This window comes from Protomyctophum parallelum, assembly GCF_964188405.1.
Source record: "Protomyctophum parallelum genome assembly, chromosome: 13".
In the NCBI taxonomy this organism is placed as follows: Eukaryota; Metazoa; Chordata; class Actinopteri; order Myctophiformes; family Myctophidae; genus Protomyctophum; species Protomyctophum parallelum.
In genome coordinates, this window is record NC_139708.1 from 41029373 (window position 1) to 41101461 (window position 72089).

The window sequence follows — 72089 nt, forward strand, 5'->3', positions numbered from 1 at the left end:
TCTCAGGTCATCTTACAAAGACACATCAAGCTAAACCACAAAGTCACACCAGCTGACAGTCAGCAAATCGTTGACTCTGTGACCAGTCACCAATGGTTTTCCGAGACGTTAACTCAGCCAGGAGAAGGAAAGACTTGCGTAGACTCATCGAATGACACAGGAAAGACAACCCACAACTGTACACATTGTCGAAAGGGTTTTCTTACTGCATATAACCTGAAAAAACACCCGTGTTTGCACACTGGTAAAGACTGTGACAAACATTGTGCCAAGAGTCAGTCAGTTGACCTAGAAAGACACCAGCCTCCCCAAGTGGGACATAAACCTTTCCGCTGTGAACAATGCGACAAGAGTTTTAGTATGTCATGTTTTCTGGAGGCACACCAGCGCATGCACGCCGGAGAAATGCCTTTCCAATGTGAATACTGTGACAAGAGTTTCAGTCTCCCCGGCGCTATGAAGACACACCAGTATGTCCACACACGAGAAAAACCTGTTCATCGCTGTAATTATTGTGAGAAGTGTTTCAAATCCTCAAGTGACCTAAAAAGACACCAGGTTAAACACACCAGAGAAACACCCTTCGATTGTAAATATTGTGACCAGAGTTTCAGTCTCCCGTTTTCTCTAAAGAAACACTGTCAATATCACCACATTGGAGAAAAACCCTTTCACTGTAAACATTGTGAGCAGTGTTTCAATCTGATTGATGAACTAAATAGACACCAGCATAGCCACACTGGAGAAAACCCTTACCAATGTAAACATTGTGACAAGCGTTTACTTAACGCTGGTGCTCTAAAGATACACCAGTATTACCACAATCGAGAAACGAAGAATCGCTGTAAGCAGTGTGAAAAGAGTTTCAAAAGCCCAAGTGACCTAGGAAGACACATGCTTGTCCACACTGGAGAAAAACCTTTCCAATGTAAACTCTGTGACAAGAGTTTTGGTTCCACAAGTGGTCTGAAGATACACCAGTATCACCACACTGGAGCGAAACCTTACCAATGTAAACAGTGTGACAAGAGTTTCCGCACATCAGGTACTCTAAAGGAACACCAGCATGTCCACACTAGGGAAAAACCCTTCCAATGTAAACAGTGTAACAAGCGTTTCGCCCGGAAAGAGTTTCTGAAGACACACCAGCGTGTCCACACTGGAGAAAAACCATTCCAGTGTGAGCACTGTGGCAAGAGCTTCCACGCGGCCACGCTACTGAAGTCACACCAGATCACCCACAGAGGAGAAAAACCTTTCCACTGTACACAATGTGACAAGTACTTTAGGTCAAAGGGTTATCTGAACTATCACCAGCGGTACCACAGCGGCGAGAAGACTTTCCGCTGTACACATTGTGACAAGAGTTTCTACCAGAAGTCTGAGATGAAGACACACGAGCGTATCCACACGGGAGTGAAACCTTTCCATTGTAAACTCTGTGACAAGAGTTTCTGTCAGTTAGCTTCTCTAAAGTACCACGCTCGTCACCACACAGGATGAAAACAGGAGTTTCTGTCAGGTAGCTTCGCTTCACTAAAGTACCACACAGGATAAAAACGCACAAGTTTAGTCAATTAGCTTCTCTAAAGTACCATGCGCGGCACCACACAGGATGAAAACACAGGAGTTTCTGCTTAGCATCCCGGACATCTGACTGTGTAACACAGTGAAGAAAGCTAGCGGATGTTGTGATCCGTTGGACAGGAAATTACATCGCCAGATTCCTTCTATTCGGTCAAAATCGGCATAATCGTGAAGTTAGCGCCACCATCAGGATTGGGTATATAATACTATAGGATTACCGTGTTAGAATGAGATATAGTTTGTATGTCACGGATTTTTCTATTGGCATTAAAATGATGAATAAAACATGAATAGTGCAGGTAGAAGGCACAGTTAATTGTGGCTCATACATAGTCTGGATTTTCGGTGGTTAGGTGACCACCAAACTACAACATGACGTCACGAGCCGCGGTGAAGAGCAAACCACCGCTCCAGCCCTTCTCTCTGTTTTTACTCACCACCGCTCAACGTTAATTCAGCTCCGGTGGTCAGCTCACCACCGGAGTGGTGGTCACCTCACCACCGAAAATCCAGACTATGAGTATGAATAGGCCTTTAGGGTGGCCATAAGAGGGTTAGCATTTTGAAGATGCGCGCGCATCCACTTGCACTCTATGTGCTGCTTTCAATGGACATTTGTTCATATTATTTCTTTGAGAGAAACTCAACTAGTCATCAGTAGTACGTGAAGATTTCTTTGGTTTCTTCTTGGCTTTGAATGTTGGGGATCTCAGGAACTGCGTGTCCGTCCATTTGTCTCCACGCCTCAGTTTGCTAAAAATCAAAGAGACAATCACAATTTAGGACTTTTATTTTGAAATTTCATTAGAGGATACTCCCTTGAGTTGCAGCAACTCGTTTTCAAGGGGGTCCTCAGGGCACAACATACAACAACACAACAAACAAAAGCTCTTCCCCATCACAAACCCACTACATCAGTATAATACAATAATGCTAGAAATGAGTCATTCAATACAAATAAGTATGATGCCAATAGGATAGTCTCAGATAACACGAAAGAGCAGTCAAAAACAAAAACAGCTAGATATAAATGAACTAATAATGCATTTTTGAAAGCAATAAAGGAAGTGATTGATCTGAGAGACAAGGGCAGGGCACTCCAGTCTGCTGGTGCTTTCTGGGCACAAGAAAATAAAGCTGTTGAGTATGCAGATGAGAATTGGTTCAAGAACTGTTTTAGATTATGTGGGATAATTTAAATAAACATTTAAACACAAGTAGCCAATGGAATTGTCTCCATCAGGCCAGGATTACTGTTTTTTGTGGGAGTACCTACCCTAGGGGACACGGGGAGAACATGAAAACCCCACCTCGGGTATGGCCTGGGCACTGATGACGCGAAGGAGGGAACACGCCCACAGCATCCCCAGCGGGAATCGAACCCAGGACCCAGCTGTGAGGCGACAGCACTACCAACTGTGACACTGTGACCCCCCTAAACTTTTTTAAGTACTTTGAGAGACTGCTCACGTGGCGTGGAAATGAGAGATTCTGCCCTGGCATCTAAACCAGTCCTACTTAACCCACTTTGTCATTAACCCATTCTGACCGGGCACCCATTCAGCATCATGTTATGCTTTAGCTATTTAAAAATAGCAGATCTACAAGCTCATATCGCGCCACCGAGTGGCGCGATACGAGCTTGTAGGTCTGCTATTTTTGAAAAATCGAAGAGCGACTGACATTTCTAGAATCTGATCTCAGGTCAGAATGGGTTAATCAGACCAGCGTGTGTCCAGTGGAAACCTTGTATGAATCTGATCTCAGGTCAGAATGGGTTAACCCACTTTGTCATTAATCACAATGTTCATTGAGGTCTGGCCTTGGAATTGTGTGTTTTTTTTAGTGGTGCAACCACTCCTACAACCAGCAATGTCTGTGTTGTTCACCCATGTGTTCATTAAGTGTATATGACTTATTAGTACCAGTAGGGGGCGCCAGAAACAGAGAGAGAGAGAGATAGTGCTCCAGCCTGCTCTGTTGCCTGCTAATGAGAGAGAGAGAGAGAGAGAGGTTGGGGGGTGGGGATTGCACCACTCAGTTCACACAGGTGTGATTTTTCTTTTTACAATTTAAGATATTTGTTAAGATTGATGATGATCAAATGTCATGATGTAACAGTATCCTCAGCATTCCCCCCCCTTTTTTTTTTAAATAAAACTCAGTTGAGAGAGAGGCATATTTCTGCTGCCATGTGTCTTTCTTTGTAGGATAGATGTTTTGTTTCATAATACGCCACAGTTCAATTTAACGCTGGGAAAAAAAAGTATAGCTCAAAGTAGCCGAGCTACTTTTTTCAATGTAGCTACATGGCTTTTCAAGCTACATTTCTCCAGGGACAGAAATGTATCTTGATAAAGCTACTGCCATGGTGAGGTAGTTGTCACTGTACAAGCTACTGCCATGGTGAGGTAGTTGTCGCTGTACAAGCTACGCTTTCGAAGTAGCTGACCCGGGTACAGGCTTTAGTTTAGACATACTATTGGTCCGACTGTCATTAGACCGACAACCTACCTCAAGCACGGAGCTGCATGTCCGATAGGGGTTTCTTGTGAACCTACCATTAACATCCTATGGCAGGCAAAAATGTAAAACTTTCCTTTTGCTTTAAGTAGCATGCAGGGCTGGACTGGCCACAGGTCATACCGGGCATATTCCCGGTGGGCCGCGACCGTAGGGGGCCGCCATTATTTTGGACAGGCAGGCAGGCCACCAGGAAAGGTCCGGGCGTGCTGCCATTCTGCCAGTGCCATCATGATAATGTCACTGTATCAGTGAGTGACAAATAAACCCTCTACAAAGGGTTGTGTAGTTAGTTGTCTGTTGGTTTGTATCATTTATGTTGTTCTGTAAAAGTGGTGGTATTAGGGCTTGTTTGTTTGTGTGTGCCGCGACGGAGCGGGCGGTAGAGTTTCTGCTATCTGCGCGCTGGTTGTGGTGGGCCGGTCTGGGCCAAATTCACGCGAAAATGACCGGGCCGAATTTTTATCCCAGTCCAGCCCTGGTAGCATGTGATGTGACGTGTCAAACTAGTGGTTTTTCATCATTCTGAATCTATTCCAAGCATTAGTTTTGCACAAAATGCACTCCTCGGGCTAAAAACAGCCATAGCCACTTGCCCAAAAGGTGCTGAACTCATCACATTTGTCATGACTGCTATGGCTGTTTTTAGTGCAAAACTAATGCCTTGGAATGGATTCAGAATCATGAAAACCCCCTAGTTTGACATGTCACAATCACATCATGCTACTTAAAGCATATGGAAAGTTTGACAATTTGGCCTTCCATAGGATGTGCCCAATACCCACAGCCGGTCAGCAAGTGGAGTGATGAACGTATGTATATAGACAATATTTTAGGCCAATAAAAAAGACTACACCAAATTTCCCACTTTAAAGTGTTGATACACACATCCAGAGGAGGTGCGACAGGTTGGTGGTTGTTGTGATAGCTCTTCAAAGAGAAATGCATTATCTCGTTTCTCTCGGCAGACACCTGCACTCCTGCAGGGGATTCCAAACCAATAGAGATTATACATAATTTATCTTCCTGGAATATTACTGTATACTGACATTGTTCACAGCCCTCCTCTGAGACATAAAATGAGCATTTAGTGAGGACCAATTATATGATGATAAGATTCCCACTGGGAGGAGACCAAGGCGCAGATGGAGGGATTACATCGACTCACTGGCCTTGGTACGTCTCGGGATCCCCCAGGAGGAAGTCACTGATGTTGCTCTGGAGAGGGAGGTCTGGCCCCCGCGATCCGACTACAGATAAGCGGTTGAAGATGGATGGATGGATGGATGGAAGATTAGAAGTATTTCAGTGCTTAAACTCAGGCCTACTATATTTGACAGAGCAACTTTCACTTATAGTTGAGTAATATTTAACCAGAAGTACCAATACTTTGAAGTACTGGCATTGAGTACACTTTGTCCAGCACAGGATAGGGAGTCGGCAGCTTTCATTAATGAGGATTGACTCGGATCGTCTCGAAGGCGATTAGCATCTTTCATCAATGCGATCTCCTAAAAGAAAATTAAAAAAAAAGATGAGAAAAGCCTTTAATTGGTGTCTAAATATATACCCATAGCAGAATAGATTGGATGACCTTCAGAGGGACCCTGGCTGTATTCATTTGCTAATGACAAGCAACATTATTCAAGCGGAATTAGATTTGCCCATTCTGGGCGAGAACCCTTTTTCGTGTTTTAAGCTTATGTTCTACTTTAGCTATTGAAAAAATGGCAGATCTTGTTTGTTTTATTTGTTCGTTGCCAGGGAGGTAACTGACCATTTGGTTGCCCTATACTCGTAGGATATGTGTGCTGCCCCCCCTCCCGACATCCTCATGCAGATCGGCTATTTTCACTGTTTGTGAGGACGTACAAGCGGCCGCTCGTTATTACGTGGCAGACCCGCGGTGAGAATTGTTATTTTGATGGTCCGTTTGGCACTTTTTGGCACATTTTGTTTCCCCCCCCTCGGCGTGTTGCCCTACTTGCACTCGTTTTTTCATTATTAACCCTAACCCTAACCTACGCCTGACTAACCCATATCTGCCTTTGGCTTTGAGATTACAGTGGAAAGTATACTGTAATAATAAAACGGGCTACAATACCAGAACATTGGACCCATTTAAGACTGATGCCAGATTCTATCAAATGTATTCTAAATCATGACCTATGTGTCAAGTCAGTGGTTTTCAAACTATTTCATGTCAGCGAGAAAATATATGTAGGCTAATTGGCTGCCAAACCCCATCTGAAAATATGTTGTTCCAGGGACCCCCCCAAAAACGACCTCTGAAAGAATATAATATTCAAAGTTTTTCGCCACATTTTCATGATTTTTCAAAAATAGCAGATCAACAAGCACCGAGAGCCGCGCTATGAGCTTGTAGATCTGCAATTTTGCAATAGCTAAATCCCTTCCTGAATGGGTTTAGTCCAGTACTCAAAGTAAATGTATATACAGTACTGTGCTCTCCACCACACTGCGTACCTCTGCTGCCTGACTGATTGGAGCCATTGTTGTTTGTGCGAGCCAGTTACTTGTTCACACAAAGACCTCAGATCCATGGTACTTGTTCACACAAAGACCTCAGATCCATGGTACTTGTTCACACAAAGACCTCAGATCCATGGTACTTGTTCACACAAAGACCTCAGATCCATGGTACTTGTTCACACAAAGACCTCAGATCAATGGTAATTGTTCACACAAAGACCTCAGATCCATGGTACTTGTTCACACAAAGACCTCAGATCCATGGTACTTGTTCACACAAAGACCTCAGATCCATGGTACTTGTTCACACAAAGACCTCAGATCCATGGTACTTGTTCACACAAAGACCTCAGATCCATGGTACTTGTTAACACAAAGACCTCAGATCCATGGTACTTGTTCACACAAAGACCTCAGATCCATGGTACTTGTTAACACAAAGACCTCAGATCCATGGTACTTGTTAACACAAAGACCTCAGATCCATGGTACTTGTTCACACAAAGACCTCAGATCCATGGTACTTGTTAACACAAAGACCTCAGATCCATGGTACTTGTTCACACAAAGACCTCAGATCCATGGTACTTGTTCACACAAAGACCTCAGATCCATGGTACTTGTTCACACAAAGACCTCAGATCCATGGTACTTGTTCACACAAAGACCTCAGATCCATGGTACTTGTTAACACAAAGACCTCAGATCCATGGTACTTGTTCACACAAAGACCTCAGATCCATGGTACTTGTTCACACAAAGACCTCAGATCCATGGTACTTGTTAACACAAAGACCTCAGATCCATGGTACTTGTTAACACAAAGACCTCAGATCCATGGTACTTGTTCACACAAAGACCTCAGATCCATGGTACTTGTTAACACAAAGACCTCAGATCCATGGTACTTGTTCACACAAAGACCTCAGATCCATGGTACTTGTTCACACAAAGACCTCAGATCCATGGTACTTGTTCACACAAAGACCTCAGATCCATGGTACTTGTTCACACAAAGACCTCAGATCCATGGTACTTGTTAACACAAAGACCTCAGATCCATGGTACTTGTTCACACAAAGACCTGAGATCCATGGTACTTGTTCACACAAAGACCTCAGATCCATGGTACTTGTTCACACAAAGACCTCAGATCCATGGTACTTGTTCACACAAAGACCTCAGATCCATGGTACTTGTTCACACGAAGACCTCAGATCCATGGTACTTGTTCACACAAAGACCTCAGATCCATGGTACTTGTTCACACAAAGACCTCAGATCCATGGTACTTGTTCACACAAAGACCTCAGATCCATGGTACTTGTTCACACAAAGACCTCAGATCCATGGTACTTGTTCACACAAAGACCTCAGATCCATGGTACTTGTTCACACAAAGACCTCAGATCCATGGTACTTGTTCACACAAAGACCTCAGATCCATGGTACTTGTTCACACAAAGACCTCAGATCCATGGTACTTGTTCACACAAAGACCTCAGATCCATGGTACTTGTTCACACAAAGACCTCAGATCCATGGTACTTGTTCACACAAAGCCCAATGACAGCCCGGCACAATGAGTTCTGCCTTCAGGGCTTGATTGGACCGAAGGAACCCCCCCTGGAGTGTTGAATGAAGAATCCCTGCTCGTACAATGTCTCCCTTTTCCAAAAAAAAAGTATACAGTATTGCTGACGAAAGCCGGAGTGGCCAAAATGTTTTGGGAGCATTAAGACGGTGTGTGTCTTTCTCTACATATAAATGTATAAAACCCACAAACCCATGTAACAATTTCACTTCAGTCAGACAACTCTTAGAGTGAATTTTATAGAATATATATTTATTGAGGATAATTGAGCATAGATATATGAAGCATAGATTGGCGTCAGGGCTCTGTTCCTATTCATTCCCTGTAACATTAACATTTCAGTTAAATTATAAGCCAAGTAGAATGCAAAAGACTGTGTGAAGAAATGAGAAACTGTCATCTAACATGCATGCTTCAAAGACACGGAAAGCAGAAGAACAATCGAAGCAGTTTGCCTATAAAGCCAAAATGTAGACTTATTATGTGAAGGTCATATAAATTATTCACAGATATCTCATTTGGCTGACCAGTTAACAATTATTTTAAATCCAATATTAGCAAAAAAAACTTACTGCACTTTGGCTTTGTAAGCAAGACCACGGTCACGTCACACCTGATTCAGTTTATTTCTTTATGTGAAGGTTTTCGGTGATAGGACAGAGAAACAACAGTTGGAGCAAATCGATATGAATTAGAGACCTTTATTTTGGGTGGAATGATCACGAGATATAGTAAAAATCCATCTTTAAATAAATTAAGGCACTCTACTGCACACACACAAATAATAATACTTAATAATTTAATCAATAATATTTACAGAACACACTGGCATTGGTTTTGGCTTCAAATCTCTGGCAAAAGGCTTTATAAGTTGAAAAGGTATAGAGAAGAAAAGGCATTTTAAGTGTTGATGATGAGCGTCTCACATTTTGCTATTTCATGTCGATTTCTCTTTGATTATAACGTATTACGCAACACATCCAATTAGCACCTTCTTCTTCCACTCTTGTTTGTGAAATAATTTGCACTCCACTCTTCAAAACATTTCCCTGGAGGGAAAAGAACAGAGTTTTGCAAGGAGCTTCTATCTAGACAATAACAAAGCCATTTCAAAACACAACACACCACGCGCGCACCACACGTGCGCACGCACACACACATATGGCAGTATAGTGGACAGTAACAGAGTATATTGAGTACTGTCCTATTTTGAGTATGTGATGCGAAGTGTATGTAGATCTGCTATTTTACATATTTTTTAAAGTTTCTGGAAAAAAAAAACTTTTATATTTGAGTGCTCACTGTTCACATTTCAATTCGATATTATGGGAATTTGAAGCCAATGCATTACAATGGCGTAGGTGCTGCGCATTGCACGGTGATCGGAAGAATCAGAGATGAATGCATTTTAGTAAAATCTATTTACATTGAGGCATAAGGAGACAGACTTTTCACTTCCGGTATACATTTGCGTTTTTAATCGGTTACCTAGCGACCCAGAGGCAATACTTGGGGCGAAGAGCGTGATCTAAGGTCATCAATGAAAACACTTAAACGACGAATATATACTCGCCAATGGCAGTGAACCGATGGATTTCAAATGACCAATGGCAGTCAATGCCATATCTGTATATACAACCTTTTAACATTAAACACATTTGGATATATATTTTTACACAGCATTATGACATAATTGTGTGAAATCTACTACACTCACGATGGTTTCATATAGTCCGGGTAGCTCAGTCGGTATAGAGCACTCGCCTTTCAACCAGAAGGTTCGATCCCAGTCAACGCCAACTCAGCGCATGATCAATTAAGGAATGGTTTGACCCGTCACAGCACAGTTATTTCCTGAGAGAAACTAAAGGAAAGTATAAGAGGCACACCCGAACGCACACATGCACACGCACGCACACACACACACACACACACACACACACACACACACACACATCACACCAGGCTTTAGAAGTCCCTCAAGGACAAAGGGGCAGATACAGTCAGACAGGTCCCTCTGCGTCTGTCTGTCTGTCTGCACACACAGACAGTGGTCACCTCCCTTTGGCACAGCAGGGGGACGGGCAGACGGACGGACTGGGGAGGGTGCGATGGACCACGGATGAAAAGGCAACCTTGCGTGTCCAGACAGACGCGTTTTTGAGGAGAAAGGGGGAACAGAACTGTAACGTGTCTTAACAGCTTTGTAGCACAAACGTTTTAGAAACGAAACAAGCACACTCGGTCTATCTATACTACAATGCAGTTTGTCACATGGTGTACAGTATACGGCTCACATGGTGTACAGTATACGGCTCACATGGTGTACAGTATACGGCTCACATGGTGTACAGTATAGTATACGGCTCACATGGTGTACAGTATAGTATACGGCTCACATGGTGTACAGTATAGTATACGGCTCACATGGTGTACAGTATAGTACACGGCTCACATGGTGTACAGTATAGTACACGGCTCACATGGTGTACAGTATAGTATACGGCTCACATGGTGTACAGTATAGTATACGGCTCACATGGTGTACAGTATAGTATACGGCTCACATGGTGTACAGTACACGGCTCACATGGTGTACAGTATACGGCTCACATGGTGTACAGTATACGGCTCACATGGTGTACAGTATAGTATACGGCTCACATGGTGTACAGTATAGTATACGGCTCACATGGTGTACAGTATACGGCTCACATGGTGTACAGTATAGTACACGGCTCACATGGTGTACAGTATACGGCTCACATGGTGTACAGTATAGTATACGGCTCACATGGTGTACAGTATAGTATACGGCTCACATGGTGTACAGTATACGGCTCACATGGTGTACAGTATACGGCTCACATGGTGTACAGTATACGGCTCACATGGTGTACAGTATAGTATACGGCTCACATGGTGTACAGTATAGTATACGGCTCACATGGTGTACAGTATAGTATACGGCTCACATGGTGTACAGTATAGTATACGGCTCACATGGTGTACAGTATAGTATACGGCTCACATGGTGTACAGTATAGTATACGGCTCACATGGTGTACAGTATAGTATACGGCTCACATGGTGTACAGTATAGTATACGGCTCACATGGTGTACAGTATACGGCTCACATGGTGTACAGTATACGGCTCACATGGTGTACAGTATACGGCTCACATGGTGTACAGTATACGGCTCACATGGTGTACAGTATACGGCTCACATGGTGTACAGTATAGTATACGGCTCACATGGTGTACAGTATAGTATACGGCTCACATGGTGTACAGTATAGTATACGGCTCACATGGTGTACAGTATACGGCTCACATGGTGTACAGTATACGGCTCACATGGTGTACAGTATACGGCTCACATGGTGTACAGTATACGGCTCACATGGTGTACAGTATAGTATACGGCTCACATGGTGTACAGTATAGTATACGGCTCACATGGTGTACAGTATAGTATACGGCTCACATGGTGTACAGTATAGTATACGGCTCACATGGTGTACAGTATAGTATACGGCTCACATGGTGTACAGTATACGGCTCACATGGTGTACAGTATACGGCTCACATGGTGTACAGTATACGGCTCACATGGTGTACAGTATACGGCTCACATGGTGTACAGTATACGGCTCACATGGTGTACAGTACACGGCTCACATGGTGTACAGTATACGGCTCACATGGTGTACAGTATACGGCTCACATGGTGTACAGTATAGTATACGGCTCACATGGTGTACAGTATAGTATACGGCTCACATGGTGTACAGTATAGTATACGGCTCACATGGTGTACAGTATACGGCTCACATGGTGTACAGTATACGGCTCACATGGTGTACAGTACACGGCTCACATGGTGTACAGTATACGGCTCACATGGTGTACAGTACACGGCTCACATGGTGTACAGTATACGGCTCACATGGTGTACAGTATACGGCTCACATGGTGTACAGTATAGTATACGGCTCACATGGTGTACAGTATAGTATACGGCTCACATGGTGTACAGTATAGTACACGGCTCACATGGTGTACAGTATAGTATACGGCTCACATGGTGTACAGTATAGTATACGGCTCACATGGTGTACAGTATACGGCTCACATGGTGTACAGTATACGGCTCACATGGTGTACAGTACACGGCTCACATGGTGTACAGTATACGGCTCACATGGTGTACAGTACACGGCTCACATGGTGTACAGTATACGGCTCACATGGTGTACAGTATACGGCTCACATGGTGTACAGTATAGTATACGGCTCACATGGTGTACAGTATAGTATACGGCTCACATGGTGTACAGTATAGTACACGGCTCACATGGTGTACAGTATACGGCTCACATGGTGTACAGTATACGGCTCACATGGTGTACAGTATACGGCTCACATGGTGTACAGTACACGGCTCACATGGTGTACAGTATACGGCTCACATGGTGTACAGTATAGTATACGGCTCACATGGTGTACAGTATAGTATACGGCTCACATGGTGTACAGTATAGTACACGGCTCACATGGTGTACAGTATAGTATACGGCTCACATGGTGTACAGTATAGTATACGGCTCACATGGTGTACAGTATAGTATACGGCTCACATGGTGTACAGTATAGTATACGGCTCACATGGTGTACAGTATAGTATACGGCTCACATGGTGTACAGTATAGTATACGGCTCACATGGTGTACAGTATAGTATACGGCTCACATGGTGTACAGTATAGTATACGGCTCACATGGTGTACAGTATAGTACACGGCTCACATGGTGTACAGTATACGGCTCACATGGTGTACAGTATAGTATACGGCTCACATGGTGAACAGTATAGTATACGGCTCACATGGTGTACAGTATAGTATACGGCTCACATGGTGTACAGTATAGTATACGGCTCACATGGTGTACAGTATAGTATACGGCTCACATGGTGTACAGTATACGGCTCACATGGTGTACAGTATACGGCTCACATGGTGTACAGTATACGGCTCACATGGTGTACAGTATACGGCTCACATGGTGTACAGTATAGTACACGGCTCACATGGTGTACAGTATAGTACACGGCTCACATGGTGTACAGTATAGTATACGGCTCACATGGTGTACAGTATAGTATACGGCTCACATGGTGTACAGTATAGTATACGGCTCACATGGTGTACAGTATAGTATACGGCTCACATGGTGTACAGTATACGGCTCACATGGTGTACAGTATAGTATACGGCTCACATGGTGTACAGTATAGTATACGGCTCACATGGTGTACAGTATAGTATACGGCTCACATGGTGTACAGTATACGGCTCACATGGTGTACAGTATAGTATACGGCTCACATGGTGTACAGTATAGTATACGGCTCACATGGTGTACAGTATAGTATACGGCTCACATGGTGTACAGTATACGGCTCACATGGTGTACAGTATACGGCTCACATGGTGTACAGTATACGGCTCACATGGTGTACAGTATAGTATACGGCTCACATGGTGTACAGTATAGTATACGGCTCACATGGTGTACAGTATAGTATACGGCTCACATGGTGTACAGTATAGTATACGGCTCACATGGTGTACAGTATAGTATACGGCTCACATGGTGTACAGTATACGGCTCACATGGTGTACAGTATACGGCTCACATGGTGTACAGTATACGGCTCACATGGTGTACAGTATACGGCTCACATGGTGTACAGTATACGGCTCACATGGTGTACAGTACACGGCTCACATGGTGTACAGTATACGGCTCACATGGTGTACAGTATACGGCTCACATGGTGTACAGTATAGTATACGGCTCACATGGTGTACAGTATAGTATACGGCTCACATGGTGTACAGTATAGTATACGGCTCACATGGTGTACAGTATACGGCTCACATGGTGTACAGTATACGGCTCACATGGTGTACAGTATACGGCTCACATGGTGTACAGTACACGGCTCACATGGTGTACAGTATACGGCTCACATGGTGTACAGTATAGTATACGGCTCACATGGTGTACAGTATAGTATACGGCTCACATGGTGTACAGTATAGTATACGGCTCACATGGTGTACAGTATAGTATACGGCTCACATGGTGTACAGTATAGTATACGGCTCACATGGTGTACAGTATACGGCTCACATGGTGTACAGTATAGTACACGGCTCACATGGTGTACAGTATAGTATACGGCTCACATGGTGTACAGTATAGTACACGGCTCACATGGTGTACAGTATAGTATACGGCTCACATGGTGTACAGTATAGTACACGGCTCACATGGTGTACAGTATAGTACACGGCTCACATGGTGTACAGTATAGTATACGGCTCACATGGTGTACAGTATACGGCTCACATGGTGTACAGTATAGTATACGGCTCACATGGTGTACAGTACACGGCTCACATGGTGTACAGTATAGTATACGGCTCACATGGTGTACAGTATAGTATACGGCTCACATAGTGTACAGTATAGTATACGGCTCGCATGGTGTACAGTATAGTATACGGCTCACATGGTGTACAGTATAGTATACGGCTCACATGGTGTACAGTATAGTATACGGCTCACATGGTGTACAGTATAGTATACGGCTCACATGGTGTACAGTATACGGCTCACATGGTGTACAGTATAGTATACGGCTCACATGGTGTACAGTATAGTATACGGCTCACATGGTGTACAGTATACGGCTCACATGGTGTACAGTATACGGCTCACATGGTGTACAGTACACGGCTCACATGGTGTACAGTATACGGCTCACATGGTGTACAGTACACGGCTCACATGGTGTACAGTATACGGCTCACATGGTGTACAGTATACGGCTCACATGGTGTACAGTATAGTATACGGCTCACATGGTGTACAGTATAGTATACGGCTCACATGGTGTACAGTATAGTACACGGCTCACATGGTGTACAGTATACGGCTCACATGGTGTACAGTATACGGCTCACATGGTGTACAGTATACGGCTCACATGGTGTACAGTACACGGCTCACATGGTGTACAGTATACGGCTCACATGGTGTACAGTATAGTATACGGCTCACATGGTGTACAGTATAGTATACGGCTCACATGGTGTACAGTATAGTACACGGCTCACATGGTGTACAGTATAGTATACGGCTCACATGGTGTACAGTATAGTATACGGCTCACATGGTGTACAGTATAGTATACGGCTCACATGGTGTACAGTATAGTATACGGCTCACATGGTGTACAGTATAGTATACGGCTCACATGGTGTACAGTATAGTATACGGCTCACATGGTGTACAGTATAGTATACGGCTCACATGGTGTACAGTATAGTATACGGCTCACATGGTGTACAGTATAGTACACGGCTCACATGGTGTACAGTATACGGCTCACATGGTGTACAGTATAGTATACGGCTCACATGGTGAACAGTATAGTATACGGCTCACATGGTGTACAGTATAGTATACGGCTCACATGGTGTACAGTATAGTATACGGCTCACATGGTGTACAGTATAGTATACGGCTCACATGGTGTACAGTATACGGCTCACATGGTGTACAGTATACGGCTCACATGGTGTACAGTATACGGCTCACATGGTGTACAGTATACGGCTCACATGGTGTACAGTATAGTACACGGCTCACATGGTGTACAGTATAGTACACGGCTCACATGGTGTACAGTATAGTATACGGCTCACATGGTGTACAGTATAGTATACGGCTCACATGGTGTACAGTATAGTATACGGCTCACATGGTGTACAGTATAGTATACGGCTCACATGGTGTACAGTATACGGCTCACATGGTGTACAGTATAGTATACGGCTCACATGGTGTACAGTATAGTATACGGCTCACATGGTGTACAGTATAGTATACGGCTCACATGGTGTACAGTATAGTATACGGCTCACATGGTGTACAGTATAGTATACGGCTCACATGGTGTACAGTATAGTATACGGCTCACATGGTGTACAGTATACGGCTCACATGGTGTACAGTATAGTATACGGCTCACATGGTGTACAGTATAGTATACGGCTCACATGGTGTACAGTATAGTATACGGCTCACATGGTGTACAGTATACGGCTCACATGGTGTACAGTATACGGCTCACATGGTGTACAGTATACGGCTCACATGGTGTACAGTATAGTATACGGCTCACATGGTGTACAGTATAGTATACGGCTCACATGGTGTACAGTATAGTATACGGCTCACATGGTGTACAGTATAGTATACGGCTCACATGGTGTACAGTATAGTATACGGCTCACATGGTGTACAGTATACGGCTCACATGGTGTACAGTATACGGCTCACATGGTGTACAGTATACGGCTCACATGGTGTACAGTATACGGCTCACATGGTGTACAGTATACGGCTCACATGGTGTACAGTACACGGCTCACATGGTGTACAGTATACGGCTCACATGGTGTACAGTATACGGCTCACATGGTGTACAGTATAGTATACGGCTCACATGGTGTACAGTATAGTATACGGCTCACATGGTGTACAGTATAGTATACGGCTCACATGGTGTACAGTATACGGCTCACATGGTGTACAGTATACGGCTCACATGGTGTACAGTATACGGCTCACATGGTGTACAGTACACGGCTCACATGGTGTACAGTATACGGCTCACATGGTGTACAGTATACGGCTCACATGGTGTACAGTATAGTATACGGCTCACATGGTGTACAGTATAGTATACGGCTCACATGGTGTACAGTATAGTATACGGCTCACATGGTGTACAGTATACGGCTCACATGGTGTACAGTATAGTACACGGCTCACATGGTGTACAGTATAGTATACGGCTCACATGGTGTACAGTATAGTACACGGCTCACATGGTGTACAGTATAGTATACGGCTCACATGGTGTACAGTATAGTACACGGCTCACATGGTGTACAGTATAGTACACGGCTCACATGGTGTACAGTATAGTATACGGCTCACATGGTGTACAGTATACGGCTCACATGGTGTACAGTATAGTATACGGCTCACATGGTGTACAGTACACGGCTCACATGGTGTACAGTATAGTATACGGCTCACATGGTGTACAGTATAGTATACGGCTCACATAGTGTACAGTATAGTATACGGCTCGCATGGTGTACAGTATAGTATACGGCTCACATGGTGTACAGTATAGTATACGGCTCACATGGTGTACAGTATAGTATACGGCTCACATGGTGTACAGTATAGTATACGGCTCACATGGTGTACAGTATACGGCTCACATGGTGTACAGTATACGGCTCACATGGTGTACAGTATACGGCTCACATGGTGTACAGTATAGTACACGGCTCACATGGTGTACAGTATAGTATACGGCTCACATGGTGTACAGTATAGTATACGGCTCACATGGTGTACAGTATACGGCTCACATGGTGTACAGTATAGTATACGGCTCACATGGTGTACAGTATACGGCTCACATGGTGTACAGTATACGGCTCACATGGTGTACAGTATACGGCTCACATGGTGTACAGTACACGGCTCACATGGTGTACAGTATAGTATACGGCTCACATGGTGTACAGTATAGTATACGGCTCACATGGTGTACAGTATAGTACACGGCTCACATGGTGTACAGTATAGTACACGGCTCACATGGTGTACAGTATAGTACACGGCTCACATGGTGTACAGTATAGTATACGGCTCACATGGTGTACAGTATAGTATACGGCTCACATGGTGTACAGTATAGTATACGGCTCACATGGTGTACAGTATAGTATACGGCTCACATGGTGTACAGTATAGTATACGGCTCACATGGTGTACAGTATAGTATACGGCTCACATGGTGTACAGTATAGTATACGGCTCACATGGTGTACAGTATAGTATACGGCTCACATGGTGTACTGTACAGTATACGGCTCACGAAGTTATACGAAAATAATAGCCAGCACTCCATCGTCCTTCTGGTATAGGGAGGTCCCATATTATCAGTCAAGTCTCTCTGTGTGTGTGTGTGTGTGTGTGTGTGTGTGTGTGTTTGTGTGTGCGCAATCCATGCACGTAACTCGAGAACCGTTCCCCCCACCAACTTCAAATTCGACTCACGCGTTCCACACCACCACAGGAGTGCGCGTGCCCGGTGTGGCGTGCCCGGTGTGGCGTGCCACGGTTGCCCATGCAGACCCGCCACAAAAGGCCTCTGGACAGGGCCTCTGGACAGGGGCTCTGGACAGGGGCTCTGGACAGGGGCCCTATGCCCACTGTGCCTGTATACTGCCCAGGGTCCATACATGGAGCTGGCCTGTTCTGCCATCACAGCACTCCATATTTGGGCATGCCTGACACAGAACTCCATAAGCTGGCCTGTTCTCAGGGGGACAGGGCCCCTGCCAGGGTGCATTTATGGAGAAATGGGACACAGACATAAAACATAATATTTCCAACTTGATAATATCAGTCTCTACGCCACTGTATTGGTATCGGACAAGTATTGGCATTGGCCCTTATTTGTCATATCGGGTCATCGGTCATCGATATCTGCAAAGAGGGGTAAGGGGTTGACAGGTAAATAAAATGTTGGGACATGTGGAGTTTGCTTTGGAGTTGCCCAAAGTGCAAGTGCACATCTGAGTGAGGAGTCTGCTATAAACACAACACGAGATATATAGCTAGATAGCTATAAACACAACACAAGATCACATGGTATCGGTATTTGATATCGGCTAACACCACAATTGTGGTATCGGGATCGGATGGGGAACGAGGACATCCCTACTTTTGAAGCACGGACAGCAGGGGAGGCATACTATCATCCGACAGAGCTCCGAGGTGCGCTGCGGGTCGGGAGTGGGTTGCGGTTACTGGTTAGGTTTAGGTGTCTGCCCCGGGGGAGGTTAGGGTTAGGGTGAGGGAGGAGGTAGGTTGTCGTTCGGACCAATGCTCCGTCGGATGAAAGTACTGCACTCGGACAGCAGACACGCTTAGGCGTCAGAGCGTGAAGGAAGGCTTGACGTCGAAACACGCCTACCAGAACCAGACTTCGGAGTGCTGGGCTATTATGTACAGATTTGTAAAACATATTTCACATTTCTTTACAGCATATTAAAGACCTTCAATAATTCTGAAAGACCTCGTTATGAGGATGAAGAGTCCCTGTTCCAACAAGTACGTAAATTCGGCAACCTAAGTTTAAATTGATACTTTTTTCAAGACACTTAAAAAAACATCTGATGATGACTCTGCGCTGGATAAACAACTGCACGCACAACACACACGGATGGGAGGCTGGTTGATACGGAAAGGAAACATGTCATTTAGCACCTTTGTTTCATCATTTACAGGTAGAATGCTGTTGATTGGCACATTTCTAATTAATTAGAGAACAGACCCTCAAGTTTCCCCCGTGCGTAATAAGGTGTTGTTGTGATCACTATGAAGGATCGTGAACCCCCGGCACTATACGATGTTTAGCAGTGGCGTGCACAGATAGACACTAGGGGGTGCTAGACCCCCTGCCCTTTTAGCAATTTTGCTAAAAAATAAATTTAAAAAAAAGTTTAATGTTTTTTCTTAATTTGTAGTGTGTGGACAATGGTGACATTGATCAAATCTTGATAAAAACGCTTCTATATTATTTAGGCTCCCACAATCTAAAGCTATGTTTCTATGTCAGTGGCTCATCGATTAAACAAAATAGCAGACCTACAAGCTCGTAGCGCGCCACTCGGTGGCGCGCTATGAGCTTGTAGATCTGCTATTTTTCAATAGCTAAAATGTGCTGCACAAGGTGCCCTTTTTTCACTTGAGCACCTGCCCCTCTAAATGTCTGTGCACGCCACTGATGTTTAGCATTTCAACACATCTGAAACACAATGTAGCATGATGTTTTTACACTGTCACAAACACTGTAGAGCCAGACCGATCGATGCAGCCGTAACTTATCTTGTTTCCAAATGTTTTCTAAAAGTTTTAGATCAGTTGTTTTCAACCCATTTCACAGCAAGATCCATTATTTATTCGGCATTTGAGCCACGGTAGCCACCAACCTGCACCATTTGACGACATTTAGCCTCTCAGAACAAAGACTAAGCATATTCTGTTCTTGTTGGATGAGATTTTGTCCACAACTCACTCACATCATGCTGTATTGATGTTGGTACCATTAGGAGAGATAACAGGTTGTATTGATGTTGGTACCATTAGGAGAGATAACAGGCACATCAACTCTCCATCATTTAGCTGGGGACCACCTGGAACCTCCTCAAGGAACCACTGGTTGAAAACCACAGTTTAACGTTAGATTTGTATCAATAGTTACGGAGCAAAATAGTAGCTTCTACAGTTTCTATTTTAGAAAAAAGATTAACTTTACTTGTCTAGGAAAAATCAGTGGGACTCTACAACACAGACAACAGCAACTCTAACTTTGCTTCGCCACTCTATAAAAGCAAGGCAGTTTCAAGACAGCACTCACACATATTTCTTTGTATTCATGTTTGGTTTTCCATCGGCTCACTCTCATGAGTTACAGACGGCAAGGGTCCATTTGGTTACCCAACTGTCAATCATGTTGCCGGGGAGGACCACACTTTGAGCACCACCCGCATAAAAAAAAAAACCCACACACACACAATGGTTTATCGGGTTCCTTAAACCTGGGACATTCTCCCTCATCGGAACTCCGCGGGGGTTGGTGGGGGGGTGGGGGGGTTGTAGCTTCCGCGTCAGAGCCACCAAGTCTGCGACGGTCCCAAAACATTCGGATCCGCCCCGCAAGAGAGAGATCCTCCGCCTCGTCCCTTTTCAGTCCAGCCAATAGCAGAGCTCCGGAGGGGCTCAGGGGTTTCGACGCTGCTCACACGGGCGTGGTCCTCCGATTGGCCCCGCCGCCGTCCTTCAGGTCGCTGGCGAAGCAGTTGCGCACCTGGAGGAAGTCGGCGGCCGCCGCCTCGTGCTCGTCGGGGCTGTACGCGTTCTCCGTCGTCACGCTGTCCCGGGCGATGGCGTACATGGACAGGTCGCCGACGCCGCCCTTCGCCGGCGAGCCCGGGCCAGACGCCGGCCCCCCCTCCTCGGTGGAGTGCGAGCTGGAGCGCGACGTGTCGTTGTTCCGGCGGCGGCGGCGGTAGCGGAAGCTGGGCATGCGCGCGTACGGCGAGGCGGCGGAGGAGGAGAGCGCGCGCAGGAAGTCGCGGCGCGCGCGCCAGCGGAACTCCTTGTTCTTCTCGATGTAGATGTTGACGGCGAGCACGGCCACCGCCTCGGCCACGATGAAGGACAGCGCGCCAAAGTAGAAGCTCCAGCCGTACGAGTACGTGGACTTCTTGTCGTCGTCGCGCTTGTCGTTGGGGTCGCCCGCGTTGCTGGAGATGTAGACGATGATGCCGATGATGTTGCTCAGACCTGCAGGGAGAGAGAATGAGACATTCATACAACAGAAATGTTGACGTCCTCACATAAGTGTATAGTAATGCAATTGTGTCGCCAGTACAGCTGCGAAGAAAATCATTTTGGTTAATTGGAAATCTGAAAAATCACCTTCACAGAGACACTGACTGAATGAGCTTTCATCATACTGTACCCCTGAAAAGATACTGTACAATGTAAGAAGAAGGCCTGCTACTTTTGAAAAGATATGGGGCAGGTTCTTTGAGGTTCTACCTTCAATGATTTGGTTTGAGTTTTCTTTTATTTATATTGTTATTTTCATGTATTTATCCGAGTTGTTGCTGTCAAGAGGTGTTGTGTACATACAGAATAATGAGAGCTGTGTAGTTTTCCTTTCTGGGGTTGGGGTGGGGGGTGGGTGGGGGGGGTTTGTTTTTACTGTTTTTTGTCTTTTCTTTTTTGAGTTTGTCTTGTCTTGTTTAAAAAAAAAGAAAAAGAAATCATGATTCTGTAACTCGTTGTTAATATCTGCATTTTCAATAAATAAATCTTAAAAAAAAAGTAATGCAATTGTGCGTGTCGCTTGTGCATGTGTGTGCCTGTGTGTGCGTGCGTGCATACCTGTGTGCCGCGTGTGTGCCTGTGTAAGTGTGTGTGTGCGTGCGTTTTAGACTCACCGGCAGCTACAAAGAAGATCCCTGCGGTCAGCAGGATGTTGTTGCGCGTGTCGTAGACGCGGCCCACCCCCATGCACACCCCCCCCAGCATCAACAGCACCGTACTGAGGATGGGAAACACACTGGAGGCTCGCACTATACCTGCACAGAGAGAGAGAGAGACACACACACACACACAGAGAGAGAGAGAGAGAGAGAGAGAGAGAGAGAGACACAGAGAGATAGAGAGAGACAGAGAGAGAGAGAGAGACACACACACACAGAGAGAGAGAGAGAGAGAGAGAGAGAGAGAGAGACAGAGAGAGAGAGACACAGAGAGAGAGAGACAGAGGGAGAGAGAGAGAGAGAAGTGTTAAGAATTGATTCTATATGCTGTCTAGTGGCAGCCTCTGATGGAGAGTTCACTCATTATTGTCTCCTGCATGCCATCACCAATTGACTCACTAACCATTGACAGTCCGTGTGTGTGTGTGTGTGTGTGTGTGTGTGTGTGTGTGTGTGTGTGTGTGTGTGTGTGTGTGTGTGTGTGTGTGTGTGTGTGTGTGCGTGCGTGCGTGTGCGTGTGCGTGTGTGTGTGTGTGTGTCTAGTCATTTCACGAAACCGGTACGATTTGGATTTTCTTTTCTTGAAAATGTGACCGAAAGGTATTACTTTTCTGAATACCCCACAATGTTAAGGACATCTTTAACTAGCAGAAAAACACATTTTCCCATCTCAGGCATTACATAAATATTTGTATACATAGATGATATAGAATAATATGATTACAGGGTTTAAAATAATAACGGGGTTGAGTCAACACCGTCATTAACAGGGTTGTGATTTTTCAAGATGGCCACTATACTCTACCTGTGGTGATTTAGAGGAGACCACATGGCATGCATGATGTTAAGATATCGATATATTGTTGAAATAAATAAATAATTAACCGGCAACAACACAATGGAACCCTCAACAGTGCTACACACTTCCCACTCGTAAATCAATCTGCAGACAGACAGACAGACAGACAGACAGTACTTACGCAGCAGGTATTCAGAGCTGTCTGTGTCATAATCGTTGTCATCGGGGAAAGGATTGATCCTGAAACAGCTTCCCTGGTTGAGGCCTGTAAAGCATGTTGTAGTTTTAGTAAAAACAGAGGGATGTGTTTGGGTGAAGCGGTGAGTCTCTTACCACCTCGGCTCAGTGACGTCATGTTGTAGTTTTAGTAAAAACAGAGGGATGTGTTTGGGTGAAGCGGTGAGTCTCTTACCACCTCGGCTCAGTGACGTCATGTTGTAGTTTTAGTAAAAACAGAGGGATGTGTTTGGGTGAAGCTGTGAGTCTCTTAACACCGCGGCTCAGTGACGTCATGATGTAGTTTTAGTAAAAACAGAGAGATGTGTTTGGGTGAAGCGGTGAGTCTCTTACCACCGCCTCAGTGACGTCATGTTGTAGTTTTAGTAAAAACAGAGATGTGTTTGGGTGAAGCGGTGAGTCTCTTACCACCACGGCTCAGTGACGTCATGTTGTAATTTTCGGTGGTCACCTTATCACCTATAAACTGGAGTATGAATAAAGGCCTTTATGATATCTAGGGATTGGATGCATTCAGGTAAAGCTCTATAGGCTTATGGTCTCAAGTGGGTGAAAGCTACAGTCAATGACACACCAGTACAGAGGCTAATGACACGCAGTGACCTGCAGCGTGTGTGTGTGTGTGTGTGTGTGTGTGTGCGTGCGTGTTAACCTGCCTTTTGTCCACGGCAGTGTGTGAGATTATGGATATAATGGAGTGAGACGACTGGTCATTGTGTTCACATGTGGTCTGAAAGCACTGTGTGTGACATCTCACTTCACTGCAGGCTTCCCGTCATTCACACTGAGAGATAGCTGCTGTTTCCGTTAACCCATTCAGGACTGAGACCAGATCCTACAAAATCTACAGAAGGTTTTCTGAAATCTTTCTATATGTGTCAGTGGTGCTCAAACTATTCCATGTCAAATTATATGTATTTGGCCACCGACCCCCATCTGAAAATATGTTGTTCCAGGGACCAGCCCCCCTCCCCCAGAAGCAAAGATTTGAGTTAAAAACCTTCGCTCTGAAAGAATATATGTGTCATATACGTCTAAAATGAAACCAAATGGATTTGGTTTCATTTTACACGCTCAAGAGTTAAAGATCTATAAGGGTCAATTTGTTAACTATACTCATCATTTAGCAGGGGACCACCTGGCACCTCCTCAAGGACCACTGGTCAATATAACACCACCGCTGTCCCATTGACTTCCATGGATATTTATATTTCAACAGAATGTGTGCCGAAAAATGGTCGGAGTTGTATACGTTCATAGTAGCAGTGTGTGGATTGATTGATCGCTCCAGTGGTTTGCAAGATTATGGAGGGAGAGACAGACAGACAGACAGACAGACAGACAGACAGACAGACAGACAGACAGACAGACAGACAGACAGGCAGACAGACAGGCAGACAGGCAGGCAGGCAGGCAGGCAGGCAGGCAGACAGACAGGCAGGCAGGCAGGCAGACAGGCAGACAGACAGACAGACAGACAGACAGACCCACTCTTATAGATGGCTGCTGCTAGACTCTTTTGGAGTAAAAATAGGAAATTAGAGACATTTCTTTGACCCGAGACAGGAAATTTGGCACCGATCCGTGAGATTATTGCCACACATGCACACATTGCACACACACGCACGCAGGCACGCACGCACGCAGGCACGCACGCACGCACGCAGGCACGCACGCACGCACGCACGCACATACATACATACACGCACACAGAAAAACACAGAAGGATCAAGTTACTATTGGATTGCCTATGAGGGTACTGTGTATTTTTTTGGGGTGTATTTATTTTTGTTGTATGGACTATTTGTATAAATATAATGTTCTAAGTTATATGTTGTTTACTAATTGCAGTCGCACCACGGTGCGTTGTAGCCTGGCATTTCCGAACTCGGCCCAGCTTAAATTTAAAAATAACTTTTTTATTTTATTTTCCTAATATATGATGACAGTAGACAAGTGTCATTACATAACATAATGTGAATGCAATCACTGCAATCAATTTAGCAAAATATGGCAGTGGGTGTATTATTATTATTATTATTAGTATTAGTATTATAAAAATACAAATAAAACATTTTCCTATTTGGATCCGTAGCCACTGGCACTGCCTAGTTTGTCCATCTGTACCTGCATAGATTGATTGGTCATGCCTGCCTGATGCCTGACATCATGTGCTTGTTTCTAGAATGTGGCAGATTTGTTTTTCTTCACACCACATTCTTTGTTTATGATTAAATATGAATGAGAAGCCTCTCTGAGAGTATCCTAAATGTTAGCCTCACAATGCCAAACGTCTGTTGCAAAGTTTTTTGGAAAGAAAGGAAGTCAGCAGTCCCTAGAGGAGCTAGGCTACTGACTACTGTAGGCCTACAACAGTTGTATCCTGACTTGTAAAGCTGACTTCAGCTTTACTGGGAAACTCTACAACAGCGTCCGCCCTTGATTATGGATTACTACGTGTTTGAAGACATCAAAGGTCAGAATTGAATTGCAATTTTTGCTGAATTGATTTTCATTGATTGTGCCCATGTTGTCTGCTGCTATGCTATGGGGTGCTATCTTGCTATAATTTGTAATTTGGAAGTGAGTTGAAAGAAACTAGCTGTTAATTGTTACACTCTGCAGTCTTCAACACTACACTAATACTTCAATACCAGTAGGCTGCCTGGGAGAGTGTGCATGTTGTTGTTTTATGGTTGTTGAGGAGCGCATGCAGGGTTTGTGTAAACACAAACATTGAAGACGAAGGTGCAATTTTTTGTTTACATTTGGAAATGTGATGGGATGAAGTGTCTTGTAGCAGCCTGACATTACACCTGTCAATCTCTAAGACACCTGACTTAATATGTTTAGGAAATTGAAGGCAAACATGAGTATTAATTAATTAAAAATGAGGGGTATTAATTAATGAATTAATGAATTAATTCAATTTTTTTGCACGTGCAGTGTGCCCAGGCAGATTTTCCCAGGCCAAGGTAATAATTAATTCCTGCATACGCAACTGGTATGCGGAAGCTGGAGAAATAAGAAAATGACCGGGGGAGGCAATCAGTGAATCTAGGTGCGTTCCACCGTGTAGATATAACGCAATAAAACCATAAGGCCTCAGTCACACGTGAAATACAGCACGTCTCCTCGGTGCCTCCTGTGTCCTCAGTGTCTCCTGTGTCCTCAGTGTCTCCTGTGTCCTCAGTGTCTCCTGTGTCCTCAGTGTCTCCTGTGTCCTCATAGCCGCAATTTGCAACGCTAGATTTATTTTACAATGGGATGAATCTAGAGTTGCAATACCCTCCATTGACTCCCCACTCATCCAATTTGGTTTGTGATCTGCTTGTCTTAAACGACGTTGAACTCATCAACATTGCAGCTGTAGTCCAAGCTTGAATTATCCTCTTTAGCTCATAGCTCATAACATGTCTACGGGGGATTTTTATGAAAAACAAGCTCGTATTATCTGGAGTTGCAAATTGCGGCTAGTGTCCTCAGTGTCTCCTGTGTCCTCAGTGTCTCCTGTGTCCTCAGTGTCTCCTGTGTCTCCTGTGTCCTCAGTGTCTCCTGTGTCCTCAGTGTCTCCTGTGTCCTCAGTGTCTCCTGTGTCCTCAGTGTCTCCTGTGTCCTCAGTGTCTCCTGTGTCCTCAGTGTCTCCTGTGTCCTCAGTGTCTCCTGTGTCCTCTGTGTCTCCTGTGTCCTCAGTGTCTCCTGTGTCCTCTGTGTCTCCTGTGTCCTCAGTGTCTCCTGTGTCCTCAGTGTCTCCTGTGTCCTCAGTGTCTCCTGTGTCCTCAGTGTCTCCTGTGTCCTCAGTGTCTCCTGTGTCCTCAGTGTCTCCTGTGTCCTCTGTGTCTCCTGTGTCCTCTGTGTCTCCTGTGTCCTCAGTGTCTCCTGTGTCCTCAGTGTCTCCTGTGTCCTCAGTGTCTCCTGTGTCCTCAGTGTCTCCTGTGTCCTCAGTGTCTCCTGTGTCCTCAGTGTCTCCTGTGTCCTCAGTGTCTCCTGTGTCCTCAGTGTCTCCTGTGTCCTCTGTGTCTCCTGTGTCCTCAGTGTCTCCTGTGTCCTCTGTGTCTCCTGTGTCCTCAGTGTCTCCTGTGTCCTCAGTGTCTCCTGTGTCCTCAGTGTCTCCTGTGTCCTCAGTGTCTCCTGTGTCCTCAGTGTCTCCTGTGTCCTCTGTGTCTCCTGTGTCCTCTGTGTCTCCTGTGTCCTCAGTGTCTCCTGTGTCCTCTGTGTCTCCTGTGTCCTCAGTGTCTCCTGTGTCCTCAGTGTCTCCTGTGTCCTCAGTGTCTCCTGTGTCCTCAGTGTCTCCTGTGTCCTCTGTGTGTCGTATGTCTCGCAGTTCATTTTCAACAGGAGTCACATAGTTTTGACAAGACAAGTATTTGCTCCACGGCTGTCTTCTGCCGTTTTATTTATTGTTTTTTATACTGTACATAGAGGTCGAGGCCTCCTATGAGCCCGCTGGGCTTCTGGTCTCATCCCGGCACATTCATTTTTTCATATCTTGCGTATATTGTTGTTTTTAAATTGTGCTAAATCTAATCTAATCAAATCAGATCTTGTATAAAGTTGGGCTGGTTAAAAGTGACATTGGAGCTGATTTGCAGCTTGGACAAAAGATTGTTGCATTCAGCAAGATACACACACACACACACACACACACACACACACACACACACACACACTAGCAGCATGATGCCCTGGATGGTTCCCGTGGATGTCCCCCCCCCCCCCCCCCCTGTCTGGGAGACACATTAAATGACGATCACACAGCTCAGTACACACACACACACACACACACACACACACACACACACACACACACACACAGTGATGTGATTATAAATGCATTACAGAGCATTTAGATTCATATGTCTCCATCGCGGGCCCCGGGGAAAAAAAAGAAAAACAAATTGGCACGCGACACGTGTGCCAAATCTTAGATCGGGTCATATAACAAAAATAACCCCCCTGTGATTTTAGTCATTATAATGAACATGAAGCATCAACTGTAAATATGAAATAAATGCTTAAATATGTAGTTATAAGTGTAATGTTAGAGTCCACGGAAGTGAACCTTTCAAGCCTATATATTTTTTAGTCAGTCCGACCGACAGACAGACAGACAGACAGACAGACAGACAGACAGACAGACAGACAGACAGACAGACAGACAGCTTGTAGTTAAGTGTATAATCCATAGAGGAGCTTGGATGTTGTGTGGGAGTCTGGGAGAGTGTGAACAATGTGATGATGTCTACTGGGAATATGAGGGTTAAAAGACTACGATGGACCTGTCAAAACTTCATTTCCCATGAGCCCTCGGGGCAGCCAGCTCAAAGGTCCCTGATGAGATGACATGGCTTTTAAAGGGCCAGCCACAGTTAAGTTGGTCCCCGCGCCTAGCGAGGGGCATCGGATGCATTAATTGAATTAATTAGCGTCAAATCACACACGGCCACATGTGGCATGTGTGCTATTTAAGGCTGTGGTTCTAAATTAGTGGGCCGCGGATATTATTGCATGTGTGCCCCCAAATAATTCACCATTTGTGAGCCTTCTCATTGGTTCCTCAATGACTAACCAGCAGGCTCTTTCTGCTTTGTTCCGCCCCGGTTCCACCTTGTTTATGTTGAATTTGCTAAAACATGTTTTTTTTTGGGGGGGGAAACTAAAATCAAACATGTTTTTTTTTGTTTTTGAACCACGGGTTCATGTACTTTTTATTTGCATTGTAATCCCCATAGGGGGATTTCCGATCGCCTCATATAAGAAATAAACTAATCATCCAGGCCGCTTCACTCATATGGATATCAAGAATCAACTGACTGTTGTTATTGTTACTGCTACTGAATTAGTTACATTTTCGCTAGAAACAGACTGTATCATACCAGTCGTCCAGACACACTATGCACAAAAAGCCACAAATAATAATGCATGCCACGGGAAATCCAATACTTGCTTGCAACTTTCACATTTACCGTACAGTTTGGATTTGTATGAATATTGCACGCTATACTTCTTGAACACACAAGTGTGCAGCGAGTTGAGAAAACAGGCTTGAAAGGTTCACTTCTATAACAGCATTACACATATAGCTATGTTTAAGCATTTATTTCATATTTACAGTTGATGCTTCAACAGACTCTTCGTATTGCTGCCCTCAGGGAAGCGTTACCGAAGCATCAAAGCCAGCACAACCAGGCTCAAGAGCAGTTTTCTTCCCCAGCCTGTAAGACTGCTAAACAAATGAACATTGCACTTCTTCACATATTAAGGCCTTGTCTGTGTTCCTTTAAAAAAACCTTTTAAAACCTTTTACATGGGTTTTATCTGAGTTGTTTACTTGTTTTAAACCTTTTAAATAACCTTTTACATGGGGTTTGCACTGTTATTTATGTTTTTATAATTTATTGTGTATTGTGGAGCACACCCAACCTAAGTTTTTCACAATGCATGTACAATAAACATCTAAGATCTAAGATTTACAATAAAAATATATACAGTATATATACATTTTCGGCACGCGACACGTGGCCGTATGAATCTAAATGCTCTGTAATGCATTTTTAATCACACCACCGTGTGTGTGTGTGTGTGTGTGTGTGTGTGTGTGATAAAGGAATATTGTGTTTTGTTCTGTTCAGAGAACCTTATTATTATGAGCGGAGCGCTCGGAGCTGGTGATTTATGAGTGGCACTTATTATCAGCATGACTGCCTGAGGCTGCGAGTGCGCGTGTGCTGTCTGATGGTAAGCGCTGGGCGTCGTTGATATGGCTGTGATGCCAATTCTCATTTGAACGTGTGAGCCTGCATGTAAATGTCAGAGTTTCTTTCTTTTCAAAATCTTTTTATTGAAGGTTTCTTTTCTTTTTTTGACAAACCCAGGGGCAAGCATTAGACAGAGACATATCAAATATGAAAATAAATAAAAAAATAAAGCTCCATCCCCTATCCCACCCACCCACAATCCCAAGGATAGTCGGAAAATACATAAATCTATATACACACACACACACACGAAATACATGCATACATAATTACAAAAACAATACATAAAAAATAATAAAGCAGATTTTACTAGCAGAGCAGAATTTGTTTCAGTTGTGGTTGGCGTGGCCGAGGCATAGGCACGGCACACTATACCGTTTGTGTGTTGTGGTAGAATGTCATAAACGGACCCCAGGTTTTGTAAAACTGTTTTTCAGAGCCGGCAATTGAAAACCTCATCTCCAACTCGAGACAGGACATTATATCACGAAGCCACTGACAGAGCACGGGCGGGGCAGCATCCTTCCATTTGAGCAGAATGGCACACCTAGCGAGCAATAAGGCAAAGTCGACCATACGACACTCTATGCGTGTTAGAGGAAGGTCATCCCTTCCAGCAGTGCCAAGGAGAGCCATTAAGGGATCTGGGTCTAGATTTTGGTGTAAAATGTTGGACAGAGTCTTGAACACATTCCCCCAAAATGGTTGTAATTTTGGACACATCCAATACTGATGGAACAGAGTTGCATCACCGCTCTTGCACTTGTCACAGGTAGGACTTATGTTAGGATAAATACTAGCCAGTTTAGCCTTAGACATATGAGCTCTATGGACTATTTTAAACTGCACTAAGCAATGTCGTGCACAGAGAGAGGACCTGTGTATAGAAGAGAAAACAGAATCCCATACTTCCTCAGACAGTGTGAGCCCCCTAACCCAAATGTCAAGAGTTTCTACAATGAATGAAACACTGCGGAGCAGAGCTGTGTGCGGACTGAGGACTTCTCTCGTTTTTAAACCAGTGGCTTTCAACCCTTTTCACATCAATAAATCAATGAAATGCTGCATTTGAGCAGAGGGTCCATTTGGTTACCAACGCTCCATCATTAGGCTGGGGAACACCTGGAACCCCCTCAAGGACCACTGGTTGAAAACCACTGTTTTATACCGTTGTTATATATCTATTGTCCAGAACTGGATGTGTACAACATCCTGCACACAAATGAAAGACTATATAGTTCAATTTAGTCGATTATGAACAATAGACTTTCTTTGAGGAAGATATTAACATTTTCTTCTTGACTTGCTTATTGGTTTTAAAATATTGTTTTCCATTACATTTTTCAGTAATTTACATGTAATCTGATGCACCACCAACAAAACAAGATATAGTTGAAGTGTTCATTTAACTGTGAAAACTTTACAAAACGACTCATACAGGTGTAAAGAACAGAACAGAGTCCATACTCAGAAGTTGACAGTGTTTGAGGAAATTAAAGGGGGGGAGAGAGAGAGAGAGAGAGAGAATGTTCCAGCCTCTATTCATTAAGCCATTAACACCTGAGGCCTCTGATTCTACAAAATGTCTTTTAAATCTCTAAATGTTTTCTAAAGAGTTTTCTGAAAAACCTAATTTCTTGGCTCAGTCTTAACAGTTTAGCTGCAGGTTAACCCGCTTTCCACGCTATTTAATCCATGTTTAGGCCCTACGCTAAACCCGCTATTTGTTTTATGTATATATTGTGTTTAATTCGAAAAAGACCTGGTGACAGGGCCGTCGTGTTATGATGACGAAACCGGAAATCGACCCGTGCTCTGGGCTGCAAGGGCTTCTGGGAAAATGTGTTCAATGCAAGTGAACGGTAGTTTCAACTGGACTCCAACAGCCCTCACTGCATGCTTGTTTTTGCCTTGCATTGCGACGCCGACAGGTGGAATATCTTTCTGTTCGACAACCAGCCATGGAAATATTTTCAGAAGCACAGTTTTGAGTAAACTTTTTGCTAAAATGTAAAATGACACAAAGATGCTGTTGCGGCCTTAACGGGTTAAACCACGCCGATAGCATCAGTCACTCACAGACAGCAGAGACAGCTTGTGTTAATTAAGCAGCTGGGATCAGAGCCACACATTTATAAAGCAACAGTAGCGCGTTCCTGCACTGATGTCTTCACTGATAGACAGACAGACAGGCTTCGTACACACATATCAGACGAACATGCTCTGTGCTGTCCATGTTTCATGGCCGCCTCAATGCTTTTCCAATGGAAGTCAGGTGGTTTGACCAAACAGTTGTGTGTGATGGGGGGAGGGGGGGCAATCAAACACAAGTCAAACCACGTGACTTCCATTGGAAAAGCATTGAGGCGGCCATGACACACAGGCAGAGCACAGCACAGTTGTTATTTATGTGTGTATGAAGCCGAACCGGGAACGTCCTACACTCTGAACCCCGCTGAACTAGAGGCTACTGAATAAATAGAACGAACGGAAGCCTATTGTTTTGATTTACTTGAGTGTGCAACTAACTACTAGTAGTAAGTACCCTAACTAACTACTAGTGGTGCTCAAACTAACTACTCAACTAACTACTAGTGGTTCTCAAGCTCTTTATGTGATTTTGGTAATATTATTGTCCACTCATTTTGTATAGTGTCTGTGGCAGTACAAAGCTCTTGTCAATATGTTTAATTGTTTCAATGAAAAGAAAAGAAAGAAACATGAAAAACTAAAACTAATTTCACACATGCAAAGTGTGAAATGACTGATTCTGATACAAAATAGCAGGTTTCTGCCGAACTGTGACAATATGTAAATATGAATATGTAAATATGTCCATATGTCATGAATACAGAAATATTGTGTGTGTGTGTGTGTGTGTGTGTGTGTGTGTGTGTGTGTGTGTGTGTGTGTGTGTGTGTGTGTGTGTGTGTGTGTGTGTGTGTGTGTGTGTGTGTGTGTGTGTGTGTGTGTGTGTGTGTGTGTGTGTGTGTGTGTGTGTGTGTGTGTGTGTGTGTGTGTGTGTGTGTGTGTGTGTGTGTGTGTGCATGCATGCGCATGCATGCGCGTGTGCGTGCGTGCGTCTGTGTGTGTGTGTGTGTGTGTGTGTGTGCGTGCTCGCTGGACTCTCCATGTAAATCAGCCTGTTGGAATATTAAGTGGTTGCCATGGCGAGAAGAGGCAACAGAAACCATGACAACAGAAACCATGGGCAACCAACAAGTGTGTGTGTGTATGTGTATGTGTGTGTGTGCGTGCGTGCATTTTCAGATGCCTGAAATGAAGTGGCTAATGTATTATGTTTTTGTAGTAATAATCCAAATCTAAGTTTTTTAAATAGCCTAAATGTAGCAGCGTGAAAGTACAATATTTGGATCTGAGATGTAGTGGAAGTAAAATAAATAGAGAGACTGAGACTATCGATAAAGCACCAGTTCCATTTACAGCCCCAGAGCATTCCACCAGCAGCAGCATGGCAGTACAGGTGTGGTGATCTTGGGTTTAAAGGCCTCACTCTCTCGCCTCCAAACACAGCCTATTTCTGATCATTAATTTATTGTGTTGCCAAACAGCTCAAATCAGAGAGTATTTCCTCCAGAATGACTTGTGTTTGTGTACACGCGATAACTCTGATCGGTATACACAAACTTCAGTCGAGCCTTAACCCATTCTGGACGATGTTATACTTTAGCTATATGAAAAATAGCAGATGTACAAGCTCGTAGCGCGGCACTCGGTGCTTGTAGATCTGCTATTTTTTTTTTATCCGTGAAAATGTGGCGCAAATCTTTGAATATATTATATTCTTTCAGAGCGAACGTTTGCTTCTGAGGGGGTCCCTGGAACAACATATTTTCAGATGGGGCTCAGCGGGCAATTACATATCATTTTGGGGGTCCTTGACATGAAAATGTTTGAGAACCACTGCTATAGAAACATGTTTTTTTCTGAAAACTGTCAGGATTTACAGTAGAAGACATTTGTACAATCGTCCTCAGGTCTAAATGGGTTAAAGTCTGGAGCAATAATTAAGTGCTTTTATGTCTTGCATAGCAGCCTCTCAGCCCATGTTGATGTAAAACACACTCAACCGTGGACACCGACACCTGCGTTCCAGCAGCTTCTAATTCATCGCAAACCTGTTTTTTTGGCAGTTCTTGGCTTACCAGACAGTGGCCTTGTGGTTAGAGTGTCAGCCCTGAAACTGGGAGGTCAGGGTTCGATCCCCGGCCGGGTCATATACTAAAGACTGTAAAAATGGGACCCAATGGCACTCGGCATCAAAGCGTTGGATTGGGGGCTCAAATCAAATAATCAAATTAATGGCTCACCGCTCCATGAGATGGGTCAAATACGGAGAACGAATTTCACTGCGGTAACGTGTGACAAATAGTACGACTTTGACTTTGACTCACTCGACCATCCAGCAGTATAGGTGCAGGTGTGGCCTCGGCCGGGAGGCTCCTTCTGGACGGTGTCATTCATTTTAAATGTGATGTTAAATAGACAAATACAATGTGATAGCCAGTAGCACAAACACTTGTTGAACAAGGGACTATACAATACATTCAGTTATCATGTTTATTATTGACTATAGTTTCTCCAGGGAATTTGACCGTTATGACTAACCGGTCAACTTCCAGGACCTCACACTGTGTGACTGAAGAGGTGTGTGTTACACCAAATACTGTGTTATCATTGCAGGACATCTAATGTGTCAGCTTCCAGGACCTCCCGCTGTGTCCACTGTCCCTGTAAAGAGGTGTGTTACACCCATCACTGTCCCCGTAAAGAGATGCGTTACACCCATCACTGTCCCCGTAAAGAGATGTGTTACACCCATATAGTGTCCCTGTAAAGGAGGTGTGTTTCACCCATTAAAGGTCCCCTGTATAGAGAGGTGCATGTGTTACACACATTAAAGTGTTTATCCCAGACAGAATGATGTGTTGCCGCAATATACCTTTTAACCCTGTGCGTGTCTGCGTGCATGCGTGTCTGCGTGCGTGCGTGTCTGCGTGCATGCGTGCGTATTGACGGGAGGGGGGGGGGGGGGTGTTCTGCTCTGTACTTCAGTCGTCATGACAACAGGAATCACTGTCGTCCAATAACCTGTGGTTTGAACCAGAGGCACACAGACACATGTGGAAGAAGCCAGTGTGTGCGTGCGTGTTTCCTCTATAGGCCAGTGGTTCCCAAACTGTGGTGCGTGCACCCCTTGCGGTGCGCGAGCGCCTTCTAGGGGTGCTAATGGTGCAGGTGCTATGGTTTTATTTAAAATATATTAACATATTATGCCAATATATGGCAAGTAATGCAGAATATGACAGGACAGTTTGACCCCCGGTGGGGGGGAAGGGGGGTACCCTTGTACTGGGTGTACCCTTGTACTGGGTGACCAGGCTCTGGGTCAGTTAAAAGCGTGACAACGCAGCGTGCATTTGTGTCTAATGAACTGTTTCTCAACGTAGTGTCCGGGGACCACCACCAGGGGTTCCCAATGAGCCCTGGATATACAGGCTATTATCACACGAAGAAGGGAAAAAAACGATCCTGATATGGAGCTGTCGGCCATTGTTTGTTTGTTACTTTGTTTGTTTGTTTGTTTGTTTGTTTTCACTTAGCCTACAAAAATATTGAAAGCTGATACACAAAGTGAAGTCAATAAAAATGTAAAGGAGAAAGCCTGAAAACCCTCCAGTGAATCTCTATAGGAATGTTTGTATACATTAATAGTATTTGAACTGAGGAAGGCCAGCCAGGCCCAAATAATAAAATCATGTAAAAAAGGACATACAGTGAGTGCTGGCATTTTCTTCATTTCAACTTGTATGTTCGAGCCTTGCACCGTGAAGGATATTATTTTGTTATAACCTGGAGTGCTGTGGGTTAATTGTCTGCTTCTACATTCATAGTATAAAAACGACATCACATTGAACATGCAGAACAGATGTGTGGCGGCATGCAGCGGCTCAGCGGTAGAGTGGCCCGATGGTAAACAACAAGGTTGCCAGTTCGAACCCTGTGGGCTCCCCCAGAGTTAGTGTCGAAGTGTCCTTGAGCAAGACTCTGAACCCCTAATTGCTCCCGAATGCTCCCGATTGCTCCAAATCACCCAAATCACTGAATGCTCCTTTAACTACTAGATCAAACAAAGAGATGGAAAACCTAAAAAGCAGACGTCACTGCCATCCATCCATCTGTCCGTCCGTCCGTCCGTCCGTCCGTCCGTCCGTCCGTCCATCCATCCATCCATCCATCCATCCATCCGTCCATCCATCTGTCCATCCATCCGTCCATCCATCTGTCCATCCATCCATCCGTCCATCCATCTGTCCATCCATCCATCCATCCGTGTAGCCCAGCCCAGACTAAACAGCCACAGACAATACAAATCAAACCACACTGTACTGTACTGTACACAAAACAGATCAAACATCAAACGTCAAAGTATAATCTATTCATACAGAATCATCATCGCGGGCATGCATGTTTCCATAGCGATGTCAGAGGAGGTTGCCCTGGAAACAGCATCAGACACAATGAAGAGATGGAAGTGGGGGGGGGTGTTCATTTAGCTCTGAGTACAAATGGAAACCAATGAACTCATATGGGTCTGGTGGGGTTTGTATAGGGTATGTTTATCCCATTCTGACCGGGCACCCATTTTGGTGTTGGCATCATGTTATGCTTTAGCAGTTTAGCTATTGAAAAATAGCAGATCTACAAGCTCATAGCGCGCCACCGAGTGGCGCGATACTAGCTTGTAGGTCTGCTATTTTTGAAAAATCGAAGACACTTTTAGAATCTGATCTCAGGTCAGAATGGGTTAATAATGAAACTGTCAGGATGTAATAGACATTTTTTGAATCTGATCTCAGGTCAGAATGGGTTATAGTATGTGTATGGGTGTATAGTTTGTACAGTAGCAGGGGTGGGAAAACATATTGATTCACTCAAATATTGTGATTTTTTAATAATGCAACGATTATTGTTTTTGTCAAACTTTAAAGTTCATAATCGATAAACCCCCCCCCCCCCCCCACCTCTCCCCCTGGAACAGAGAGAGCGATTTAGTTTCAATAGTAGCCTCAGAGTTACTGTCTGCAGGCAGAAGGTCTTATTTGGAATGGCGTCAGTTTACAGCACCCTGCACTCAACACACAGGTCTGTAAAGTGTAAACGTGTGATGACAATAAAGCCTGACATGTCCGCACACACACACACACACACACACACACACACACACACACACACACACACACATATACATGCACACATGTCGCATGCAGCACAATTGGTAAATAGAGCATCACAACCATGTGTATAATCAAGCCTGTATCCGTATCGGGTATTTGAAAAGTGCCGATCTACAAGTTCACTTCTGTAGCGCTTTTTCTTGAAAGAAATGTAATAGATTTTCTTTTCTTTCACTCAACTAACTCACTCACTGCTAGCTGGCACGACATCGTTCTAGATGGGGGTCTGCGGACAGATTATTAATTAGGGGGTCATATCATATTAATTAAGGTTTTGTACTGGGGGGGCTTATATAAGCTATAGATGGTTCCGTTTGGACTGTGAACCCATCCATCCATCAACGCGTCCACCCCCCCAGTGGTTCTCAAAGTGACCCCTTGAGGGAGTTCCAGGGGGCCCCCAGCTATGATAGATAATCATTAATTGTCTGTCCTCAATTTACTGCCTGCTAATGTCTGCTTATATTGCATTGTTTTGCTCTTTATTTTCTATAAATGCCTCTTTCTATCCATGTTGTTCTTTGCCCCTTTGTTTCCTTAAAGCTGTACAGTTGGTAGAGAGAGAGAGAGAGAGAGAGAGAGAGAGAGAGTTTGTAGAAAGTATACAGGTCAATACAAAAATTGTTATAACCATTAAGAAACACTATAAAGACTTGTTTCCATCAGGGTCCTCCATTTTCAATTCATCATAACACAGGAAAGATGCATGTTACGGCATGGCCATGTTAAATGTGCTAATTAAGTTGAGTTGAGTTGAGTAAAAGTTTGAGAACCTTATCATGTTGCACTGCTTTAGTTTATAGCCCCAGTACCTTCAATACAGCAGACCCTCCACAGCCCGGAGTGGGTGAGGTCCCCGCGCCGGGCGCGGGGCTGCTCTCCCCGGCCGTCGTGGTCCGCCGCGGCCGTGGCGTTCTGCGTGGCGTTGCAGATGTTGTGCTGCCGGTTGTACAGCCAGTAGTCCGTGCCGATGGCGATGCTCATCAGGCTGAACGCGGTGAAGGCGCCGAGCGACGCGAGCAGCGTCTGAACCCCGCCGCGCTCACAGCACGCCATGGCGCCGCCTTTCTTCTGCTTTCATACTAAAGTATATAATCCTGCAGCAAAGAATGGATGTCCCCCCGACGTCCCACAATTAAACACCAAGGAAGGACTTTAAAGCACCGAACCAACCGAGAGAGACCCGAGCCGGCCAGTGCGGGAGAAGAGCGCTCAGGGAGCGGATGATGATGATGCCATGGGCATGTTTCTGAGCCTCCAGCTCCGCGCTTCGCTTTGCTCTGCTCTCTTCAGTTTTTACGCGTTCCGAAGAAGTCTCTCTCTCTCTCTCTCTCTCTCTCTCTCTCTCTCTCTCTCTCTCTCTCTCTCTCTCTCTCTCTCTCTCTCTCTCTCTCTCTCTCTCTCTCTATCTCTCTCTCGTTCCAGAGTGAGAGGCTACAAGTGGTCGAGAACAACAAGCAGACAAAACATGAACTCCCAAGAATGGTCAATATATAACCCAAACTAAAGAGAACAGCGTGTGTCTGTCCCTTTAAAAAAATAAATGTTGTTGCTCCGTTCTTAATGTTTATATAGGCTTTAAAATAACACAGACACTCTTCTCCGGAGTGACCTAAGAACAAGTGGGAACTGAAAACACGGTCTCTATAGTCATGCAGTTAAAAAGCCGGTATTGATATAAGTGCAGAGAGAGCGCACTGCACTGTATAGCGGCTGGAAGTGCAAGAAGAATCGTCTATCCTCAATCCCTGAAGCTGGAAAAACGTGAATGGATCCCCTTCTCTCTCTCTCTCTCTCTCTCTCTCTCTCTCTCTCTCTCTCTCTCTCTCTCTCTCTCTCTCTCTCTCTCTCTCTCTCTCTCTCTCTCTCTCTCTCTCTCTCTCTCTCTCTCCTAAAGGAGATAGAACGTGAACTCTTTTAGTCAATAATAAACACAAGGTAAACAACAAATCACATGCATAATTTGAGAATAATCTATACTATAGTGTCTGTTTTGAAGAAGAAGCGTGACAATAGCAGAGCTCTGCTCATGAATGGATCCCTGGGGAAATATGTAGACGCATGCACGCACACACACGCACACACGTTGGTGTAGAATGTATGCTTTTTTTACATTGCACAAATACATCTGCTGTTTAGTTGTTTACTTATTTTCATGCATTTTGTCAACATCATTAATAAGTGTAATTATGAAGTGTGGTGGATTCTGATTTTATTGTCTGTCAACAGTATCGCTGTCCGTGGTGCTGAAGTGTGCTTGATTCTGATTGTAATGTGACTTGTCTGTCAACAGTATCGCTGTCCGTGGTGCTGAAGTGTGCTGAAGTTGTTTAGGCATGTGTTGCACACGTGCCTAAATAACTGTTTTAATGATCTTTATACTTCAACCACCATCGTTTTTTTTTCTTTTTTTCACCATCGGTTTTTTCCACCATCGTTTTTTTTTTTTTTTTTTCCACCATCGGTTTTTTTCACTATCGGTTTTTCTACCATCGTTTTTTTCCACCATCGTTTTTTTGTTTTTTTTTGGTTTTTACACCATCGGTTTTTTCACTATCTGTTTTTTCACCATCGGTTTTTTACTTTTTTTTAAGCAGTTTTTCCACCATCGTTTTTTTCCCCACAATCTTTTTTTTTTTTTTTTTTTCACCATCGGAAGTATTAGTATTAAATGAGATATCGGTATATAAGTATTAGTATTAGTATTACACTCATTGTATATCTGTTATTGATGTAATTGTTTACCCCCCAAATCACAAAGGCTAATTTGATATATTGTATTTGGCTCATTCCACAATGTAACATCTCTGTATTTAATATAATACTGCCCTCTGGTGGTGTGTGGGACAACTGAGGACATGCTGTATATAGATGATTTAATAGAAGAATGAAAACTGACTTTACACCCTGATATTTGTTGTGAATGAAGATAACATGTTTGTGTAGGATGTTTATGTTTATAAGACAGTTATTTTCACCTGCTTACCTATATTTTCACAGAATATTTCCCTATTATGACATGCTGTGTAGCTACAGTAGGCTACTATATAAAAAACCTTAATCCTAGCATTGTGGTACCCAGCAGTTCTCTTTAAAGGAGTAGTTCACCCAAAAATGTACTGTGGTGATTTGTTATCGTGTACGGTACACAATAACAAATCAACAGGACAACAGGAAACACTTCAAAATAACGGTACAATTTACAATTTACAATTTAGGCATTTAGCAGACGCTCTTAATCCAGAGCGATTTACAAAAGCATGGGAATACATCACATAAAAGCATTTATCATAAAACATGCGTAAGCTAAGAAAGTAACAGTGGAATATCTATATTATGAGACTATACATATAAACTATATATATATATACTACTATGCTATACATATGTACTATGGCGTGCTATGACTATATACAATGCAATTATAGTGCCGTCTACATAACATGCTATAAGTCTGTATCAGATGCTATCTAAGTCTACAGAAATGCTATCTAAGGGGGTAGGGTAAGTGCTATGGGCCATGATGGAGTCTAAAAAGGTGGGTTTTCAGACTACGGCGGAAGATTGGGAGTGATGCTGCAGTTCTGACTGCAATGGGAAGTGCATTCCACAGTTTTGGAGCCAGAAGGGAGAAGAGTTTGGGACGTGTGGAGTGTTGTCCCTGCGTTTTTAGTGAGGGTACTTCCAGCTTCCCTGCGTTGGCTGATCTGAGTGTGCGGGAGGGTTTGTAGGGTTCAATCATACTTGCAAGATATGGGGGAGCCATACCTTTGGTTGCCTTGAATGCCAGCATCAGAGTTTTGTATTCTGTGCGGGCAGCGACCGGGAGCCAGTGGAGGGAGCGGAGCAGGGGGGAGACATGTGAGAATTTTGGCTGGTTGAAGACCAAGTGAGCTGCGGTACAGAGTGTACCGTTATTTTTGAAGTGTTTCCTGTTGTCCTCGTAACCTTGTTACCTCTGTTGTCTCACCCTACCTGTGAGTACTGGTTTTCTCCACCTGTGTCCTGTTAGTCTAATCCCCGTGTTGATTACCACCTGTGTTTGGTCATCCCTGCCTACTTAAACCCTCAGTTTTGTTGTCCCCTGCTAGAGAATAGATGTTGTTTTGGTGATATATGTTCCAGTCCACTCGTCACATTTGGGCACATATGGCCTAATTTAGCCCAATGAGTGTTTTTGATGTTTTTAATGCTTGGAATGGATTCAGAATCATGAGACCCCCCTAGTTTGACACATTTCGTGCTTCTTAATTAAAGCAAAATTTAAATTGATATTGTTTGCCTCATAGGTTTTTAATGGTACTCCAAATTTCCATCCCTGAATTTAACATGATCCACATTTTATATACTATTAAGGATCATAAAAACATTTATTTTTAAAGGTATATTCAGTGATTTCACTCAAAAAACCTTAGGTTTCGTTTTTGGCTGTGGGACCCAGCCTTTCGTCCAATCAGGATAGAGAGTCAAAAATGAAACCTAAGGTATTTTGACCCCCAGGGGTTAACTGGGGACAGGAAGGAACTCCTTATATGGCCAGCACACTCTATAGTAGGGAGGATTATCACAACAAAACAAAAAAATAAGTGATATTTGAATTAAGTGAAATCACTGAATATACCTTTAAACCTTGAATGATTACTTTTGCAATTTATTTTGGGTCAAATCCTAGATAGACTGTTCTACTGAGACCAGGGTGGTTTACCAGGCTAGGATAGTCCTGGACTGGACTTCACTGGACTGGACTGTTTACCAGGCTAGGATGGTCCTGGACTGGCCCACACTGGACTGGACTGTTTACCGGGCTAGGATGGTCCTGGACTGGACTACACTGGAATGGACTGAGACCAGGGTGGTTTACCAGGCTAGGATGGTCCTGGACTGGATTACACTGGACTGGACTGAGACCAGGCTAGGATGGTCCTGGACTGGACTGAGTGTCACTCACACAGAGTTCAGTCTATGAACTGAGCAATGGTCACTTTGACGAGACAATGCTGCTATAGGCTTAGTCAGTGGTGGAAAGTAACTAAGTACATGGGTTTGCAAACAACAACATTTCAGCCAATCAGGATAAAGTAACCATTTATCAGCTGCCCAATTTTGTCTGCTGTGTCATCACTTACAATTACACTTATTAAGGGACCAAGAAGACACGCAGTGACTTTGGTCACTTCTTGTTTTTGTAGTTTTTTTTCTTCTTCTCCTTCCGCCAAAAATAGCTGTTCTGACTGAACCGTGCTGTCGCTTTTCGTGAAACTCGGTAATCTGGTAGAGGGCCATGCCAAACGGTGACTATGTGAAGCCCATGACCATTGGCCAAATGGTGGCGCTATAGCACTGAAATTGAAAATTAAGTTGAAAATGCAAACTTTGAATGTGCATATCTAATGAACTGTTTGACCGTTGGAAATGACACTTTGATACACATATTTGTCTCCTCATGCCGAACAACTTCCATATGCTGACTTTTGACCTCTGACCTTTAGATTACCCACAAATTTGAAATATATGAAAACCATTTAAAATGTATCTTCTCCCAGAATCTTTGATCAAAATGCACAAAAACGTCTAGACTTGAACTTTGGACTTATACGAACAAAAAATCGTAACAGATTTCTTTTAAGTGAAAAAATGAAGTTTTTATGAGCCAATAACAAAATTCTGTCTTGTGAAACCTCTCATGCAACCAATACGTCTACCAAATACGGTTGGCAGAGCTAATACCTATACTGCATGTTACTGTATAGAATGAGTCAACTGACAGAGTCTGCTTAGCTCAGTCGGTAGAGCTCTCACCTTTGGACCACAGGGTCACTGGTTCAAATCCGGGTAGTGACAACTCGGCCTGTGATTCTTATTTGTGCATCTCTCTCTCTCTCTCTCTCTCTCTCTCTCTATCTATCACTAGGACATGACAATCATCATAATAATAGAGATACTAGTAACTGTAATAGAGTAATAAGTCTAATAGTGTAATAAGTGTATTTAGTGTAATAGTGAAATAGTGTAATAAGTGTAAAAGTAGTGCAATAGTTTAATAGTGAAATTGTGTATTACGTCTAAATTTGTAATAGTGTACTATTTGTGTAATAGTAGTGTAATAGTGTAATATAAGTGTAATAGTGTAATATTGTAATAAGTCTAATAGTGTAATAGTGTAATAGTAGTGTAATAGTGTAATAAGTATAATAGTGTAATAGTAGTGTAATAGTGTAATAGTGTAATAAGTGTAATAGTGTAATAGTAATGTAATAGTGTAATAGTGTAATAAGTATAATAGTGTAATAGTAGTGTAATAGTGTAATAAGTGTAATAGTGTAATAGTAATGTAATAGTGTAATAGTGTAATAAGTGTATTCTGTCTTCTCTCTCTCTCTCTCCATCCCCCTCTCTCTTCTCTCTCTGTCTCTCTCTCCACCCCCCTCTCTCTTCTCTCTCTCTCCACACTCTCTGTCCTCTCTCTGTCTCCACACTCTCTGTCCTCTCTCTGTCTCCACACTCTCTGTCCTCTCTATGTCTCCACACTCTCTGTCCTCTCTCTGTCTCCACACTCTCTGTCCTCTCTATGTCTCCACACTCTCTGTCCTCTCTCTGTCTCCACACTCTCTGTCCTCTCTATGTCTCAACACTCTCTGTCCTCTCTATGTCCTCTCTCTGTTTCCACACTCTCTGTCCTCTCTCTGTCCTCTATGTCCTCTCTCTGTTTCCACACTCTCTGTCCTCTCTCTGTCCTCTCTCTGTCTCCACACTCTCTGTCCTCTCTCTGTCTCTCTCTGTCCTCTCTCTGTCTCCACACTCTCTGTCCTCTCTCTGTCTCCACACTCTGTCCTCTCTCTGTCTCCTCACTCTCTGTCCCTGTGTCTCTCTGTCCCTGTCTCCACACTCTGTCCTCTCTGTCTCTCTCGCTCTCTCTCCACTCTCTCTCTGTCTCCACCCTCTCTCTTTGTCTCCACCCTCTCTCTCTCTCTCTCTCTCTCTCTCTCTCTCTCTCTCTGTCCTCTCTCTCTCTCTATCTCCTTGGTCCCGCCTTATCGCTGCTTGCAGCTATATTTTAATTTGTATCCTGACCGAGTTCTAGCTCTATCCTGATTGGATAAAATTGGTATCCCGACCTGAAAATGCATTTTCTGTTTAATAAGAAGCTGGAGAGACATTGGAGACTCCTGTTACTGAACACACTCTATAGCAATGATTGCTATCATAATATAACAATCATTTAAACCAAATAAAATCACACCCTATACCTTTAAGTTAACTGCCATGAAACATAATGAGCAGCCATGTTGTGTGACTATAGCCTACTACACATTCTATTCACTGATTTACACTGGCTCTCCAAAATAAAAGTACATTACGCATGTTTGATTACTTTCAATGTCACATTAATACAGTAAACGTCCAGTGTATTGCATCATCTCTCTCTCTCTCTCTCTCTCTCTCTCTCTCTTTTTGCTGAATTAGAATCTTAATGGTGAAAAGCAACCGTTTTGGACATATGAGGTTTTCTCCTGACATCATGGCACTGTGTGTGAACTACACAGCTGCTGTCATGACCAATCAAATGATCCCAGCTGTGTTAGGCGGTGCTATTTCGGGATCTCGCGGGATGGGTGGTCAGCTGACACAATAGTGGTGGTGGTCTCCAGGTTGCTTTTAGTCAGGGTGGTGGTCCCCAGGTTGCTTTTAGTCAGGGTGGTGGTCCCCAGGTTGCTTTTAGTCAGGGTGGTAAGTGTTTCCTGTTGTCCTCGTAACCTTGTTACCTCTGTTGTGTCACCCTACCTGTGGGTACTGGTTTTCTCCACCTGTGTCCTGTTAGTCTAATCCCCGTGTTGATTACCACCTGTGTTTGGTCATCCCTGCCTACTTAAACCCCCAGTTTTGTTGTTCCCTGCTAGAGAATAGATGTTGTTTTGGTGATATATGTTCCAGTCCACTCGTCACATTTGGGCACATATGGCCTAATTTAGCCCAATGAGTGTTTTTGATGTTTTTAATGCTTGGAATGGATTCAGAATCATGAGACCCCCCTAGTTTGACACATTTCGTGCTTCTTAATTAAAGCAAAATTTTAATTGATATTGTTTGCCTCATAGGTTTTTAATGGTACTCCAAATTTTCATCCCTGAATTTAACATGATCCACATTTTATATACTACTAAGGATCATAAAAACATTTTTTTTTAAACCTTGAATGATTACTATTGCAATTTATTTTGGGTCAAATCCTAGATAGACTGGTCTACTGAGACCAGGGTGGTTTACCAGGCTAGGATAGTCCTGGACTGGACTTCACTGGACTGGACTGTTTACCAGGCTAGGATGGTCCTGGACTGGCCCACACTGGACTGGACTGTTTACCGGGCTAGGATGGTCCTGGACTGGATTACATTGGACTGGACTGAGACCAGGCTAGGATGGTCCTGGACTGGACTACACTGGACTGGACTGAGTGCACTCACACAGAGTTCAGTCTGTGAACTGAGCAATGGTCACTTTGACCAGACAATGCTGCTATAGGCTTAGTCAGTGGTGGAAAGTAACTAAGTACATGGGTTTGCAAACAGCAACATTTCAGCCAATCAGGATAAAGTAGCCATTTATCAGCTGCCCAATTTTGTCTGCTGTGTCATCACTTACAATTACACTTATTTAATCTGTATCCTGACTGAGTTCTAGCTCTATCCTGATTGGATAAAATTGGTATCCCGACCTGAAAATGCATTTTCTGTTTAATAAGAAGCTGGAGAGACATTGGAGACTCCTGTTACTGAACACACTCTATAGCAATGATTGCTATCATAATATACAACAATCATTTAAACCAAATAAAATCACACCCTATACCTTTAAGTTAACTGCCATGAAACATAATGAGCAGCCATGTTGTGTGACTGTAGCCTACTACACATTATATTCACTGACTTACACTGGCTCTCCAAAATAAAAGTACATTACGCATGTTTATGATTATTTTCAATGTCACATGATGAATACATACAGTAAACGTCCAGTGTATTGCATCATCTCTCTCTCTTTCTCTCTCTCTCTCTCTCTCTCTCTCTCTCTCTCTCTGTGTGTGTGTGTGTGTGTGTGTGTGTGTGTGTGTGTGTGTGTGTGTGTGTGTGTGTGTGTGTGTGTGTGTGTGTGTGTGTGTGTGTGTGTGTGTGTGTGTGTGTGTGTGTGTGTGTGTGTGTGTGTGTGAAAAGGTGGGTCAAACGAGGATTCTGCCTGTTGCTGTTGGGCAGAATCCTCATATCTCCATATTTTTTGATTAATTTATTTATTTTAACTATTTTAACTTTTAACACTGTACTTGATTATATTTCAACAGTCACACAAGATAGGAAACCATAGCAGATATACAAGCTGAAACTGCATCACATTGCAGATCTGCTATTTTTGCTGAATTAGAATCTTAATGGTGAAAAGCAACCGTTTTGGACATGGTTTTCTCCTGACATCATGGCACTGTGTGTGAACTCCACAGCTGCTGTCATGACCAATCAAATGATCCCAGCTGTGTTAGGCGGTGCAATTTCGGGATCTCGCGGCATGGGTGGTCAGCTGACACAGTAGTGGTGGTGGTCCCCAGGTTGCTTTTAGTCAGGGTGGTGGTCCCCAGGTTGCTTTTAGTCAGGGTGGTGGTCCCCACATTGCTTTTAGTCAGGGTGGTGGTCCCCAGGTTGCTTTTAGTCAGGGTGGTGGTCCCCAGGTTGCTTTTAGTCAGGGTGGTGGTCCCCACATTGCTTTTAGTCAGGGTGGTGGTCCCCAGGTTGCTTTTAGTCAGGGTGGTGGTCCCCAGGTTGCTTTTAGTCAGGGTGGTGGTCCCCACATTGCTTTTAGTCAGGGTGGTGGTCCCCAGGTTGCTTTTAGTCAGGGTGGTGGTCCCCAGGTTGCTTTTAGTCAGGGTGGTGGTCCCCAGGTTGCTTTTAGTCAGGGTGGTGGTCCCCAGGTTGCTTTTAGTCAGGGTGGTGGTCCCCAGGTTGCCTTTAGTCAGGGTGGTGGTACCCAGGTTGCTTTTAGTCAGGGTGGTGGTACCCAGGTTGCCTTTAGTCAGGGTGGTGGTACCCAGGTTGCCTTTAGTCAGGGTGGTGGTACCCAGGTTGCTTTTAGTCAGGGTGGTGGTCCCCAGGTTGCTTTTAGTCAGGGTGGTGGTACCCAGGTTGCTTTTAGTCAGGGTGGTGGTCCCCAGGTTGCTTTTAGTCAGGGTGGTGGTCCCCAGGTTGCTTTTAGTCAGGGTGGTGGTCCCCAGGTTGCTTTTAGTCAGGATGGTGGTCCCCAGGTTGCCTTTAGTCAGGGTGGTGGTCCCCAGGTTGCTTTTAGTCAGGGTGGTGGTCCCCAGGTTGCTTTTAGTCAGGATGGTGGTCCCCAGGTTGCCTTTAGTCAGGATGGTGGTCCCTGGGTCAAAGTCAATTGAATACTCCCCCCCCCCCCCCCCCCAGCTCTCTCTCTCTCTCTCTCCCTCACAGAGGTCAGTCTGTGAGTGTGAACTGTGCAATAGCCAGACAATGCAGTTATAGAGGGTATGCATAAAGTGAGTTTAATGTTGTTTAATGCAATTATAGGATTTTTCTGTATGGATGTATGGGCTGTCAATCAGATATAGGACTCATTCAATTCACTGACTTACACTGACTCTACATGATAAAAGTACATTAAACATGTTTAGGATTATTTTATGTGACATGAATACAGTAAACTCCAGTTGAAGAATGTATTGCATCATATCACCCCCCCTACCTCTCTCTCTCTCTCGCGTGTGTGTGTGTGTGTGTGTGTGTGTGTGTGTGTGTGTGTGTGTGTGTGTGTGTGTGTGTGTGTGTGTGTGTGTGTGTGTGTGTGTGTGTGTGTGTGTGTGTGTGTGTGTGTGTGTGTGTGTGTGTGTGTGTGTGTGTGTGTGTGTGTGTGAGGGTGTGTGTGTGTGTGTGTGTGTGTGTGTAAAGGTGGGTCAAACGAGGATTCTGCCCATTGCTGTTGGGCAGAATCCTCATATCTCCATAATTATTTTTCATAATTTTCCCATAAATTAACACACAATCATACTACATCGGTCACACAAGAGTAGCAAAAGAAAAGCAGATATACAATCTCAAACGGCGTCGTATTGCAGATCTGCTATTTTTGCTGAATTAGAAACTTAATGGTGAAAAGCAACAGTTTTGGACATATGAGGTTTTCTCCTGACATCATGGCACTGTGTGTGAACTACACACCTGCTAATGTAGTAATGTGTCATGACCAATCAAATGATGCCAGCGGTGAAAACACCCTCGTTTGGAGCACATACAAAGTCAGACACAGAAAGTCAGCAACACACCACCCTTCAAGGAGACCCCGACCCCCAATCTCCACAGAGACCACCTCTCAGGCTGACATGCTGCTGAGTCCTCAACTCCTGTGTTTGCTGGGCCTCATCACGCTAGGTAATAGAATTGTTATTGTATTGTTTCATGTGCTTCCATTATGGACCCTTGCTTTATAAATTTTATTCTCAACTGTTTTATTTCTGGAACCATAAATAGTTCTTCTATGGCATCACTCTCATTTGGCACCTTTATTTCTCTCTCTCCCTCTGTGTGTGTGTGTGTGTGTGTGTGTGTGTGTGTGTGTGTGTGTGTGTGTGTGTGTGTGTGTGTGTGTGTGTGTGTGTGTGTGTGTGTGTGTGTGTGTGTGTGTGTGTGTGTGTAGGCACCGTGCACGCCAGTCCCTCTGCTGAGCTGAAGCTGGAGCGTGGGAGCTGTCCCATGTTCTGGTTCAGCTTCAACGGTCGCTGCTTCAAGTACACACCGACACCGCTGAGCTGGAACGACGCAGAGAAGAACTGCCAGTCTCAAGATGCCCACCTGGCGTCCATCCACAGCCAGAAGGAGCACGACTTTGTCCGTACGCTGATCCAGAACTTTGACCCACCGCATTACCACACCTGGATTGGACTGAACGACTTCTACTTCAAGGGTGGATGGATGTGGTCTGATGGCTCCGATGTGAACTCCACCAAGTGGGGTAGTCGTCAGCCAGAATTAATTCACGAACGTCAATGTGTGATGACATGGGGTGTACATCAATGGCATGACTACCCATGTTATAATGAACGCGCTTCTGTGTGTGTACTCCGTACACAAACATGTCCCTGTTGAGGAGTTGAATGTACGTGTGATTCAACTCCCACTGACTGAGTCTCCACAATAAAAGAGCATGAAATAAGTATAATCCATGTGTTTCATTACTGGTCAGACAACAGACCGTGGGGTGGGGGGGTCAGACAACCATCAGACAAGCATCTCTTTCATGGTACTGGGAGCCCTTCCCATCACAGGTACTTGAAACTATAGTGACCAGTGGTGTAAAGTGTAACTAAGTACAATTCTGAGGCATTTTTATACTTGAGTATTTGCATTTTTCAATATACTACAGTATACTACATCTTGGATCCAAATATTGTAGGCCTACTTTTGGTAGACTACTGGAAGTGTTTCCTGTTGTCCTCGTAACCTTGTTACCTCTGTTGTCTCACCCTACCTGTGGGTACTGGTTTTCTCCACCTGTGTCCTGTTAGTCTAATCCCCGTGTTGATTACCACCTGTGTTTGGTCATCCCTGCCTACTTAAACCCCCAGTTTTGTTGTTCCCTGCTAGAGAATAGATGTTGTTTTGGTGATATATGTTCCAGTCCACTCGTCACATTTGGGCACATATGGCCTAATTTAGCCCAATGAGTGTTTTTGATGTTTTTAATGCTTGGAATGGATTCAGAATCATGAGACCCCCCTAGTTTGACACATTTCATGCTTCTTAACTAAAGCAAAATTAAAATTGATATTGTTTGCCTCATATAGGTTTTTAATGGTACTCCAAATTTCCATCCCTGAATTTAACATGATCCACATTTTAAAGGATCATAAAAACGTCTTTTTTTTTTTAAACCTTGAATGATTACTTTTGCAATTTATTTTGGGTCAAATCCTAGATAGACTGTTCTACTGAGACCAGGGTGGTTTACCAGGCTAGGATAGTCCTGGACTGGACTTCACTGGACTAAACTGTTTACCAGGCTAGGATAGTCCTGGACTGGATCACACTGGACTGGACTGTTTACCGGGCTAGGATGGTCCTGGACTGGACTACACTGGACTGGACTGAGACCAGGCTAGGATGGTCCTGGACTGGATTACATTGGACTGGACTGCACTGTGACAATTCTGCTATAGGCTTAGTCAGTGGTGGAAAGTAACTAAGTACATGGGTTTGCAAACAACAACATTTCAGCCAATCAGGATAAAGTAGCCATTTATCAGCTGCCCAATTTTGTCTGCTGTGTCATCACTTACAATTACACTTATTTAATCTGTATCCTGACTGAGTTCTAGCTCTATCCTGATTGGATAAAATTGGTATCCCGACCTGAAAATGCATTTTCTGTTTAATAAGAAGCTGGAGAGACTTTTGAGACTCCTGTTACTGAACACACTCTATAGCAATGATTGCTATCATAATACAACAATCATTTAAACCAAATAAAATCACACCCTATACCTTTAAGTTAACTGCCATGAAACATAATGAGCAGCCATGTTGTGTGACTATAGCCTACTACACATTCTATTCATTGACTTACACTGGCTCTCCAAAATAAAAGTAGCCTACATTAAGCATGTTTTTGATTAATTACGCTGCCCGCACAGAATACAAAACTCTGATGCTGGCATTCAAGGCAACCAAAGGTATGGCTCCCCCATATCTTGCAAGTATGATTGAACCCTACAAACCCTCCCGCACACTCAGATCAGCCAACACAGGGAAGCTGGAAGTAGTCTCACTAAAAACGCTGGGACAACTCTCCACACGTCCCAAACTCTTCTCCCTTCTGGCTCCAAAACTGTGGAATGCACTTCCCATTGCAGTCAGAACTGCAGCATCACTCCCAATCTTCCGCCGTAGTCTGAAAACCGACCTTTTTAGACTCCATCATGGCCCATAGCACTTACCCTACCCCCTTAGATAGCATTTATGTAGACTTAGATAGCATCTGACACAGACTTATAGCATGTTATGTAGACGGCACTATAATTGCATTGTATATAGTCATAGCACGCCATAGTACATATGTATAGCATAGTAGTATATATATATAGTTTATATGTATAGTCTCATAATATAGATATTCCACTGTTACTTTCTTAGCTTACGCATGTTTTATGATAAATGCTTTTTGTGATGTATTCCCATGCTTTTGTTCTTGCTTATTGTAAGTCGCTCTGGATTAAGAGCGTCTGCTAAATGCCTAAATTGTAAATTGTAAATTGTACTTTCAATGTCACATGAATACAGTAAAGTCCAGTGTATTGCATCATCTCTCTGTGTGTGTGTGTGTGTGTGTGTGTGTGTGTGTGTGTGTGTGTGTGTGTGTGTGTGTGTGTGTGTGTGTGTGTGTGTGTGTGTGTGTGTGTGTGTGTGTGTGTGTGTGTGTGTGTGTGAGAAAAGGTGGGTCAAACGAGGATTCTAGCCGTTGCTGTTGGGCAGAATCCTCATTTCTCCATATGTTTTTATTCATTTATTTATTTTAACAATTTTAACTTTTAACACTGTACTTGATCATATTTCAACAGTCACACAAGATAGGAAACCATAGCAGATATACAAGCTGAAACCGCGTTGCATTGCAGATCTGCTATTTTTGCTGAATTAGAATCTTAATGGTGAAAAGCAACAGTTTTGGACATAAGAGGTTTTCTCCTGACATCATGGCACTGTGTGTGAACTCCACAGCTGCTGTCATGACCAATCAAATGATCCCAGCTGTGTTAGGCGGTGCTATTTCGTTGCTTTTAGTCAGGGTGGTGGTCCCCAGGTTGCTTTTAGTCAGGATGGTCCCTGGGTCAAAGTCAATTTAATACCCCCCCCCCCCCAGCTCTCTCTCTCTCTCTCTCTCTCTCTCTCTCTCTCTCTCTCTCTCTCTCTCTCTCTCTCTCTCACAGAGGTCAGTCTGTGAGTGTGAACTGTGCAATAGCCAGACAATGCAGTTATAGAGGGTATGCACAAGTGAGTTTAATGTTGTTTAATGCAATCAGATAGGACTTTTCTGTATGGATGTATGGGCTGTCAATCAGATAGGACTCATTCAATTCACTGACTTACACAATTTTCCCATAAATTAACACACAATCATACTACATCGGTCACACAAGAGTAGCAAAAGAAAAGCAGATATATAAGCTCAAACCGCGTCGCATTGCAGATCTGCTACTTTTGCTGAATTAGAAACTTAATGGTGAAAAGCAACAGTTTTGGACATATGAGGTTTTCTCCTGACATCATGGCACTGTGTGTGAACTACACACCTGCTAATGTGTCACGACCAATCAAATGATGCCAGCGGTGAAAACACCCTCGTTTGGAGCACATAAAAAGTCAGACCCAGACAGCAACACACCACCCTTCAAGGAGACCCCGATCTCCACGGACACACACCCTTCTAGAAGACCCCGACCCCCAATCTCCACAGAGACCACCTCTCAGGCTGACATGCTGCTGCGTCCTCAACTCCTGTGCTTGCTGGGCCTCATCGCGCTAGGTAATAGAATTGTTATTGTATTGTATTGTTTCATGTGCTTCCATAATATGGTTTTAAGGACCCCAGTTTGACCCTTGCTTTAAATAATTTTATTCTCAACTGTTTTATTTCTGGAACGATAAATAGTTCTTCTATGGCATCACTCTCATTTGGCACCTTTATTTCTCTCTCTCCCTGTGTGTGTGTGTGTGTGTGTGTGTGTGTGTGTGTGTGTGTGTGTGTGTGTGTGTGTGTGTGTGTGTGTGTGTGTGTGTGTGTGTGTGTGTGTGTGTGTGTGTGTGTGTGTGTGTGTGTGTGTGTGTGTGTGTGTGTGTGTGTGTGTAGGCCCTGTGCACGCCAGTCCCTCTGCTGAGCTGAAGCTGGAGCGCGGGAGCTGTCCCATGTTCTGGTTCAGCTTCAATGGTCGCTGCTACAAGTATGCACCTACACTGATGACCTGGAACAACGCAGAGAAGAACTGCCACTCTGAACATGCACGCCTGGTGTCCATCCACAGCGAGGAGGAGAACACCTTTGTCCGTACCATGATCCAGAACTATAAGCCATCGCAGCCAGCGACCTGGATTGGACTGCATGACCTCTTGTTCGAGGGCGGCTGGATGTGGTCTGATTGCTCCGATGTGAACTACACCAATTTTTCTAGTGGTAAACCAGATGGTGGTACAAGTGAGAACTGTGGGTTTACACAAAGTGGAAATAAATGGCATGACTTCCCATGTACATCTATGTTCCCATCTATTTGTGTACTGACTTGTACTGAGTCTCCACAATTAAAGAGCATGACATAAATATAATCCATGTGTTTACTGGTGCCGTCATTTCAGAGTGTCTCCGTTGTGAAGCACATTCAGAAACATGCATAATATAGGTATAGCTATAGGCCTATACCGTGGACTAAGAATGCTTGATGTTAATTATGAATTGCTATCACAATGGGGGGGAAATCTTCAAGGTTTTAAAGAAAGAAATTAAAAACATCATGACATTTATTTGTACAGTATATTACACAGTGACATATTAAAAACTATTGCTTTGCCAACTGTTTGGGGGCCAATGTAATGATGTATATATTATTATATTTTTCCTTCCTGCCGTTGTTTGTGTTGTCATGGTTACAGGCAGTGCTGTCCAAAGTTCATCAATCTCCATGGGGGGAAGAAGCTATTCTTTAGCCTGGTGGTAGGCTACTATGCACACAGCCTCCTATTCTTTAGCCTGGTGGTAGGCTACTATGCACACAGCCTCCTATTCTTTAGCCTGGTGGTAGGCTACTATGCACACAGCCTCCTATTCTTTAGCCTGGTGGTAGGCTACTATGCACACAGCCTCCTATTCTTTAGCCTGGTGGTAGGCTACTATGCACACAGCCTCCTGCCTGAAGGGAGGCTGTGTGCTGGGTGGGGTGGGTGGGGGGCATCTCTTTCATGGTAGACTACTGGAAGCCCTTTCCCTCCCACGTAGGCTACTTGAAACTATAGAGACCATGTAAAGTAACTATCATTTTTGAGACATTTTTATTTTGTATTTCCAAGTTTCACTATACTTTTACTTCTATCTTGGATCCAAATATTCTAAGCCTACTTTTTAACCCATTCTGAACTGAGATCAGATTCATACGAGGTTTCCGCTGGACACACACTGGTCTGATTAACCCATTCTGACCTGAGATCAGATTCTAAAAATGTCAGTCGTTCTTCGATTTTTCAAAAAATAGCAGACCTACAAGCTCGTAGTGCGCCACTATGAGCTTGTAGATCTGCTATTTTTCAATAGCTAAAACACAGCAAAATGGGTGCCCGGTCAGAATGGGTTAATCCACTACACTTTACTTTACTAGTTACTTTTGATTAGTATTACAAAATAAAAAAACATTATGATACAGTGAGTAACCACTTCAGTTCAGCCCTTGGCTTAGTTGGCTATTATACATCTTGGCTATTTGAAAATATAACCGGTCTATAGATCTGCTATTTTCACAAGATAATTTATTATACATTTGAAAACTCAAAATGGGACATACAGTACATTCTGCACAAAGAATAGCCTACTTTTACTTTTGGTACTTTAAGTACATTTTGAAGCCAAGACTTTTGTACTTTTACTCAAATAAATGTTGAATTCCATACTTTTACTTGTAACGGAATATTTCTATATTGCAGTATTGATTAGAAGGCATTTGTAGAATATTGTCAGGTCTAAATGGGTTAAGTATGTGGGGGGGGGGGGGTCCACTCCACAGCCAAATAGATAACAATGTAGGGGTCCTTAACTGCATTTGAAGACAGTGTTTGTTCCTATTCAGTGCGTCAGGCCCTCGTTTGGACTCCTCCTTTTAAAGCACCTCTCGTCTTTAGAGGTGTGCATGAAGAGACTTTTTCTTTTTTTTAGGGGTCCTTGACATGAAAAGGTCTGCTACATCAACAATGTTTATTTCACAGTATGCAGAATGGGTATACATTTCAAACGAACGCACACAAGTCAATACAAAAAACTGTTACTGTGGACGATATCATGATAAAGCATTACACTTGTTTACAACAAGGTCCACCATTTTCAATTCATCAGAACATTTAGAGACTGTACAAACAGCATCCTTATTCCTTCCACATTTAAAACAACTCAACCACCACCACTTATCATTCCTGAGGCTGTGTCTTCATCTGTCCTCTGGGTGGCGCCAACTCCCAGCTTTGCAGAGAGTCTCGAGGAAGGAGGGCAGAGGAGGAAATGGGGGAAGAAAAATAAAAAAAATAAAAAGGTATAGTCGTGACGTCAGGACACCGTTCATGCTTTCAGACGCAGACACTCGCTGTGCGCATGCCCAGACCGTGCAGGGACGTCATTGTTACATCCTTGTTGGAACCTCGCCCTCCCGCAAAAAATGCCAACAAACGGTGTTGCCATGTCTGCTTATTCTAAGCGAAGTGAACAAATGGACCCGTTAGTGTCCATGTGTACACTCTGTGTACAGACCCATAAGGGTCCATTTGGTTGCAAACTATCATTTAGCTGGGGACCCCCTGGAACTCCCTCAAGGACCCCTGGGGGTCCCCGGACCCCACTTTGAGAACCACGTGCTTTAAACCTGGTGGTTCTCAAACATTTTCATGACAAGGAAAGGACCCCCTAAAAACAAAACATATAGTAGGCTATTTGTCTGTGCAGGCCTGCAGCCTGCAGGCCTGCACAGACAAATACTATATGCTTTTTGCAGGCTGCAGGGGACCCCCATCTGAAAAGAATATGTTGCAAGTAACTTGAGCCACAATAAGGGACCCCACTTCAAGTGAATTGAATATGAAGGACAACAATGGAAACAAGCCTTTATTGGGTTTTAAATCCTCTTCTTATTGTATTGATGTGTATTGCTGTGCTTTTTTCTGCAAACTGTTAATAAAGTATTTAATCAATCGATCGGTCAATGAATGAATGAATTATTCCAATCAATCAATCAATCAATGTTTGTGTTGTTATACCGAATACAAGAAGACTCACCCCGTTTCTGTTTTCCTCCCAGAATCTTCCCCAGTGAGGGGTGGGAGAGGCTGGACAGCAGACGGCTGGACTTTTAATTTCTCTAACTATAAACTTTCATGACAGCAGAACAGCCCAAGTACAAATATAATTTATGAAAAGCTACTACAGTGAAGTCTGTTCACAGAAGTTGTTGTAGGATATGTGGGGATTATCTGACGAGGTACCATTTGAGGGGGCAAAACCTTACATAATACTAAATAATACTAAATTGTTTATAGGGTCAATATAAGTAATATAATATAGCCTTTCAACAGAAGTATCTTTTTATATTTTTCCAAAAAGAATACAAACAGCCAATAGCATATTACAAAGTTATCCCCCTCACTGGGGGAAATTCCGGGAGGAAAAACAGGCACGCACCAGGGTGAGTCTTCTTGTTACCGTTATACCAGTATTATTCCAAATATTTCCTTTTTATTTTTATTTATTTTATGTTGAAAAAAATAGATCTACAAGACAACAACGTTGTTGTTTTGTTTATTTGCTTTGTTTTTTAATGGTGGCAAAATATACATAAAAACTGCTTATTTTGGGGCCTATTATGTTCCTTAGACCCCATATACTCTCCCTCCCACACCCAACCTGGCAACGCCGCCTAAACAAAGGCCTGCCCACTTTTTTTTCTGTTTTTTTTTACCACAGGAAAAAAAGAGAGTAAAAAAAATCCTTTTACCGTGGCGAAGCGTTACATTACCTACTCGTGGATTACTACGTCGAATCGCGGTACTTTTCGGCCGTTTTTCGCGCCAGCACATTAAATAACCACATCGCAACGGCAATAAGGAGGCTCGATGGCGGGCATGGAGGCGGAGGCGGCGGCGGACGCGTCCGGGAACAGCGAGGCCAGGTCGGCGTGGCACGCGTGGAGGTACCGCCACCATTTCTCCTACAAGGCGGACCAGGGCAAAAATATCATCGTGCAATGTAATCTGTGCCTGCCCAAGGTTAACCTGCTCAGCTCGTCCAAAGCCAGCACGTCCAACCTCAAGAAACACTTAGATGTGAGTTCATAAAGAGCATTGGCATAAATTAAAGCGCATTGTTTTATTAGTATTTTCCTTATGTAAGTGAGAGAGAGAGAGGAGCCATTGGGGTTTTTTTTGGAGGGGGGTGGGGTGGGGTGGGGGGGGGGGGGGGTTGGTTGTGGTGGTGATGATGGCTGCTCTGCTGCCGCTGCTCTGCTGGGGCTTAATGATTGAAGAAGAATGCTGCTAACCAAATCAACCCTCCAGACCTACTCCTACCTATCGCGTTACATTATTTGTGTGTGTGTTCTCCTCCTCCTCCTCCTCCTACCTACTAGCTAGCCTATAATAACTACATGTAAATGAATGATCGCACGCACACACAGTGCACACACACACACACGGTTGTCTTTTATTTATTTATGCTGCCTGCAGTGCACCCGCCGATGATGTGCATGCGCAAAAAAAACAAAAAACTATAATATACAGTTGTAATTTCAGATTTTTTCTTTATTTTTTAATTGCAATTATTGCACTGTGACTCACACACACAATGGATGATTGTTAGGATTGAACCGAAAACTGTAATATGTAATAATTATATTAATAGACTTTATTTCAGATATTTCTTTCTCTTTTCCCAATTATTATTATTATTATTATGTTTTTGCACTGTAACTCACACAATGGATGATTGATTGTTGTGGGTGGCAGCTTAAGCGATTGTTATTATTATGACTCGTTTTAAATAATAGGCCTACATCCATTTTATTTATATATTAATCAATGAATGGATTAACCCACTGAGGTCCATGTATAGATTGTAGTGTACTGGCACTGCAAATGGAAAATTACATATTATACAAGATCAGACCGTGAGCAATTGCAGGTGGCTATTTTCATTATTTTTCATTTCATTATTTGTTGTTATGAACATGTTTTCTTTAGCTATATGCTGCTGGCCGATTAATCAAAAACTTTTAATAGGCTATGCAATATATTTGAGACTGAACTGGAGTCATATTTCACTTTTTTGGTTAATTATATATCTATGTTTTCATTTCAATTGCACTGACAACAGCTATCGATCGATCATCTAACTCTGTGGTTTTCAACACTTTTCATATCAAGGTCCATTATTTATTTGCCATTTGAGCCACGGACCGCCATTTGATGACATTTAGCCTCTCGCACTCAAAACTTTCAATATTGTTGTTGGATAAGATGTTGTCCACAATTCCATGCTGTATTGATGTTGTCAATGTTGTCAAACATCAATACAATACAAAGGCAAACATTGATCAAAACAATAATTCTTCTACATTCTCTAATTGTGTCACTGGAACCCCCTCAAGGACCATTGATGGTCCCTGGACCGCTGGTTGAAAACCACTGATCTATAACTGATTATTGTTCTATCGATTGCTTTATTAGATTAATCGACGAGCATTTTCAACAGGCCTGTGTGTACAGTATATGCATTTTGTAAATTTCCAATTAATTAACCCAATACATGATTGTCTCACAATGGTGTCTGCAAAGAATTTGAAAATAACAGATCTACACAACACGCTCTCAGAAGGAACGCGAGCGATTGATTGCATAGATTCTTGGCTATTTTCATTATTTTTTTTGAACATTTTAATTTTGAACCTTTTAGAAACTCCACGAGGGACAATATCAGTCACCAGAAGCAGGCACAGGTTTGCACAACGATGTAAGTTATCAACAACGGCTTATAGGAGGTGGGCGTGGCTGAAACAAATATGGTCAAATATCATATTAAGTTAAATCAAGCAACTTATACCCATTAAGACCTGGAAAGCATCTGCATCGTCTTAGCTTTTAACCAGTTTGACCATTATTTTAAACTTTAGCTGTTGAAAAATATACTGTAGCTGATCTACAAGCTCATAGCGAGGCACCGAGTGCCGCACTACGAGTTTGTAGATCTGCTATATTTTTTCTTCTTTTTGTCTCCACCAGGCCGAAGGCATGGGGAGAGAGTATGTTTTGCACTCCGTCCGTCCGTCCGTGTGTCCGTGTGTCCGTCCGTGACAAGCTAATCTCGGCCACCGTTAACCCGGTCGATGCCACATTTTGCACACACACTCCCTGGATGCCAACGATGAACCTCTGCCCCAATATTTCCAGAACGGCCTGTTATAGCGCCACCAGGAGGCCGCTTTGTGCAAAACAAGTTTTTGCACAGTACACCTACAGATTTTGTCCAAAAATCCCGCAAATCGTTACACAGTATCTCCATAGTCATGTGCTCAAGACGGATGTGTCTGATATTTCATATTCCATCCTAATTGGCTAACATTGGCTTTCAAATTTTGCAGGATTGGCCTGTTTTGAACAAAAAACCTCAAATCATGAACGCAGCGTGCAATTTCACGTGAAATCTTTCACGCACTTTCCTACTAGGCTGAGGAATATAGCCCACCCATTTCACATTGCCCTGTTATAGCGCCACCAACAGGTGGATTGTGCATGCGTGCCATCAACACGGATCTGCACCATTTCCCATATTCCATCCTGATTGGCAAAGATTGGAACAAACAAACAAAAAACATGTTTATATTACTCCTAAATATTCCTATCCTCCTGGTGGAGACCTGTGCCCAGAAGGGCACTTTTTCTAGTTTTCCTTCTTTTTTTAATCGTGAAAATGTGTGCAAATCTTTGAGTATGTGATTTACGTAGCGTAAACAAGGATTTGGGGTAACGCTCGCCACCCATAGAACAAACATGGGTAAATGTTCTGTACTGTCACTCATCCCTTAACCCATTCTGACCTGAGATCAGATTCATACGAGGTTTCCGCCGGACACACACTGGTCTGATTAACCCATTCTGACCTGAGATCAGATTAAAATAATGTCAGTCGTTCTTCGATTTTTCAAAAATAGCAGACCTACAAACTCATAGCGCGCCACTCGGTGGCGCGCTATGAGCTTGTAGATCTGCTATTTTTCAATAGCTAAAGCATAACATGATGCTGACACCAAAAGGGGTGCCCGGTCAGAATTGGTTAAAACAGCCCTGAAGTGAAAAGTCACCTTCCAGGAGGCCAAAGTGAGAGCTAATACTAGACGAATAACAGTTTAAGTCCAAATTCTATTCTGAACCCTCCACGAAAAGGCCTAGTTGTCCGGACCCCTTATCCATTATTTATATACATTATGGATAATTAGTGTGGACTTAAACTGTAATTCGTCTATAGTACTCAATTATCACTTCTCCCCACCCTTTTTTTTCCTCATTTGTGCGACATGCGAACGCATCAGAAGTTGAAATGCGGAGAATCAGAGAATACTCTACAACAGAGGCTTTCAACCCTTTTCATGTCAAGGTCCATTATTTATTCAGCATTTCAGCCACGGACCACCATTATATGACATTTAGCCTCTCAGACTAACTAAGCGATGTTTTGTTATTGTTAATACGATTTCGGACAGATTTCCATGTGGTATTGATGTCGTAGCATTAGGAGAGATAACAGGCAAATGTTGATCAAAAAATGTAAAGAAAATCTCTAATTGTGTAGACTTCTTGTAAATAATTATTATTATGGGATGGCCATATTATCTGAATGAGTAGAGAGAAACAGAAGGTCACAGGTTCGATTCCCGACCCTGGCAATGTGTCGGGGTGTCTCACTTTAGTCGTAACTGCTCCCTGCACTCCAGACTGACCGCCTGAGCAGCCATCAGCTGGGTGAAACTGAATAGCCTCAGTGGGATCAAATAGATCTATTTATTATCATCATCATCATTAATAGTGTTTATTTGTTTGCATTTGCTTTTCCTTCGCAGAGGAAACATTTCGGCGCCGAGGCGGGCAAAGAAGGAACCACCAACCGAGGTCGTAAGAAGGCGGAGAATGGAGAGAACAGCGGACACATCGCACTCAAGAAGATCAAAGCGGAGATCATCTCCAAATGCATGACCCAGGTAGTGGTGGACAGTTATTTAACTCTTTTACTGCTGCTGCCAACATTGATCCAGTCCTATGTCCCTCAATGCTTCTCGTAGCAGCGGGGACTTTTGTTTTGAAAACCCCAATATTCACTTCCCTTAAAAAAGCGCACGCGGGTGTTTTTACCCCTCAACTGCTTCTGACAGACATACTAGGGGTTGGAACATGCTTCCAGCAAGCCCGACCCAGGTAACGCCATGGGCGCCACTTCCACCCTCAGTGCGAGACAGGCTTCTAGCCGGGGGATATCAGAGAGTCTATTCTGAGTGAATCCAAAAAACCCAAAAGACGTCATCTGCAGCGAGCGATACAAAAGTATTTTATTTTGTACTTTTGAATACATGAGTATTTATTTGAGTACGATGTATACTTTCTCCAGGGTAAAGTGGACAACCTGGTGTACAGTTACATCGTGGCAGACTGCCAGTCCTTCTACCTGCTGGAGCAGCCCGGCTTCAAGAAGATGATCGAGGGCCTGAGTGACGGTAGACCGCCCATGGACAGACCCACCCTGTTCGCCAAGGTGAGTTTAGTTAGGACAGACCCACCCTGTTCGCCAAGGTGAGTTTAGTTAGGACAGACCCACCCTGTTCGCCAAGGTGAGTTTAGTTAGGACAGACCCACCCTGTTCGCCAAGGTGAGTTTAGTTAGGACAGACCCACCCTGTTCGCCAAGGTGAGTTTAGTTAGGACAGACCCACCCTGTTCGCCAAGGTGAGTTTAGTTAGGACAGACCCACCCTGTTCGCCAAGGTGAGTTTAGTTAGGACAGACCCACCCTGTTCGCCAAGGTGAGTTTAGTTAGGACAGACCCACCCTGTTCTCCAAGGTGAGTTTAGTTAGGACAGACCCACCCTGTTCGCCAAGGTGAGTTTAGTTAGGACAGACCGACCCTGTTCGCCAAGGTGAGTTTAGTTAGGACAGACCCACCCTGTTCGCCAAGGTGAGTTTAGTTAGGACAGACCCACCCTGTTCGCCAAGGTGAGTTTAGTTAGGACAGACCCACCCTGTTCGCCAATGTGAGTTTAGTTAGGACAGACCCACCCTGTTCGCCAAGGTGAGTTTAGTTAGGACAGACCCACCCTGTTCGCCAAGGTGAGTTTAGTTAGGACAGACCCACCCTGTTCGCCAAGGTGAGTTTAGTTAGGACAGACCCACGCTGTTCGCCAAGGTGAGTTTAGTTAGGACAGACCCACCCTGTTCGCCAAGGTGAGTTTAGTTAGGACAGACCCACCCTGTTCGCCAAGGTGAGTTTAGTTAGGACAGACCCACCCTGTTCGCCAAGGTGAGTTTAGTTAGGACAGACCCACCCTGTTCGCCAAGGTGAGTTTAGTTAGGACAGACCCACCCTGTTCTCCAAGGTGAGTTTAGTTAGGACAGACCCACCCTGTTCTCCAAGGTGAGTTTAGTTAGGACAGACCCACCCTGTTCGCTAAGGATAGTTTAAAAAACGTGACACGTTTTCAGCTTGTAGATCTGCTATTCCAACTCGAGTCGTGTCAAATCCGTTTTTTTCTACTTTCTAATTCTTTGTTTGGCCCAAAACATTGTGTTTATTGTCATGATTTGTCACGACAATAGTTGGCTTTGTCCGCGGCGTAAACGTAAATACTTTCTGAAAAGTCCATGAGGAAAATTAACAGGGATTTCTTTTCCGGGTCTCTCGAGGGGGCGGGACTGTGACGCTCTATTATGAGATTATATTTTTTGCTTAAAATTTTATCCATGCGGCGTCTGTATACGTGTTTCTTCCAGGTGGACCATGCGTTTGCTTTAATCCATGCGTCCGTATACGTGTGTTTTCCAGGTGGACCATGCGTTTGCTTTAATCCATGCGTCCGTATACGTGTGTTTTCCAGGTGGACCATGCGTTCGCGGCCATGCGAGACGAGCTGGTGGTGAAGCTGAACGCGGTGCAGTACGTGTGCACCACGGCTGACATCTGGACGGCCAACAACCGCAGCTTCTTCGGGATGACGTGCCACTGGATCGACACCGACTCGCTGGAGCGCAAGTCGGCCGCGCTGGGCTTCGCCCGGCTGCAGGGCCGACGCACCTACGACAACATCGCCGGGAGGATCCACGACATCCACGTGGCGTACAACATCGAGAGCAAGGTCGGTGTAAAGACTACGGCCAAAGATGTTTCTCTTTTATTAAGTTGATGTTTCGGTCGTTAGACCTTCATCAGGTCAGACAGGGTCTTCTTTGTTTTTCAAAGGCACAATTTCTTTATACTTTTTAATATTAATACTTTGTATTAATATGTTTTAATACACTGTTGCCCTACGCACCTGTCACCAACCTGTTGAGGTGTGCATTGGCCTTTTTCTCTAAAGCTTTCGTCAGAGAAAAAACATTGACACTAAAACTAAGGCTAAAATGTCAGGGAGGGACTAGTGAAGTGATCCAGTAGAACTAAAAGGCAAGCCATCATATGTTTGGTTGCTCTCTGAAAATAGCAGATCTACAAGCTCACGTGAGAGAGTGTGAGCTTGTAGATGGGCTATATTCAGCATGCAACCTGTTAATTTATGTTGCACCTCTATTGTACACTTTACGGTACCACACACACTGGTAATCTGCAGTGAGCGCTGGGAAATGTACATGTGAGATAAGGATGGTGTTCACATGCTACTGCCTGCTCACTGCGAGGAAAAGAGACTTAACAGAATAAACTAAGACATTTCAGATGACTGAAACATGACTAAAAAACGAAACGACATTTTATTCAAAAGACTGCGAGTGAAACCGAACCAAAACTAACCCAGAATGGTCCCCCCCGTGCAGGTGCAGACCAACTAAACTAACCCAAAATGGTCCCCCTCATGCAGGTGCAGACCAACTAAACTAACACAAAATGGTCCCCCTCATGCAGGTGCAGACCAACTAAACTAACACAAAATGGTCCCCCCCGTGCAGGTGCAGACCAACTAAACTAACACAAAATGGTCCCCCCATGCAGGTGCAGACCAACTAAACTAACCCAAAATGGTCCCCCTCATGCAGGTGCAGACCAACTAAACTAACCCAAAATGGTCCCCCCCGTGCAGGTGCAGACCAACTAAACTAACACAAAATGGTCCCCCCCGTGCAGGTGCAGACCAACTAAACTAACCCAAAATGGTCCCCCCCGTGCAGGTGCAGACCAACTAAACTAACCCAAAATGGTCCCCCCCGTGCAGGTGCAGACCACGGTGACGGACAACGGCAGCCCGTTCATCAGCGTGTTCAAGGAGTTCTCTCTGGACAACCAGGACACAGACGATGACGTGGGCTTCTTCGAGAACGTCGGGCACATCCTGGAAGGCGAGTGCCCGTTTTTAGGGGCCGTTTGCCTTTGTATCATATCGTTTAATAATCAAAGGCAAATAATCATTTGTTCCAAATATCAATGCTAAGTACTTGTGCGTTGTGTTTAGCAATTTTAAGAAGGAAAAAATAAAAAGAGGGGTTTAATTACTTTTCCATTCCATATCGCTTAATTGGTCTATCGATAAATGTGTGTATTCTCTGTGTCCATGTGAAGGTGTGATTTGTCCATGTAAATACAATGTCCACGTATTTGCCAGAGAATCACTGTTTACTTATTTACAGTATATCCATATTTATACATTTTTCTCTTGAAAAAAACTCCACATGTTTCACACAATGTTTTGAGGGGCGCTAGCCCCTCCTATGTCCTAGGGTTTAGACAAAAGTGTGTAAACACAAACATTGAGGGGACGCAAATTGTGATTGGCCAGAACGATATGTCGTATGATGATAAGAGCGGTCACTGTATAGATTTCAAATCATTGAATCGCACCGTATCGAATCACCACTACACCACAACACCCCTACTAATAATTGTTACAACTGTCAATCTCCAGGCGAGTCTGAGCAGGACATGCTGCTGTTCCTGCCGTCCCTCCAGCGCTGTGCGTCTCACACCCTGATCCACATCGTGGCAGAGGACCTGTGGCAGGCCGTGTCTCAGGGTCCCATGTGTCAGCTCCACTACAGCACCATGGCCAAGGTCTACTCCATGTGGAACAAGTCCCACCTGCTGCAGGTGAGACACACACATGCTTAATGGACGTCGCTGGTGATTTTAACAAACACATTTTCACTTCGTTTTAGTCAGAGAGGGCCCTATTTTCGTCAGTGCCTTACCTCTTATCTCTATACTTCTTTGCTTTTTTTTTACTATTTTGAAAAAAAATTCAATAGTTCAAATAAAGTCGATCTACATGCTCACAACGTGAGCAACAAAACAACAAAAAATGCACGTTCGTCCAACCGGGGGAAACTCCCCCCTGGTCGGGTTAAATGAAGCGTCTTGGACTCCTCATGCATTGAAGGAGGCATGAGGTCAGTCCGCTGCCCTCCCCAGGTTGGCAGAGGGAGTGTAGGGCCAACTGGGTGAAAAATGGGTGGCAAAATCGTGGGATGAAACTTTAAATTAATTTTTTTTATAAAAAGACGTTTACGGATAAGGGGTAAGGCACTGAGGTGAAATAGGGCCCAAAGTCCTTTTTAATAAAATGTCATTTTATATTAGTCATCTGAAATGTCTACTTTTAGTCGACTAAATATAATATTTTAGTCTGCTAAATCTACGGTTGATTTTGTCGACACTAATGTAGTTTGCCAGGCCTTGATGGTGTCTACAAGCTCACAATGGGTGGCCCTTCGGCGAGTTTCGAGCTTGTAGATCGTCTATTTTCAGCGAGCAACACCCGAGCGCAACCAAACATAAAATGACTCGCTTTTATTACTTTTAGTTCTACTGTATCTCTTCTCCACCAGTTCCCTCCCTAACATTTCAGTCTAGTTAGTCTAGACAGTATATTCAGTCATAGTTTTAGTCATCAGCTTACTTTTCATTTAGTTTTTATTCCGTTTTCGTCAGTGGAAAAAAGGTAGTTGACGAACGTTTTCCGTCATAGTTTTTGTCGACAAAATCATCACTGCTTGGACATCAGATATTTTGTCTTTTATGTCTGTTTAGTTTTTCTGACATGCATTAAAGTTCTCAGTGGCCCACAGCTGATTTCACTCATTTGGATTCCATAGAAGCCATGCATGTCTTCTATGGGAGCATGTCATGGACCAGAAATAGGCCATCTTCAAGCTTACAACACGTCACGTGTTGTAAGCTTGTAGAGTAGTTGAAGTGGTCAAACTAGCAATAGAAGATTAGATATTTCATAGCACTAATGTGGGGTTCCTTTCACACTGTTTTCGCATATTAGGACTCGGCCTAACAAACATTGTTTCGGTCGTGACATTTTATTTTTGCTTTGATGCGTGCATTTGGATTCCATAGAAGTCAAGGTGTCTTCTGTGGAATCATGTTGTGCAGCGGAAATATCTTTCCCGGTTATTAGAGCATTTGAAGTGCTCAAACTAACTAAATGTTCAAGAAGCATATTCCGTAAAACCCAAAAGGTCTGGGATATTGCATAAAAACAAAGGTCAAGGAATAGCCTACGGCAGGAATAATATGAATAAAACATTATAATTGTACATATTGTGTATTGTGCATTGTGTATTGTATATTGTGTAGAAAACAGTGTGGGTTTCTACTTTCACACTTGTTTCACAAATCGCACAATAGCACTTGGCCGTACACATTTTCAGTCGTGGAAAAATCTATTGAAAGATAATAATAAAAAAAATATATATATATATGTGGCCGTATGTGTCCGCTGCTACAACACCACAGCACCACGGCCAAGGTTTACACCTTGAGGTCACACCTGCTTCAGGTGCTGCCTGCAACTATCTCCCACCACAAACGTGAGCACGCAGCTGTCATGTGGAAGCATTGAATAGTATTATATGTATTTATTTTCGCTCGCTTTGCTGCCTTTCCAGACGGCCGAGCGGACATACTATCTTGCCCGATGTGTAGTGAAGTGTGCATGCCGTGCCATGATGTGTAATGGATGAAAGGATAATGGAAGAAAGTCTTTCAAAGTGAATGCTCTGTGATCGTGATGACCGTTGCCACGGTTACAGACACGGCTGGGAAGCTCACAACACAAGCCTGAGTAGACGTTAACCCAAACCCATTCTGACCTGAGATCAGATTCATACGAGGTTTTCCACTGGACACACACTGGTCTGATGAACCCATTCTGACCTGAGATCAGATTCTAAAAATGTCAGTCGCTTTTCGATTTTTCAAAAAATAGCAGACCTACAAGCTCGTATCGCGCCACTCGGTGGCGCGATATGAGCTTGTAGATCTGCTATTTTTCAATAGCTAAAGCATAACATGATGCTGACACCAAAATGGGTGCCCGGTCAGAATGGGTTAAAATTACCCCAAAACATATTTATTTGAAAGTGAAATTGAAATATCCCCTTTTTGATCCAAAATTCCAACAGTGACAACCGTTGGAACTTGGGTTCACTTTGACCGGGGATTAATCGTGCTCCTACCGTTTGATTAGTTGATTGATTGATTGAATACTTTATTAACATACTTGATAACGCTTAACCCATTCTGACCTGAGATCAGATTCTAAAAATGTCTTCTAAATCCTGACAGTTTTCCATTCTGACCTGAGATCAGATTAAAAAAGTGTCTTCTACGTCAGTCGTTCTTCGATTTTTCAAAAATAGCAGACCTACAAGCTCGTAGCGCGCCACTCGGTGGCGCGCTATGAGCTTGAGCTGCAATTGTTCAATAGCTAAAGCATAACATAATGCTAACACCAAAACGGGTTCCCGCCCAGAATGGGTTAAAAAGGATGACACAAAAAAAGCCTGGAGGGCCTGTTTTCCATTGTGGTCTTGTGTATTATTATTCAATGCATCAATAATGTATTCAATTCATCGAGAAGACATTCAATTCATCAAGAATTCCACTATTCCACCTGTGCCTTGTTTGTAGAGAGAAGCAAAGGAAAGGAAAAAAGGAAGAAAAGGAAAAAAAGAAGTAAGTTAGTTTAATTTAGAAGTTTAAGTTAGTTTAGTTTGGTTTTTCCCCGACAGAAAAAATAAATAAAAATAAAATACAAGTTGGGGAAACACTGCATTAGTATGATTAGCCACGTAATGTCATACTTTGTTATACAATGGTGTCACACACACACACACACACACACACACACACACACACACACACATATAAGGGCATTGCAGTGGCGGCCATCTTGTGGTTGCACTCAAAAATAGGCCATTCATTTTCCCTATAGAGAACATATTGATATAGATTATTCTAAGCCTGGAATCAAGACATCCAGGATCCTGTTGAATCATGACCATAAAACCTTTGATTCTGTGGAAAAACATTAAATAGAAAATGGATATTTAATTATTATTATTTAATTATACTATATTTAATAAATACTCTTTGTTAGGTTATTTATTTTCTTCTCTCTCGCAGAATCAATTGTTTTATGGTCATGATTCACCAGGATCCTGGGTGCCTTAATTCTAGACTTAAATTAAACGATATACTGTATATTTTTGGGGAAATCTCTATAGGAAAAATGAATGGCCTGTTTTTGAGTGGAGCCACAAAATGGCCGCCACTGCTATGACCTATTTTAAGAAAGTGTAAAAAAAAAAAGTCAAAATTGAAAATGTTGTCCCCTCCCCGCCAAAAAAATTATATATATCATTGCTAACCGTGCCACTCTCCCCTTGCTCCCCACCACTAGGTGGCGATGGACGCGGCGGAGGACATCGCCAAGATGCCTCTGGTGGTGCCGGCGGTGATCCGCTGGAACGTGGAGTACTGCGCCGTGCAGAAGATCGTCTCTCTCACGGAGACGGAGCTGACGGAGCTGTGCGCGCGCCTGGAGGTGCCGCGCCTTCAGCCCGAGGAGACCGCCTTCCTCAAGGAGTACGCCACCGTGTTCAACCCGCTGGCCTTCGCCCTGGAACTCTTCCAGGTAACACAGGCTCGCTCGCGTCCGTCCATCCATCTTCAACCGCTTATCTGTGGTCGGGTCTCGCGTAGCCAGACCACTATATAGTCTAGTAGCCAGCCCATAGAGCCCCATTGTGAACCCGGACATGTTGAGTACACCAAGGTTTTATGTTGGAAATGTTTAGTATGGATCCCCAGCATGTAGAAACCGCCGGATGCTACCTTGCATATGTTGAGCAATTTTCATAATTGGCATAATATGTGACCATACCATTAACAACCTATAGAAGGCAAAATGTTCAAAATTTCATCATGCTTTATGTAGCATGTGATGTGTCAAACTAGGGGGTTTTCATGATGCTGAATCCATTCCAAGCATTAGTTTTGCAAAGAAAACACTAATTGGGCTAAAAACGGCCAATGCCGTCATCACAAATTGATGATGTCAGCACAAGTGGGCATGGCCGTTTTATTTTGCAAAACTAATGCTTGGAATGGATTCAGCATCATGAAAACCCCCTAGTTTGACACATCACATGCTAGATACAATTTTGAACATTTTGCCTTCTATAGGTTGTTAATGGTATGGTCACATATTATGCCAATTATGAAAATTGCTCAACATATGCAAGTTAGCATCCGGCAGTTTCTACATGCTGGGGACCCATACTAAACATTTCTAACATAAAACGTTGGTGTACTCAACATGTCCGGGTAAATTTTTTGGCTACTAGGCTAATAGTCTGACAGAAGTGCTACCTGGGCCTGGTCATTTAATAATATGTAATGTTGTTACCAGGCAGAACAGAAGTGCTACCTGGGCCTGGTCATTTAATAATATGTAATGTTGTTACCAGGCAGAACAGAAGTGCTACCTGGGCCTGGTCATTCCCACCATCCTCAGTCTGAAGAACAAGCTGAACGAACAGAAGACGGTGGCGCGCTACTTCGGTGACGTCATCACCACCGTCGTAACGGCCATCGAGGTCCGCTTCCAGGACCTCTTCACCAGGTCTGGAAACTTGTCCTTTCTTTTATATTTTATTTTATTTGTTACTGAGCAAACACTATATATATATTATCTCATATAAACTGTTAAATCTACTGTTTAATGGGTGGTGGGTACACTGTTAAATCTACTGTTGAATGGACAGTGGAGACACTGTCGCATTGGGTCGCAAGTTGTAGGGAAGTGTTGAAAGCCGATCGTCTGATAGCAGCGGGCTAACTAGCTAACCAACCAACGATAGTAGCCGTCTGTCGGTGTCGGCTCAAGTGCATTCAGCTTTTTCTTTTCTTCACACCTTCCAACCGATCTCCCGACTCCATGGATTAAAGAGTTGGTTTAATTTTACGCTCTTACGGTACAAACATCAATACAGCATGGAATTGTGGACGTATTCAACAACATCAAGTATTGGGTCTGCCATCAAATGGTTGTCCGTGGCTCAAATGCAGAATCAATAATGTTAATAACCGTTTCTCTTCCCCTCCTCCTCTTCCCTCCAGCGTGGAAGCGAAGATCGCGACGGCCACCACGCCTCAGTTCCGCCTGTGGTGGATCTCTGCGTCGGAGCGCGACGACATGGCCTCGCTGCTGGTGACGGAGGCGTCTCAGCTGATGGAGCCGTGCTGCGATGCGGAGACCCCGGGGGGGGCAGCGGCGGGGGTAGCGGCCAACGCCAGCACCACCCACACCACCACCACGGCGGGCGCCATCGAGTCCGAGGACGACTTCTTCAGCTACGGCACGGTGGTGAAGAGCGCGGGCGCCACTGCGCAGAAGCGCGGCGTCAAGGACGAGATCCGCAAGTACCTGGACGGCACGGGGAAGAGCCTGGAGTGTCTGCAGGTACTGTTTTGACTGGATTAAAGTTCTCGGTCGCAACGACTGATTTCAGTCATCCGCAGAAGCCAGCGTCGTGTTTAGCGCACGGAAAATAGCTCACATCATGGCTCACAACACGTCGCAGTACAACATGTTGTGAGCTTGTAGATTGGCTATTTTCCGTATTTGAAGTGATCAAAACTAGCAATAGAATACTAAGTTTAATAGCATCTTCCAGAAGCATGAATGGTCTCAGAAATGTCATGATTTCTTCAGCTGGTCGGCCCTGAAACGTCATCATTACATTTTCAGTCTTGAGATTTTACTTTGTTTTATTCTATGTGGACGGCACGGGGAAGAGCCTACGGTTATAGCCTCGCTACCCGGGCTTTTATTTATTTCCGTTCGCATTGGGCTCAGAAATGAAAAGAGAATGTACGGTAAATAGGTTTTCAATGTAATGTGTCCCGGGACCCAGGGCTGGTCTTTTAGATGGGTCCCAGGGACATTCTATGAGTCAAACTTCAACTACGTTAGAGTACAGTACTGAGTACAGTATTGCATCCCAGGACGGTGACATGATTGCGGCGCGGGCGCTCACATCGGTGAACCAATAGGATCCACAGCTTCTTTTTTTCGTGCCGGCAATCCGCTCCTCTAGACCGGAACTCACACAGGCTGGGCCAATCCGCTCCTCTAGACCGGAACTCACACAGGCTGGGCCAGGCTACTTTTTTAAATGCATGTCACATGTTTTCATTTTCTATGCATTTCAGTGTGCCATGTCGACATTGATTTTAATGACGCCAAATCAAATATTCCAACATATTCTGATATTCTGTCCACAAATATAACCT

The 72089-nt window shown here is 43.8% G+C and overlaps 3 protein-coding genes across 5 annotated transcripts in view; 2 read left to right on the plus strand and 1 right to left on the minus strand.

Annotated features, from left to right (window-relative positions):
* LOC310868669 (uncharacterized protein) overlaps positions 1 to 1503 on the plus strand; it is a gene marked incomplete at its 3' end in the record, with an annotated part of 10410 nt that extends 8907 nt beyond the window's left edge. The window contains exons 5-6 of the mRNA XM_083779125.1: positions 1 to 274; positions 1046 to 1503. The exon at positions 1 to 274 is cut by the window's left edge and continues 65 nt beyond it. Coding sequence (XP_083635251.1) covers positions 1 to 274; positions 1046 to 1503 — 732 coding nt within the window. The remainder of the gene's footprint in view (positions 275 to 1045) is intronic.
* A 19666-nt stretch (positions 1504 to 21169) lies between these two features.
* On the minus strand, positions 21170 to 38533 carry LOC310868808 (voltage-dependent calcium channel gamma-4 subunit-like; the record flags this gene model as incomplete). Its single annotated transcript, XM_083779280.1, has 4 exons — positions 21170 to 21717; positions 22380 to 22520; positions 23405 to 23488; positions 38290 to 38533. The coding sequence occupies 4 exons, from the start codon at positions 38531 to 38533 to the stop codon at positions 21170 to 21172; spliced, it is 1017 nt and encodes a 338-aa protein (XP_083635406.1).
* An 18736-nt stretch (positions 38534 to 57269) lies between these two features.
* The window catches only part of zbedx (zinc finger BED-type containing X), an 18229-nt gene continuing 3409 nt past the window's right edge, over positions 57270 to 72089 (plus strand). The window contains exons 1-11 of one of the 3 annotated variants that reach the window (XM_083779267.1): positions 57270 to 57588; positions 59213 to 59269; positions 61374 to 61511; positions 61916 to 62059; positions 63394 to 63651; positions 64720 to 64843; positions 65407 to 65588; positions 68421 to 68465; positions 69193 to 69426; positions 70262 to 70416; positions 70914 to 71256. In XM_083779267.1, coding sequence (XP_083635393.1) covers positions 57379 to 57588; positions 59213 to 59269; positions 61374 to 61511; positions 61916 to 62059; positions 63394 to 63651; positions 64720 to 64843; positions 65407 to 65588; positions 68421 to 68465; positions 69193 to 69426; positions 70262 to 70416; positions 70914 to 71256 — 1890 coding nt within the window. In that variant the 5' untranslated portion in view covers positions 57270 to 57378. The remainder of the gene's footprint in view (positions 57589 to 59212; positions 59270 to 61373; positions 61512 to 61915; positions 62060 to 63393; positions 63652 to 64719; positions 64844 to 65406; positions 65589 to 68420; positions 68466 to 69192; positions 69427 to 70261; positions 70417 to 70913; positions 71257 to 72089) is intronic. The other 2 variants (XM_083779268.1, XM_083779269.1) reach the window with 2 other exon arrangements.